The sequence below is a fragment of the Rhamphochromis sp. 'chilingali' genome (assembly GCF_963969265.1).
Source record: "Rhamphochromis sp. 'chilingali' genome assembly, chromosome: 6".
Classification (NCBI taxonomy): domain Eukaryota; kingdom Metazoa; phylum Chordata; class Actinopteri; order Cichliformes; family Cichlidae; genus Rhamphochromis; species Rhamphochromis sp. 'chilingali'.
Window position 1 is genome coordinate 34,043,526 of NC_137933.1, and position 66,992 is coordinate 34,110,517.

Sequence of the window (66,992 nt, forward strand, 5' to 3'; positions counted from 1 at the left end):
CTGCAAACTCTTATCTGTGGCAATACAGTTATAGGAAACAAAAAACGCTTTTTACTGCTACATTATCTGTTTTATTTGTTTGTATTTTAACAGACCACAGTAAGAATTTGGTCAGGGCAACTGCACATAAATGATCTGATTAGCGTTGCTTAGTCGTAAGTTATCTCTAACAGATAGTTATCTCATTAACAATACATTTCTAAGATCTTAACATGCATTTCTCACTGTTATGTTATCATATTTTTAAAAAGATTCTTTATGTTTTTAAATGCTTCTGACAATCTCTGTTCCATATTTTAAAGCACCCTGATCTACTCATGTTGTTTTTAGAGGAAATTAATTTTATTTGATCATATTTACAGTGTGCATGTAAGTAATCTACACTAAAAAATAAAAAAACTGTTTTTTGGCTAGCACATATTAACCTCTAGAATCTGCTACCTGAATTATGATAATCTTCGACAAATACTAACCAAGACCTCCTATTACTAAATTCAAATAAACTATTTGATTGGTTTAGATGTGAATTCAAAGTTTGTCTCACATTTCTTTCACCTTTTTAGCATGGTAATTGCTATTCTCCTCCTCAGCGGGGACCTGTTTGAGATGGAAGGGACATGTGAACTTCGTTCGATTCCTAGCTGTTGTTCCCGGCTGTCCTGTCAACATGGCGGGCCATGGGGAGCACAGTAGAGCTGGCATCAACACTTGCAGGACTTTTTAAAATCCAGCTTCTTTGATTTGTTATCACAGGTTATGTTTGCGAGTTCTTAGCAGTGCACTAAAATAAAAGTAAATTTACAATCCTAAACGTGCAATATATTTGAACAGAAATTGGAATCCACATTCAACTGAGTTTTATTATGCATCGTGAATAGCGTTAGTAGCCTGATTGGCACACCAGCACCTGCAATGACAGTTTTTTAGACGTCACGCTTTTATAAAAAAAACCTAAACAGCGGTATTTTTTTGCTTACAAAAAAGTAGATTTTTGAAATAAACAGTAGCTTTATTTCTAAAAGACCATCAGACACTTTTGAAGCTAAAGAGCACATAAAAACGGAATTTGTTAAAGTTTTAAAGGGTCCACGGAAAGTGGCAGCCCTGATCTGATCAATAGCATTAGCTGGGACAAAATACATAAAAAGGGAATCAATGCTAATAAAGTGAGCTCAGCCTCACAAGAAAGCCTCTGCCATTTCCATTCACCTCCAGATTGGTTGTCTTCTTTGTCTACTTCTGTGTGAGACATGGCTGACTATATGTGACACACAGTCCAGGTCAGGGATTGCATCTATTTACACTAAGGCCATCAGTCCAGTCTTATGTAAAAACATGAATATCAGGACATCAACTGATATTATAGTAATGCATACATGTTTCCTCAAAATGGTATTCCAAGTGCATGCAGTTAGACTTTCAATGGTAAAAGTGATGCTGAGATATGAACTTATTTGCTGTTAGGCAGCTTCGTTTTTGATTGGCTACGGAATGATACTATTGAAAAATCCAAATATTGTTTTTTAAGACATTGGTTAAAAAAATATTGAGCAAGAAGCTGGTAGGGGATTGGCATTTAAAACTTTTTATTAGTAGTAGTAAATCTGTTTTTACAAACAAACTTTACTATGGCAGCAATCCATGTAATATGTTTTTTAAACTGACCTGGTCAGAATGAACAGGTTCTTTGTTGGTCCAAGCTCTGACCTTTCAACCACCTTTTATGAAAATTGTGAAGGTAGGTTTTGCATAATCTGACAGAGAGGCATTTGTTACCACAATCTGGTGGAAGTAATGATTATTAACCTTCAGTTTCTAGCAAAGCAAGTTGTAATTCAAAATTGGAAAGAAGCAGTAAAACTAAAAAGAAAAATTCATTTCCACACATGATGCTTAACATAACACAGCAAATACTAAGTTTTGTCAGATAAACTTGATAAGTTTAGTGTGTAATAAACATTTTTCCATACCCTGAATTAAGTTGAATTTCATCTATGTAACAAGAAATCATCAAATGTGATATCTCAGGGTACTTGACACAGGTAAGTCAAGGCCTTGCAATATTATAGAGACCCAATCATTCACTTTGAGCAAGAATTTGACAACAGTGCAAAAGGAAAAAAAAACTTCTCACCAGTTAGAATCTTTACCTAGTCTTGCACAGTGTTTAGAGAAAAGTCTATAAATAAATGCAATGTCCAGTAATGAATTATATTCCATCTGCTTGTAATGGGGTTTTAAATGTGAAACACCAGGACGCCACTCTACATACCTTAGCTAACCTCCTCACTGTATGAGAGTCTCCCTCTCTTGAGTCTCAAGCACCTGTTAAACTGTTAGAACACTCGACTGCATGACTGCGTTCTCAAAAAGAATCATAGTCCGTCAGCAAAAGCACAAAGTCTTTATCTACAGAAAAATAATTTTATCAATAAATTCAACACAGACTTATAATATTAATGTGAAAATTCATGCCCTCCCTCCTATTAAAGAAAATGCTGTGTTTAATCATGTATAGGTGGGCTATTAACAGCAAATTTATGAAATCTAGTTTTTTTTTTTTAAATGTTAGTCATATGGTAGTCTGTTATGAAGAAATGTAGAACTAACCTATATACCTTTCCTTTGAAAAAATGCTTATCTTTTCAGTGTTCCCTGAAATATTAAAGGACTTATGTAATCTTCTGTATCTGCTTCACCCATGTATAATACAGGATCTGCACACAGAGGTCAAGTTACCCAAGGCTTGTTTGATTTAATCTTCATTCATGGAATTAATGTTCATAGAATTTGAATGAACTCTCTTTTTTTATCGCACTGAAACTTGTGACTTTGTTTAACTTGACATCGAAATCATGTTAAAAGCCACAAACATACAAACACGCCTTAGTGTGTGAACCTTGCTCGGTTTTGGTGAATTAAGATGATATTTTTAATCTAATTACTTGAATCCAGTGCATATGGTGTTTAAGGGAAATTCTAAAAATATATATTTTAATCAAATTATTGAACAATCTAAATATACTCTATCTTTCAAAGCAATTGTATGTGCATGAAAAAAAGAAAACATTTGGGGGGGGGGGTGTTGTGGACTAGTGTGATGTTTTACACATAAAAGGAGGTGGATTTACAAACTTTCTGCGTATCCAACATGCTTTTGACCAGAATAGGATATTTTCCAGCACAGTCTGGAAGCACAATTTCCAAAGAAAGAGAAAAGAGAACTGGTTAAACTTTTGTTGCTTAATGTGTGTGCACATGTGTGTAATTTAAACACACAAACACATTGGTTCTGGAGCACTCTCTGATCACTGTGATCTGGAGCACAGCGCCCCACAGTGGCTCAGTCTGGGACAGGTGTCCTCTCTCGCAGCTCCCAACTGTATGTGTGTCCGCTTCAAGGTGGACAGCACATTTACATAAAGGTGCAACCACTTTGCGCCTGTGATAATCAACACTGTTTATCGTTTGATCAGCTATGATTGATGCTCTGTTAATACAAATTTAAGTTAGCGTATTTTCCCTGCCAAGGGACCCATGAAGAGGTTCAATTACAGAGCAATCTCATTAATTCGAGAGCTTGTTACTGAGAGAGGACAGCAGGCTTTTTTAAATTCTGGAATGCAGATGTGTAAGGGACATAATTAGTAGATAAGAGTCCTAATTGGATCCTGCTGTGTGGCTGCAGAGGGTGTAGCCCTTGCAATGTTTTACAAGTTCCACGGTGTGGAAGTACACTTTTTTTTTTTTAATAACATGCTCACACACATGCGCCATCCGTCACATAAAGTGGGAAGGAGGCCCTTGTATTGTTAACAAATGATTATTGCTGAAGACAAACTTTGTCTATCAGTTGTGTAACATTAAAGGCACTTAAACAGATATAAGTACATGGATAAAATTTGTATTTGGAATTATAATTTGATATCGCTACACATAATTTATCCCAAATCCTTTGATATACCTGAGTTTGATAAAGTAGCAGTCCAGTACACTTTCAATTAAAAGAGCATTTTCCTTTTTTCTTTTGGGTTGACAAAAGCGCAGAGGGAAGGCATCAGACAGTTGTGTGCGCCTCCTTCTGAGCACAGTTGTAATGTTTTATGACAGAGGTTCTTTTTCTCAGCCTTGTCTCCCAGGCCGTGTAAAACGTCACTGATGTGGAGAGCTAAGCAAGTCCGCAGGGCCCCTTCAGAGGCATATCAAAACACCAACCACCCTCCAGTCCAGCACATAGAGGCCGACTTGATTACCCTTGTTAGCTGGCCGTGTTATTTAAGCATGCTTTTCTCCCAGTGGGAGGGGGACCTACAGAAGACTGTACTGATCAATGTGTGGGTCTCCCATGCACACATCCCCTCTGTGTTAGGAGCCCGATCTGTGCCGGGCAAGCACATAAGTGGCACAGCAGGACTGGGAGGCAGGACCAGGGTGGAGGAGGTGCCAGATGGGTGTGGGAAGGGGGAGGGTGGTGGTGCAACCCGGTACTGGCTGGCAGAGTTCCCCCAGCTGTGCCCATTTGAGGGGAAAAGCAGCCCAGAGGAAGCTCCATTAGTTCCTGGGCCAGCCCAGGGCCTGAGTGCCTGATAGGAGTGGCAGCAGAGCAGAAACGCGCTCTCCCTCTTCTCCAGCCTCAGTGACCCTCCACTCTCAATTACTTCTCTAAGAAAGGAGCCTACAGACAATGAACACATCCTCTGGAGCACTGATTTATGCTTCATTCACAGAAGTTTTTTTTCTTGTTCAGTGTGAAAATTGAGAAGAGGTGTCCAAGAGCTGTACCTTAGTCTGGCTTATTATGTGGCAAAGGCCTTCTCAGCATTTACTGCACCTTTCTTTTCTTTTCTTTTTTTTTGAATAGTGTCAGGCTTGTACTTTTTCAGCGATAAAATACTTGGACCAATCAGTCAACGAAATCTCCACCATGCATCATGTCTACAAGACAAGGACAAGTCTGAGTGAAAGGCTCAGTTTTCTATAGCCCAACAACCGTTTAATGATCAGATCCAGTATCTATAGAAATGTATTAACTGTGAAGCCACTTTATCATACTGTTTTGTCTGAAGATTTGACTTGCTGGAGTACAAAAGTGGTCTGGCACACTTTTATAGAAAAGGATTGTGTTAACATCAAAGTCAGACATGCTCTAAGGCACTCCTCCCCACCCCAAGTGATTCATTCACATCAGTGTTTCTTTAGCCAAAAAGAAGCAGAAATGTCTGTATTCTGAAAGATGACACATTCACTACTCATTTTCTCCCTTCTTGGAACAAGTGAGGACGAAAAACACCAGAAAGGACCAGTCAGGAGCCTAAACGTCAGCTGCTTAATGACCCATATCTCTGTTAATTTCAAACCGTTTATTTCTTACACCCTGGTTGCTATAGGCCGGCCACTTTCCTCATTAAAAAAGGACAAGGTCACAAATTTGTGTCAGCTCTGTGATTTCTGTGAAGTTAACAACTCTTATCTCCTGCTAATCTATTCACCCCGATAGACAGTGTTGCAGAATTTCTGCATGAGACACAAACAACTGAGAAACACATGTTCTTCACGGTAAATTCGAATTTTTGACTCGATCTCTTTTAGTCCGAAGCTGATTTATTTCTGTTGTTTTAGGAGGAACACGTTAAAAGTCTGCAAGCTACCAACGGAAACAGATTAATTGTTTCAGTGTTTTACACATGTTTGTTCATTATGTCCTCGTGATAAGCATCTCGGTTTTCAAGGGTCAGGTTTTTTAACCTCTGTTCTTTTGTTTCTTTAAAGGAAAAACGCTTTAGCCATCTCTCCTATTTTCTTGTTTTTATTTGTCTCCCTTTTTTTGTAGTTGATACCACCTAGTTTGGTTTTGTGTCTGTGTGTCTCCATGTTAACTCTGTTTGTGTGTGTTTGTTTATGTGTCTCGTAAGTCTTGGCCAAGTAATCTTGGCCTGGTTGCCTGCTGTGCTGCCTGTCTTTCTTGCTTCCATTGACATTCAGACTGAGCAGCTGTGCCTCTTCATGTTTTTCAATTAGACATCACTTCAAACCAGCCTGTTTGGAATTTAAAAGGCTCCCTTTCCTTGTTTAAACACCCTGGAAACACTGGACATGAAAAACAAATCCAATTGTAGGGACTTTTTTTCTGGAAAAAATATACATCTATATGAGGAATTTTTTGTGTGTGTTGCCTGTGATGGGCAAAACTTTGACCTTTAATTAAGAGTGAATATGATTACTGCTGTGAAGGTACTCTTTAGTGATGGGGGATAAGAAGTGCAGATTATCAGAGGAAGGTTTGACTCACCTCAACAGGTGTTCCCTCTAGGTGCTGGGGAAAAAAAGGCAAAGGCCACAGTAGTGGGACTAAATAACCCAAAAGGTTTGCATTTTTCCAATCACAACAGAGGTGTCATTTATGTCCCCGTCACGAAGCGTGACCTGGACCCAGACTGAGCCCTGAGGAGACACGCTATTGATCTGCACAGCCAAGAAAGCCAGCTGCCATTAAAGCCATGACAGTGGAACTGTACGGCATCGATCGGCAGCGCCGGGGCCCCACCATATTATTTATAGAGGAGAGCTCCATCCACTACTCTCTTATGTCTGATAATTGATGGCAAGTGGGGCCTTGCTTCCTACCCTGACCCCGACAAACTGAAAGTCAGATGGATTACATCTAACACAATTATGATTGATATTATCAGATTACGCCACGCACGGCAAGGCATGCTGGGTGAGCAGAACTGGGGCATGCACTGTTAGAGGATGTCTGGCTTTATTCCTCCTGTGGGAAAAATGGTGAGCCTGTGGTGAAGGTGCGTGTGTGAATGTAACTGAGTCAGCGCATGCAGAGGTCCCGGTGAGGCTAGCGATCCTAGAATATCCAGTACCGTCTTATCTAAGAATCAGATATAAAACACACATGTTGCAGCCTGTGTGTACTCGTGCATATTAGAGCTTCCACCTGGTTTGAGATGACAATTACAACTCTCCTACAGGTAGTGTGAAACTATCCTTGCAGTTGACTCAAGTTAATTAATACATTTTCCAAAGTTGAAGTTGCCACATTGCCTCATTGATTTATTTCCGCCACTTTCATAAGACTCCCCAAGCAGAATGATTGGATTGAGATCTTCACATTTTCTTCCACCTCAGTTCATTAACATTGTTTTATGGTTTTGTGGGTTTCCCTTTCTTTTTTCTTTTAAAGGATTTCCTTTGTCTTGGTAGATGTATTTAAATAATCAGCGTAGAATTTTCCTAAAAAATAATTTTTAAATGATTTCCCGTGAATAAATTCTACTGCGAAAACATTAGCTTGAAAAGGAGTCAGAGTGTTAAAAAATCAGTTTTGAAGCAGTTTTTGCTTGTAGATCCAAAATTTGACATTTGATTTTGTATGTTTTTATCTACAGTGTGAGAAAGCTTCTCCATGCTCACTCACTTGGTTATGAAACCGCTATTGTAGATGAGGCTGGCTGAAAGTGGTATATTCACAGAGCTACAGGAGCATGCAGCACAGACTCTTCCTGTCCCATCAATGACCAGCATACTGCTCTCAATCCATTTCTTTATGTAGTATTATTATGAGGTTTACTTGCATTTTTTCCCCCTCTAATCCAATTATTCTGAATGACTATAATGTGATTCAGACATTGTTTATTATTCAATTACAGGACATATCTCTCTCTCAAACATGCAACGCTTGCTTGTAAAGCCCCTCTTTATAACTAAGAAGTTTCTGCATTCTTTGGAGTTCATCGTGATGGGGAATTGAATTAACATGACAGAAGGAGTAGATCCTTATGAGACTTAAATTCTAACGACAAGTCTGTTAAAATTCATTTTCCACTCTGATTAGATTTAGTGTGATCATCACAACTTCACAGACATGTCCGTTCTTCATTCATATTTGAGGGAAGAAAAACATAAATCTCCCAAATTGGTTCCAGTCTCTTCTTGTTAAAATGATGGAGATTTATAGCTCGACTGTACAAGGTCTAAGCCGTTTGCCTCTCCCTGCCAACATCAGCTTCATAAATACACCAACAAAAATGTCTTGAATGGTCACAGCAATTGCCCCAGATTAAATTAAATGTACATCTTTCTCCTGTTAGATTTGTATGCCCAATTAGTAAGAAAAACTAAGATTCTGACTAGATACTGATGGTGGTTTTATGGCACAGTAGTGCACAGACTACATGTCTGCATAGTGCTTTAGAATGAGATACATAATGACTTCCAGTAGGTGCTGGTCTCCCATTTTATATATATTACTACTTTAAGTAGCTGTGATAGATTTTAGGGTTGGAACTGGAGAGTGTTCGCATTTAAGGTATTCAAAAGTGAGCATCCTTTCCTGATGGGAAACTGTAGTACAGTAAATAAAATGTATATTTGAAAATCGTTATGTACATGTGACTTACAGTCTGTGATGTGTGCACAGCACAGTGAGCTGTAAGATCCCTGTAACAGTGAGATGAAGTGAAGGAGGGGACCAGGAACAGACTGGTTGGCTGACTCTCCTGTCTCTCTGGCCAAGTGCATTTTAACACCTGGAGTCCTGGCAAGGTCCTCTCCAAGCACTACACTAGGAGTTATTAAGAGCCCCCAAAAAAGGTGATTCAACTGATGTGGGTGGGGGGTATTGAGTGTCAACCAAACAAAAAAAACAAAAGAATTCCCATTCAAAAGATGGTGTAGCATTACACTCCTGCTAATCTTTATCAGCCTAATTTAATGGTTTGTGATATTTGATTTCATTTTTTACTTCAGCAAAGAGAGGAGGTACTATATGTATGGTGAACATATGGCACATATTAGATTACTCATATATTGTTTTGTTTCTGCAGTATCCTCTTTCTCATCCACTGGCTTCATGCAGCATATGTTCTCTGCCATTACTCATATCACAGAATCTATTGAAGTTTATCTGGTATCTGATACCAGCAGTATGTTATATGTTCATAAACGGCCGCTAAGCTCCAGGTAACTTTTTTTATCCCCCTCAAAAAATTAACTGTAAACTTGTGGCAAACATGGCTCCAAATGCATTTACCTGTTGTGAAAACCTGTTTTTTTTTTAGCAACACTAGCCTCCAATTATTCAGGGTATTAATCATGCAAAACAGCAAATTGCATCACGTGAAGTTGTCATTTTGTTCTTAAAGATTTTTCCTTTTCTTATTGTTTACATTTTTTCGAAACTACCATAATTTCTGCACGCTTTTTTAATTAGCCCTAATTTCAAGGCACATCTGAGGCAGATAGTCATTCTGCAGGTATTTGCTCATAAACCAAAGTGAACCAAACTAGGTTTTGACCTGAAAATGAAATCTCACTGCAATCACAGTTTTACTAAACAGAAAAAATTAAACCTTCCAGATGGTTCTAGAAAAATGATTGAATCAAAAATTATAGCACAATAAAGTGTTTTTTGTTTGTTTTTTCAATTTCAAAGTGTCTGGTTTTGGATTATTCCTTAGGAACAGAAAATCTATGCCGAAGCCAAATTATGACACTCCAAAAGCAAGCAGTAACTGCAGAAAAATCATTGTAAGCATAGATCACGTCTATGGGTATAGTGATTTTTGCAGACAACACAGGTGCAAATTTAAATGTTTTGATAAATGATCACAGATAAATTCTTTTAAATACATTTTTGCAAACAATAAATATAAAAACAAAATAATAATGTTGCGAGATCAAGCCTATTTTCTTTCTGCTTGTACGGTGTGTCCTTCTAAATGAATCATCAATTGTCTCCTGTCTCTGTCATCATCTAAATTGTATTATAAAGTCAAAATGCAGCACAATACATCTTCAGCGCAGCTATTGTGGCAAGTAATTGAACATATCAGTTCACAGAAGCTAATAAGAGCTAGCTTTGTAATGTAGGAATTGTACATTGACAAACGGATTGCATTTACTTCTTTCTGCTGTGCTTATTATCAGTAAGTTGTAATATAAATATGCAAATCTGCTGCTTGAACTTTACAATCCTCAGTTGAGGCTATTCATCTCCTTTAAAGTGTTCATTTACATGTGGAGAGCCCCCATGCATCAAGCCGTGTCATTTTGAAAGCAAATATTAATCAATTTTGCATTGTGGATTGCCCCGGAGCGGTGTGTAATACATGCAGTGTCTCAGCTGGGATGGATGCACGCAAACGGCTCCCCATTCAAACTTCTGATAACTGTGAAGTGCAGGCAGCACCATTAAGTGCTATCACTAAGCTTTATCATATGAGGTGCACACATGCTCCACCATTCCCAACTCTGGACCTTTTTAAAATAGCTTTGTTTACAGATAAAACAACCTTGAATATAATGCTAATTTCCTTTATCCCATCTAGATACACCCAAACGCAGCTACTGTATTCAGGCTGTATTTCTTTGACAGACGTTTCCTTGCGTGCTTTGGACATGCAAGACAAAAATACCATATAAGTTGTCTAATGGATAATTATTTTAAAAAAAAATTAAAGCCAGATGGCTTGTTGTCTCGTTGGCTTACGGGTGATGGCACATGTGTTAACTGACACTGAATCTTCCATATTGTTCAGTTGATAATACCTAGTGAGCCACCTACGATAATCTTTCAGGCTGAAGTTTGTCTGAGTCATGCAAACTGCTGTATTTCAGCTGACGCGGTCTGTTAATTTTGATACCCTTCAGAACTTGTTAAGCTCATTCCACTGTTCAGCAGCATGACTATTCAGTTTCACAGGAAGCTACAGCAGTTTCACTTTAGTGTAATGGATTGGAATAATACTGTGATTTCCTGTACTCAGACTCATGGCCCATGTAATTTGGTTGTCGGCATCATGATGTTGTACTAATGAGCTCTCAGTGTTGTCATGTTTTCATATGGCACTCCTTATATTGTCTGCTGGTGATGGTGAGAGTCTTTGGCCTTGTTACAGAGCTTTATAAGCCATGATGGATTCATGTCATGTTTATCCATCTGCTCACATGCCCAGAGCTCCTCTCTTCACGGCTGCCTTAGCAGGAAAATATGAGTCTGTTTGGGGTCTTTCTGTTGTCTAAAAACTTGTAAAATGTGGTTATATTCAGTTAGTCATGTTTTCCAGGCAAATTATTTCAAATGTTTTTGGTGATTTGTTTTTTCTAGCAACAATATGAGAATGTGGTCTTGAATGAAATATATCAGCTATCGATAAGAGAGCCATGAAGTGTAGTAGATGCATTCCATAGTCCTCAAATATCAGTCACACTTTAGCTCATAACTAAAAACCTGAGAGTAGCATGTTATGATCCAATGGTTTTCCTTGAAAGTTCTAAAAACACTGTACAGTGATATGGGGAAGAAATAAAGCTTGCAAAGTAATCTACTGTACAGTAATGTATCTGTGCAAAATCTGTGAAAGTCATTACAGTTGCATGGCACCTTTGACCAGTGCAGTACAATCAGATTTTCTAGCTTTGTTGAGGAGCTTTGTTCTAGCATCACTGTCATCATACTGAGTAATACCACATTTGGCAAGGCCGCTGGCGTTTTGCAGGCCGTGTAACCAACCTTACCAGGCAATCTGACAGGCTGAAACAACAGTCCTGATAAAGCCAAGCTAGCAACTAAGTAAAAACTCAGCATACAGCAAATACAGCAGCCTGCCCCCATTTCCCTAAGGGCTGCCTCCTACTCAATAGCGTCAGACACGGCAGACAAACGATGATAAAGTGATCCTCTCATGACTTTGACAGGCCCGACAGACAGCGGCAGGTTTGGCTCACGCAATAACGCCAGTCAGCCAGACTCAAAGAAGAGCAATGAGACACGCGTTTCATCTGCAGCTGAGCAGTCAAAGCGAACACCTACCCTCACAGCCAGGTCCCTAATTATTGCAAACCACTTACTACTAAATAAAGAATATTGCTGCTGTCAGAACAGTCTCACAGTCTTTAATTTAGTTTTTAGAATTTCTAGATGACAAAAAATCTCTTTTGTCAGGAACAGGAGGGTTATTTTTAATACAGTATACAAACATATTAGTTTGTTGATTCTATTCACACTAAATCTTGGAAAAATATATTAATGTTATGAGAATGAATGTGTTTATTGGCCCAAGTGTGAGATGTGTAAACACAAAGCATGGTAAATAGTTTTAGTTTCCTATTGCTCTGAAACTATTTCTCTATGCGGTGACCTGTAATGACAGAAACAATGCAAGTAAACACAAAAACATTGTTTTTTGCTGTCATTTCCTAAGAATCAGAGGAAGTTTTCTGGTTTCTAAATCTAAATTTGTGGTCATAAGTGCGTGGTTATAAGCACAAGTCTTAAACCTGATGAAGGTAGTTAAACTGGCTGCAACAGAAGACTCTCATAATTGCACAGCAATGTCTTTGAACCTACCCACCATAATTCTGATATAACAAAAATGCATCTCAAACGTCTGTATCTGTAGCACAAACTTGTACTCCTCCACTGATCACTATACATGATTACACAACTTCCAGACTAGGTGCACGAGGGCACCTATCAGCCACATCTATGGTACCAATGACAGCGGCACAATGGCTTGATGACATTAAAACGCATCTAAAAGTGAACTACAAGTAAATGAATGAACAGTATTTTTTTTACTGTTTACATATACCAGTTTAGTCAAATGCCTTGCTTGATCTTCCAGGTAATTTAAAGCACCAGGAAGGACCATAATTGCTTTAAAGAAGCAACAAGGCCACAAGGAGAATGGTTGAGCCAAAGGTCAAGCATGTAATATCAAGGAGATCGCACAACTGTCTCCACTGCACAATAGCTTCCAGGAAAAGACACCATGTAGCCATTTCAGCATAAGACATTCATTTCTCTGTTAATTATAGTCATATTTCTGTATTGAAGTCCAGTGTTCTTTAACATATTCTTTGTTTTGAGTCCTTTTTGTCTCAGGTAATGGAATGTCAGCTCAGTGTGATTCCCGTGTGCTGCAGAGTGTTGATCAAAGTGACCTCTGCACCCCTCTGCTCCTGCAAATCAATACACGCAGTCAACAGGAGCTGACAGAAGCAGGCGCAACATATAATAAATGACAATTCACCAACACAATGGCAAGAGCATATCTGACAACTGCTGCTCATGGCAGTCATTTTCATGTGATGCCAAGCTGTTATGTTCAAAGTGGGATTCATTTGCCAGGACTGTCTCACACAGATGCTGATATTACAAGGCTGACTTGTAAGCACCTCATCCCCCAGTCATATGTTCCCGCTGAAGCTGTCCCAGCCAAGTGCTGACAGAGGCAGCGGTATTACAGTTGTATCTTTTTATTGTTGTTGTCTTTCAAAGGGAGCTTATATTGAAAGCAATTTTCCTCTTAAGGGAGCAAATTGTTCACAGAAAATTGTAACTGCCATTGCTTGGAGATGATTGGCTGCATCTTTTGGTGTTGGCAGCCAGGAATGGAAGGATTTCATATGCGGGATTGGAGAGGAAGAAAAAAAAAAGGAGCAGCGCATATTAAGATGTGTTGTGAAAAATGAGTGTGAATTTTCACACACTCCGGATGATGGAAAAGGCTGCTGTTTTTTTGTCAGGTGGAGGGGAAACAGAAATCTGTGTGTATTTTGTTCTTGTGCAAAGAGGTAGAGGCAATGTGTTGTGGTGATGGGAGGTGCAGTTATCATAAACTACTCTGTGAACCTATCAGAAAAACTGTCCATTTCCCTTCATGTTTTGTAGCTTTGTAGGGATCAAGAGGATTTGTTTTTGCTGGCAGTTTTCCCAACACCTGAAACAGAAGGAAAGGGACATCTGGGTTGTGTTGTGGACTAGGAAGCTAAAACGTATGTCAAATGACTGCTTCTAAAACAATGAGAGGGACCAGCAAGGCTCCCTGTTCCCAGACAAAATCTTTGTAAACTGCACATATTTAAATTATGACTGGCTTATAAACATACAGAGCATATGGTTTAGCCATCCTTTTTTTCATAAGCACATAAGAAATTGAAGAATATTTTGACAGTTCTGCCTGCATTGATCTTAAAGTCTTGCACGCTGCCTTTAGGAAATGCTCACATTTTAAAGCTTAGCTTTTAATCGAAATTTAAAATGTAAGCATATATATTCACAGATAAGGTTTCACATCATGAGGGTAGAGGTTCGCTAAGCTAAAAACAAACCATAGCAAAAAAGCTGCCCTATCCATGGTTAGGGTTGGGGAGGGACCTGCAAATCTGGCAAACCACAAATATTTTTTGGCAAGAGTACAAAATAGTAAAACACAAATATGGTTAAAAACAATGACAGGCTAAGACATTTCAGGGAAAATATCTCACATGCATTCAATGGAATAAACCACAAGATATCTGAATCATGGAGAAAGCTGATCTGTATTGCATTAAAAAGCCTATCCAGATCCATTCATTCAGTAGAACTGTTTAGAAATTATAATCAGACTAACGGTACAAAGTGTTGTTACAACAGCCACTAGGGCAGAGTTAGCTAGTCATCAGCGCCAGCTTCTGTAGATATCGCTAAAGTCCAACATATAGATTTCAAAATTCTTTTTCAATCTGATGACAACTTTCAAGATTTGGAATATTTTGAACTACCAACATTACAAATTGCACCTTTAATACTTCTCTACACACCTGTGTACAGGACTTAACTCGCAGTGCCAGCTCTCCTGCAGACTTGCTCCCCCTAACTTTTCCCCTTGCATGCCAAATTACGCCTTCTATGCCAAGGGGATTGATTGGGGAACAAAGCCAGACAGTAAATTCACTGCTAGAATTAGAGACTTCTCTTTGCTGTATGGTTAAATAAAATTTACTTTTATTGCAAATTCATTTATTTATTTTGGTACTTTGTCTTTAATATTCAATAATGTGTAGTTCTTCTGATTTCTACCATAGTAATAAAAAAAAAGAGCTTTATATAGCTCCGCAGCTTGATACCAAGCATGAATTCTAAAATAGTTTTACTTTTGGTTACTGCCAGTGGTGATGACCATCAAATGAATGCGTCAGCTGTTGCTTGTTGTATGCTGTTAAAATGCAAAGGGATCACATGGCTGTCCTCGTGTTTTCATTTAACTGTGAAAACACAGAAAGGCCTTAATAATGATGTGGTTTTCAGCCTCCCTAAGACAAGATGTGAAGTACAAATCAAATATGCATGTTTAAAAAAAAAAAGCAAATGCCATTCTAAAAGACAGCTGTGTATTTTATTTCTGTTTTCAGTATGTGTTGCAACAATGATGAACCATTGCATCTGGCCGAAATTATTGGTTAACCATGTAACCAGCCCAATCTGACCTAAAAACTGATGAAACCATGTACAATGTTTAAACCACAGTAACTGATGCTTAAGATCTTCCAAGATAGACAAGAAAACAAAAATTCTTAGCAGTCATAAGAACATCATTCAGCTGAACTGAACATTCAAATTCTCAGACTATAAAAGTATGATCCATCTATTCTTTGACTATCCCATTCAAGTTTGAAAAAGGGCTGGAGCCTAGCTGTCATGGATTGGGGGGAGCACACCGTCACCAGTCTGTCAGAGGACTATTACAGAGGGACAGAAAACCATTCATGCTCATATTCACACCTTGGGTCAATTTAGAATCACTGATTAACCTAACATACAAGTCGCTGGCAGGAAGCCAGGGTACAGAGAGAGAAGCTTTACAGGCGCAGGAAGAACATACAAGCTCTACACAGAAAGGCCTCAGCTGGTCACTGGATTCAAACCCAGGACCTTGCTGTGAGGCAACAGAGGCGACATGTTAAGAGTTCATTTGCAACAAAAAAAGTGTGACTTCCTTTAAAGCCATACTTCAATCTATTGCTGTCTGTCTATTCTCCAGTAAACTGCCCCTCGACATACCACATCCTCCCTCCTCCACCATCACCAACAGGTCGTTGCAGCTGCTGCTAATTACCCACATACTGACATTTCTCTAACTATAGACATAATGAATTATGAAAGTGACAGAGCCAGACCAAACTCACTCAGCAAACATCATGCCACACCTTCCACCAAACCTGTTTGTTTTGGGCGAGCTTGCCTCATCCATTAGTTGTTATTGTTTTTTCTAAACATGACATTGATTCAATTTACCACCAATCAATTTCAAATTGTTCTGACATTTCAGATATGACCTTAAAGCCAGGCAGTCCAAGAACTATGAGTAGGATTAAACTTTTGTTAATGAGGTGATTTCTCTTCACACGGGGCCGTGTGACACGATAGAACAGGAGTGGTCAGTAAAAATTAGATCAATTATTGTGAACGAAACCGCTTTAACTTGATTACCTTTGCACTCGCTAATTTGTGTAATTAATAACCTCCCCTCAGCTGCAGAGAGCAGTTTATTAATAACAATCTATATCTGTGCTCCTTAATGAAATGGCAGGGGCCAGGCCATCCGTTCTGCAGGTAATGTCATAATCAATGGTGCCCAACGCACATGTTAATTACCGTAGTTATTAATTGTTACAGTTGGACTTGAATGCTACATGCTGTCAGCCCCTTTGTCCTGCTATGTATAGCAATCAGTGGATTGAAAATGGCAAATCTAATTAGCCATTCAGCAAGCAGGCTGGGAATCCAAATGAGACGGTATCAGCCCTGACAGCTGGCAGCCGAGGCGCCGTTCACACTGGGCCGTGAACAAAACCGGCATTATCCACTGCCCCGGGAACAACAGGAAAAGGCATGTATCGCAAACTAATAAATACATTCACAGCAGCAGCCTGCCATATCACACAATGGTCTAATGAAATGCTTGCTTGATGCCTTTGTTTGGGTACAAGGAGTGTTTATGCGTTTATCTGTACAGAGTGCACCTCGTCCATCCTGCAGGCACCAGAGAGTCATTTTTAAGGAGGAGAGGGATTCTGTACAAACTTCTGGAAACCATTTTATGTAACTGATAAAAAAAAATTTATTAAACCGATGATTCAAAATCCTTTATTAAGATGAAAAGAGTAAAAAAATAAAGTTGAAGTTTTATTTCAATATGAATTGCAGTCCTGTGTATTTATAATAAAGATCAGCATTTATATAAATAAAGATGATATTATAATAATATAACCCACGTCTAATCCATGAAGCTGCTCCATTCATAGTGAGGTTTTGTATGTTTCATAAACCCTGTCAAGAGCTCATAAGAAGTTTTCCTACAAAGACAATAATGTCTGGATGGTCTCCAGCCCCTTTGCAACCCTTGGATAAGCATGATGGATGGATGGATGGATGGATGGATGGACCTTCAGATTATCATTTGTCTCTTTAAATAATTAGTGTGAATGCTTATCAGCATTCACAGTATTGTTCTTTCAATCTTTATTATTCCATTTTATATATTCCGTACGTTTTTCGGCATCTATCTCCTTCAACACAGTTCAACTTAGAAAACCCATTCAAACACCATTAGATTCCTCTTCTTTAGGACATTACTGCTTGTATTTTTCTCATTTTTAACATTTATATTTTTTAAATTATTCAACTTTATTCAACAAAAATTTTCAAAGGGAGGATCTTCAAATTCTCATTCACCTTACTCGTCTTTCAACTCTAACTACTTCCACATACATTCACATAGAGACACCATTAAAACTTTAAAACGAAGCCAAGACATTGAACTATTCAGCTTGTATTTATCTATTTATCGTTTTATTTTAATGAAGTTTACTTTAAGTGTTCAGATTTGTACTCATTTTTATTTGACTACATTAAAGTAATCAAATAAAGACAGTTTTGATAGAGCTCCTGATGTCAGATGGTAGGTTGGGCTTGCCAGAGGTCGTGCGTTTTCTCAAGTCTATTTTCTGTGAGACAAGTTCTAAAGGATCTTCTCGATGGCACAGCGGATGTTGGTCAGAAACACTTCATTTCCCTTCTTGTTGAAGTGAATTCCATCCTGTCCGAATAGGGTTTCGTCATAATATCTCAGGGAGGGATGTTCAATGATGAAGCCTCCAAAGGAATGAACTGCCTTTCTCATGATTGAGTTTACAGTTTTTTCGCCCATGTCCATCATGTACTTTGGATTTCTGTACCTCCACATTTGGCGTTCGTTGATGCAGGAATATAGGATTGTCATGGAGGGGATCCTTGCATGCAGTTCAGTCAAGTCTTTAGTCATTGCAGAGGAAAGTTCCTGGGCGGATACGAGTCCCAAGTCGTTCCCGCCTGCATGAATGACCAAAATATCAGGTGGACTCTTTCTGAACATCAACTCTGCATCAAAACAAAGAAGGACGCCATCCCAGCGCATCCCTGTTTTTCCAAACCAATGAACATTGGCATCAAGTCCAAAGTTTTCTCCAAACTCGTGGCGTGCTGCCCATTCTCCCCGCTTTATGTAACTTGAGCCGATGATCCATATGTTAGGTACCCTCTTCTGTGTCTTGCTCATTTCAGTGTGACTGCAGGGTCTCTCTTTAGAGAAACGCCGTTGCTTCTTTGCTGTGGAGAAGCTTCTTTTGTCATCAAGTCGATCCTCAACTTCAGATCGCTTTCTTTTTGATGCAAGTTTGTTGCTAGTTAAAGCAGATTGATCAACCAATGATAGTTTCATCACACTGGGTGGACTTTGCACTCCAGTGGAGAAACTGCTCCGTACTTGGCTTGTAGACACTGGCTGTTGGGTTGGATCATCTTTTAGGCTCAAAGCCTTCATCATTCTAATGATGGTCTTCATCGAAGATGAAGAGTATTTCTTTGATAACCCAAGCATGATATCACAGCAATGACTTCAGGGACTTTTAAAAACCTTTTGTCAAGACGTGTGAGAATTGCAACTATAAGCTCCGAACTGAAAAACAACAATGAAAAGAGTTGAGGTTACAACCTCTATTTAAGGGGTTTTGAAGGTCTGTCATGTGGAGTTCCTTTGATGTCATCTGCACCTCTATGATGTCACAGAGTAGACCCGCTTTTTGTATGCTATTTCCTTTATCACCATCAGAGATGGGCAGTAACGCGTTACAAGTAACGCGTTACTGTAATCCGATTACTTTTTTCAAGTAACGAGTAAAGTAAGGGATTACTATTGCAAAAATGGTAATTAGATTACCGTTACTTTCCCGTAGGAACGCTGCGTTACTACATTACTAAAACCGTGATTTTTTTTAAGAGAATGTCTCATGACAGTGACGTAAGCAAGTGCGACGTTCGTGACAACAGCTGTGTGCAGATCAACAATGGATAATATATCGAGTGCAGGAGAGAGTATGAGCGTGCAGCGTTTAAAGCGTGGAAGTACTGACCTTACTTTGAGTTTGATTCCATAAAAAGTGACAAAAACATTCGTGTCCGTTGTGCGTGGGAAGAAAACTTCTTTTTACAGCAAAAAAACCCCCCTAAACTTCCAAGCAAGCACCAAGTGCGCAACGACGTAATGGGAAACTCACAGAGAAACTCGCGGATTCCTCCACTGACCGCCGCGGCACACCTGCACCAGGGTAAACCTCCGCCTGCCCCACTCCTGCTTTACAGGTGAAAATAGAGCAACAGGACCGCTAGTCTTTCATTTTATTTATTTTCTGCTGTGTTTTACTTTCATCTATTTGAAAGAGTGAGTGTAAACACAAAAATTTTTTTTTAAAAAAATTATGTGCTGGAATGTGCAGAAAATAGGTTTAAATATTAAACAAAATTCTTCCAGTCAGAGAATGTTGCATATAATTAAATTTTTGCTTGATGCATAAAGTTAAAAGATTAAAACTAATAAAACAAGTTTTAAAAAGGGACCTTTCCATTTGATTACATTTTGTATGATGGATTATGTAGAAAAAGTAGAATTGGGCTGAAAGATCTATCGCTTTATCACCTATTCAGGTTGTAAATCGTGTTTTTAAAAAGTAACTAAGTAATTAATTACTTTTAAAAATAAGTAATCAGTAAAGTAACGGGATTACTTTTTGGGGGAGGTAATCAGTAATTAGTTACTGATTACTTTTTTCAAGTAACTTGACCAACACTGATCACCATTCAACTTAGAAAAACCATTCAAGCACCATTAGATTCCTCTTCTTTTGGAGATGTGTGCTTGTATTGTTCTCATTTTTGGCTGTTATGTTTTTTTTTAAATTATTCAACTGTATTCAACAAAAATTTTCCATGTAATTTAAAGGGAGGATCTTCAAATTCTCATTCAACTTACTCCTCTTTCAACTCTAACTACTTCCACATATGTTGACCTAGAGACACCATTCAAAAACTTTAAAACGAAGTCAAGACATTGAACTTTTCAGCTTGTATTTATCTTTTCAATATCTTTTATACTTTTTCTTCAGTTCCAGTTTAAGTTTCATCCTTTTTTTTTCAGCCGTTTCAGAGTTTATAATGGGTGTGTATGGGACGGAATGTTGCCGCTAGAGTGAGACAGCTCAACTGCTAGAGTGAGGAGGGGGTGAATTTATCTTAAAATATTTTCTTAAAACTGCTGCTGTGTCCGCAGCGTTTGCTCTACAGGTCTGATTTTACCCTCAAAACGTAGCCATCGCTGTCCTCTTTCATCTAATGTGTTTATTATTATAATAGGTGTTATGGTTCTTTCATAAATGTCACCAATGCACAGCCTCCTCCTTCCAACTCTTCCATAGACTCTAATGTTAAAATGGCTCAGAAAGTTCGTTTGAAAATCAGAAGTACAGGCTGTCTTTCCACTGTCACCACGCCAATATAATAAAGTCCACAGGCATGAAAACTGAGAATTCGATAGACTAGACATTGCTGCCACGCACGGTGAAAGAATTTTGTCAATACGACTTGTACTTTTCATTTGGGAACAATTTGTTTCGGCCTGACTTTTCTGTTCATTTTAAGCAGCAAAAGTGAGGTGCATGTCTGTGTGCGTGTATATGGAGCCATTGGGTGCAGTCACTATAGCAACCAGGCTCACACCTGCCTGCTTAACGAGCTCTCTCTCACTCTGCCAAGATTCATCTTAAACACTTCTCTTTCAACTGCTGCTGTGTCCACAGTGTTTGCTCTACAGCCATCATTTTACCCTCAAAACGTCGCCATCGTTGTTCTCTTTCCAACACCGTCTCTTTAAAAGCTCAGGGATGTAAACTTTTTAAACTGTGTGGATCCAAGTGGAGGGATCACATTTTAGTCATTCAGTGATTCAAAGAGTATGAACTTTTAATATTCATTCAGATGTTTTCTGACTAAATTTTCTTTTCTCATTACTTAGGTTTTTCTAATTTACATTTAAAACATTTTCAGCTATTTTCCAACTTCTTCTGTGTGAACATCAGCTTTCAAAAGTTCTGCACTTTGGTTTTCAGGTGAAAATTTCTGTATCTTTCATCTTATTCAAAATGTATAACTTAAAATTCAGCAATTAATTCATTTCAGTGCATACATTCAGATTCAAGCATTCACACTGCAGTTTCTTCAGAAAATGCACTTTCTAGTTTTACCTAATTGTTGCTATGGTTGTGAGAGGAAAGGGTTAATAAGAGTACAAAAGGAAGCAGGATGTGGTTTACTGACACAAACCATAATGTGGATTGTGACATAAAAAAAACCTTAATATTCCCATTTTTACACAAAGTGGATGACAACACGTAGTTCACAATGAAGCAGTATGCCTTGTGTGTGTCTGGTGTCAGTCTCCATATGCACTGCGCTTGGATAATTAAGGGTTAATTCATATGAAATCATGGCCAGTAACTAAATGCTATCACGTGGGTCAAGGTTAACATTAAGAACAGCAAACAGTAGGCAGAGCTGATAGCAAAAAGGTCACAGGTTTCAATTTCCACAATGTGCAACCTGCAGAGACGATGGGGAAAGAGCATGCACGCGTGTGCTCTCTGAAAACCGTGCATCTTCAACTTTGCATGAGTCAAAAACAGTGTTTTTAGCATTTTAATAGACTAATCCCATTTTAAAGTTTGTCTTTTTTATTGATAAGAATATCACAAAAAATTGAGCATTATTAAGGATTGTTTGTTTTCTCCAAAAATAAAGGTTACTGCAAAATGCTCCACTGCCATCACCAGGTGTTATTACTGTGACTGTTGTCCAGTACTTAGTGTCTCATTTTTTCATACTGGCACTTGACATGTTGTCATGTATTATATTATATTAGCATTACAAGTAAATCTACTAGTGAAATGAATTCATTTCACTCTTTTGCAAGCAGGCGTACACATATAGTGTGCACGCATTCATTGTTTGCACATACACACACACACACACACACACATATCCATATTTAAAGCAGGCAGCAGCTTGTGTCTCCATCAAGAGAGCACCTGTAAATAATGCAGTGTTAAAGGTGGCAGCCAGGAGCGAATTACAGGGTGAACAGGTGGAAGGATCCCCACCCCCACAACCTCCACCTACACACCCTTCTATGCACCAACTCCACCAAACACAAAGCCATGCCAAGTCTCACTCTCAGCTTCACCAGCCGTATTCTTAACACCACACGTGCTTCGCTATAGTGTGGTGGGCCCAGGGGGGCCGCCGGCCTTTCCTCTCGCCATACTCAAAGCAGTGATGGGCAATAAAAACACTTCACATCTTAAGTGAAAGATACGACTTTAAATATTTTACACACATTCTGCATATGCAATTTATCCACACCTGGCTCTTAGGACCAACAACATCTGGTAGCTGTTGCTTTAGAGGCAATTAATTCTTCATCCAAGCGACCAGGTCCTTTCTGAAAATGAGAGAGAACAACTTACGTGTTACTTAGATGAGAATAAATGTTAAGATTACAATACAGAACACAACAGCAGTTTAGAAGAAGCAATGATACATGTTTTACTGGAAAGACATCAAAAGGTGAAATGGAGTATTTGGCTATAAGTGTAGTTTTATCTTTTTACAAAAGACAACTATCGTGGCCAATGTGCTGTATGTAAGAATGTCGTTGCTGATTCAAAAAGTGATTAATGAAAATGTTAATTCCACATTTCTTTATACCACAAGTGGCATTTTAAAGAAATGGTGGTGTTTTTTTTAAAGAATGTTGTTTGATGAAACATGGAAGGCTGCAATCGATGCTTTAAAAAAAAAAAAAAAAAAAGACAGAAATGCTAATTTTGTGTCCTGACAACAATCAAGCCAGAGGGACTTGTATCTCTCAGCTGATGAATTGACTTGATAGATCTACTAAATGTCTGAGTGTAATTTTAGAGAGGCACGTGTCCACGGAAAAGAAAAAACAATCTGGGTAATGGTGAAAAATAACTGTCTTTGGACGCCTGAAGAAAAGTTTGGGGGGAAAAAAAACTAAAGAAAAGATTTTAAGATAACTTAAAGTGACTGAGTAACTGCTGAGTTAATACTTCTGGCAATAAACATTTAGGTTGATTACACTACTTTGACTTCATCAGAAACTGACCTTTGAAGACACTAAATAAAACCGGTTACCGTGATGGAGTTAAAACAACACTGAAGTGGTATATTGAGTTAGGACTGATTGGCTTAAAACCATTCATGCTCCACTCTTTTTCATCTTTAGTGCCGGAAATCACTGCTTTCCTGTTGTCTGAATGGCCGCAAACATTTACCTTCCTTCTGCACTGATAGGATTCTTTTGTTTATAGCTGTTTTTTCCCATGGGAATGAAAGTAGATTCGAACTTCAATGCTAAGTGAGAACTCTTCTGCATTTCTGTGCACCATATAACAACAGGGGACACCAGATTACCTTATGAGATGGTGTTTAAGATGCCCATGCTGCCACCAAGGCCTGTGTCCATGGCGTGGATGTGAGAACCACAGCAATGAAATCTTGGCAAGGTTATAAAAGAACAAAACAGTCCTCTGTCAGTGAGAAAGAACAGGCTCGTGAGACATTTCTAATCCAGCACCAAAATAAGAGTTTCTGTTTTGAGAGAATTTTAAAGTTTAAGGTCAAGTGAGTAAAGAATGACTTGTGGTTTATGGAAATTGTTGAAACTCTCCACAGGATGGGGCAAGTCCTAATTTAGCTCTTTCCTAACCCTTCTATTTGTTTGGGTTTGACTGCTGTTTTTCGGTGAATCAAAAGTTTAAGACCAAAGCAGGTGAGGTTAAACTACTGTAATCCTGTTTGCTGTTAGTTTGTGTGGAGGGTGGGGTTAAGGTGTTAGATGGACACTGGTTCTACTGACTGTTTATCATAAACACAGCCTAGCCCAGAGAGGTCCATCTGCTTTGATTTTATTTAGTGATTCCCCCCAGGGGCCCTGAGCTGGAGAGAGAATAACAATACTTGAGCCCATCTGTTCCCGTAGAACCAGCCCCGGCTAAATTACCACACGCTACGAGCGGCTGGCATATGCTGTGGCATAAAGCTACAAGAGGGCATTGTGCGCCAGCTGTTCTGTTGACAAATACTTATCTGGCACTTCTGAAGTCAGCTTGCTAAGCTGGTTTCAAGTTTGACTAAAAACTAAACAGGGTAAGGTGTGGAACAGGCCTCCCGTCCGGGGTGGAGATGCATGTATAATGCATGCTGCTTTATCCAGGCATATCATTTTGTCAGAGGTCGTCTGGGGAATTGGGTCACCGATGTAGACTTAAGCTGAGCATATTAGGGCAGCTAGAAGACTGCAACCAACCGAGTGTTCAAAACAGACTATAACTAATCTTTCACATTCTCCCGTAACAATAACAGGCTGTAATCATACTGTTGTTAAATGTTTATATGTCAGTGGATGATGGTAGTAATCCTGTCAGTAAAGAAACTGATCTTTCTATGCGGGGTTAATACACACTTTAAACAGTCATGAATACACCAAGGGATCTGTGGGGATTCATACCTATATGCCTTTAAAATAAATAAATGCAAAAATAAAAATTAATTAAAAGTAATAACACTGAACAAGAAAATAGATACTGACATTCATGTTTGTTAATGGCAGATGAGATGCAAGCTACAGGTACTAAAATCAGTCTTTGTGCATTTGCACTACACTAGCCTGACATAAGTGAGTTTTCATCTGATTCAGAAAGTAGTATCACATCTGTGCCATGGAATGATAGCTGTCAGTTTAAACCTAGCACCATGATTTCCTACCCAGCCCAAAAAAGCCTGGGCATGATAAAGTCTATAATGAAGCCAGCTAGCTGCATCTGAGTTGCTTTATATACACTTTAATTTAAATTAAAAAAAATGTTTAGCATGAAAATTAATTTTAAAAATATCTATTTCTTCCCAAATTATTAGGCAAACATAAAATAAAAAGTATATATCATGCTATAACTTGCCATGTGCTTCAGCATCACTGCTGCAAATGAAGACCAAAAAACGCATTAGCCTCATTTATTCTTGTTAATGTAGTTTGACACATTTAAAAAAATAAATAAATAAAGATCTACTTATTCATGTGCCAAGTTAAAAACCCTTAGTGACTACATGGCTGAAATACCAACCGGAAAACTTGCAAATTCGCTCCAACACCACACAGCATCTGCAGAAAAATTCCTACACTGGCACAAAATACACAAGACTTGACATTTCACCCTTCAAAATGGGCTTTATTTTTAACATTTACAGGAACATCACTGACATAAATTTTCCACCTGTTACATATGTCTACACTGTACAGATGAAAGAGGAAAAAAAAAATAATCTCAATCCTAATCTCTGCTCTGAGACTTCTCTCATAGAGAACAAGGCTCCAATCAGTGATAAGCTCCAGCAGTGCAGAAAAAGTTTGCACAGGTGTCAGAATACCTGCAACAGTGGAAACGACCACAGACCAAAATGGAAGTTGTCAGGTGGGAGGGACTTTAAAATTTGTCCTTATACGGTCACCTAATAATCACAACCTAATCCATGATTATTAAGGTGTGTGTGTGTGTGTGTGTGTGTGTGTGTGTGTGTGTGTGTGTGTGTGTGTGTGTGTGTGTGTGTGTGTGTGTGTGTGTGTGTGTGTGTGTATATACATACACACACACACACACATATACACACACACACACTAAAAAAAACAATCACTTTGTATTTAGATTGGTAAGCTTTTGGTTTTTGGGAATACAATGGAATCAAGGATCATCTTTTTATTTATTTTTTTCTTTACATACATTGATGCGTCAAGGTTACCAGCCTTGTGCCTCTTCATTTCCCATCATCTGTTAACTGTTCCATGTGTCACTATGAACATTCAGTAGTAGCTGCTGTTGACAAAAACTTACTTCATATAGAGTAAGAGGACAAGGAGTACCCAAAACGTACACTTTCATGAACCCTGTTTCTTTTTCTTAGAAAGGGAGAATAGTTTGTAATATGTTTAAAGTACAATAAATAATAATATTTTGATCACAACTGTTTTGTTATCTTGTGCCTGGATGGAAATATTGCAAGTTATACTTTCATTAAAGGCAGCGAGAGTCAATACCTGCTTCACCTAAATCATAGGATATCCAATGCGCCACGATGGGCAGAGAAAAGGTTTTGTAAACATAAAACATAATTTAGTTTTACTCATCAACACAATGAGTGACAGACTTAAAAACACTGCATGTGAAATTCTTCACATCACACACACTTACCTTAAAGAAAACAGTCAGACTTTTCCAGTATTTCACCTCATTGACCCTATGAATGCATGGAGTGCTCCACCAATCAGCTTTACAACAGCAGCCATTGTACAAGCCCCCCTCCATGAATGTATCTGGCATCTACACTGCATTAGCAATGCAGACCATTCTTTACAACGAGAGCAGAGGAGCAAATTTGTATTCTGTAACACAAAACCGATGTCTCCCGACCGACAAATTAGCACTCACTGTGACTTCAAATGGGGAGGAAAATAAAATAAAAAAACAAAACCTAAATGTTTCCTGATAGGTTCGCTTGGGGATGATGTAAAAGGTGCAGCATTAGTTATGCAAGTATGCAGTAAAACGTGAGACTTTTACAATGGCTACATCTGTTTCTGCAAAACATACTGTAAAGACACTTACACAGTTTGATGGGAAATTATGCAAACCTGTTCACAAAGAGCAAAGAGTCTGGTTTTGATGCAGCTGCACAGTAGGTTGACATCTATACTGTTGATGTTACTACCAAGACTATGCTACTTAGGTATTTTACACAGAAGCGTACAGGTTGGATGAGGATTTGCACACTGCATTACTTCCTTAATGTGCGTTATGGAAAGCGCCCAACATTTTCAGTGATTAAGAATAGCAAGACTCCTCTTTTCTTAAGGTAAATGAGGTGAGCAAGGTCTTCCCACTAGTTCATTGTGTTTTTGTTGCACATGTTTTGTCAGTCACTACAACGCAACATGCCCTCCCGCCCATTATCTCTTTCCTCCCTCAACAGGGAGTGATTCCTCATAATGCCTACATTTGCTTCATCATCCACTACCAATGCTCAGCTGTGAGACACAGGGAAGCTACATAGGACTACATGAAGAACACAACACTTCAACTAATGCACAGTGCAAATAGGCTTCTCCCCCTTTCTTCCATCTCTCCAGCCTCCAGAACCAAACAGGCATTGAGGAGAGTAAGAGGGGAAAGGATTAATTCTGGACAGTGCCCCTACTGGCAGGCAGCTGTTCTTCTTTTAGTTTAATTTTTGGTCTTCCTGGAACTTTTCTGCCTTGGGGAGGTGGAGTGACTAAGGAGCAGGAGGGTAGGGGTCTTGGGAGAGGGTTCTACTTGTACAGGCTCATCGTCGGGCTCTGGTACATGCACATATAAGCATCACACAGGAGGCGTCGGGCCTGGCCCTGGATGCTTTTGGGATCAAGGGTGTGCAGCTCCTCTGGGGTCATTTTCAGGTAGGCTTCCACTTCCGGACAGGGAGAAACTTGCGGGATGTTGAAACCATTCTGCCCTCCTGAAAAATCGCAAGCGAGGTCATTAGAGACAGCAGAATGGACACAACAAAGCTAGGTCATGACTAAAATACCTCTTCAATTTTAATTAAATGCAATCACTATTAGTTGATTTTTTACAACGACGTCCTTTAAAAAAAAAAGGTGAAACTATAAAGCTGTTATCAAGTTACCAGTGAACAGTAGCACAATCTCATAAGAAAGCAACAAAAATGCTACATAGCAGCTTATGCACTAGAGGGTAATTAAATATTTCTTGGCATCTTAAACAATTGTTTGCTTATTTGTATAAATAGTTTTTAACTTATTGTGGGTCGTAGTTTTGACATTAAACAAAGAAGATGTTTTTTTTTTGTTGTTTTTTTTAAATGGTAGTAACTTCAGTCAAAATTTACAAAAACGACATCAACAGGCCATCACACGCACCATCACGGTCGGCCATGCTGTCGAAGAAGAGCCAGGCTGAATCTGCGCTGCCATACTTGACGAAGGCCACGTAGTGACTGGTTTCGATGCACAGCACGGCGAACAGCTCCATCCTCTGGCGGGGAAAACTGCCCTGACGGCCTGTACTTTCTTGTAGCTCCTTGGGAATGGACAGTTTGCCGTGTCGATGGGCTTTTCTCCTCGGATGGAGGTGAACCTAAATCAGTACAAGCACATATGTCCCGCGTCATACACCATTTGTTACACTGGCCTTTTAGTGACAAACAAAAGATGTTAAACATGTTATTAGAAATATTCCACAGTTATTTAAGAAATATATAAAGGAGATTAGAGGAAACAAAAGTCTTCCAGGAATCCTACTGCCATACAAATTATTTGAAAAAAAAAATAAATAAATACAAAGAGTTTGTTAAACTTAACACTGAACCACTAGGATTTCTTTGGATTTGGCGCCACCAAATGGCTGATTCTGGCATAGACTTTAAAACTTGTTTCTGGTTGAAGTAATGCTGCAACAACGCCTTGAGTTATTTACCTGTGTATTGCACTTTTCACAGAACTGTTTAATCTTGCCAGCAGTGATGTCCCCGTCCTCATAACAGTCTCGGCACTCGTAGAGAGCCAGGCCTCCGCAGATACGACATTCCCTTGGAGCTGGATAAGAAAACACAAACCTTTGGTATAGTGTGTTGGCAGTGATAAAGTTAAATTCTTCAAAAAATTGAAAGCAGACTGGAAAGCAAGAAAAATTGGTTCCTTTATCTCAGCTGAGCTGAAGTGACAACTGAGTGGAAATTCAATACCAAATGCCACATACAGCTTTGAATCACCACTGACCAGCACATTACAGACCTAGACTGGACATAAATATTAGCTACTCACTGTCTTCAAGAAGATCTGTGATGTCCAGTTCCAAGGAGGGGAAAATTTTGTTGAACATTTTGAAGTCTTTGCCAAAGCGGGGCATTTGGATAATTAGGCAGGAAGGAGCCTAACAGAGAAAGAGAACCCATAGGTGGTCGTCTATAAATGTCCAAGTCATAAAATAGGAACTGAGACTATCGTGCTACAGACGAATAAGAGGAAGTCTTTCCAACAACAGGAAAGAAAAAGAGGATATTAAATACATAATATACGGTATAAACTGTGTAATCGTTAATATCTGGAAATATATGTCTTATTTTAAAGGAAAGGTGCAACTTCTATAGCACATGCTGGAGTAAAACTGAAAAACGTTTCTGGTCAAGTAGATTAAACACTCCAAAAACATTTATAAATAAGTACATGCCAATGTAATATTTCAGTTACAACCTCTTAATTCAAACTCTTTTTTTCTTTGAATGTTTAAAAAAAAAAAAAATTAATTAGTATATAAAATGTTTTTAGACTTGCAAAAAAAAGTTTTCAAACAGTCAATGCACTATAATATCAAACTTTTGAAAATAATTCAAATAAACCTCTGCAAACTTTAGGTCGCTGTTGATGAAAGACCATTCCAGGAGCTGCTGGATGGTGGGAACTCCGACCTTGTCCTTCTTATCCATGAAGATCTGGTAAAAATAACAGTCTTGGACCTTTTGACCTGCTGACCTAGAAAACAACAGCAAAGTCTTTGTTCAATGATCTTCCTTCCTCAAGGGAAAAACTAATTGTGTACAGGTCTTGGAAGCTCTTCATGAACTGTGCGCTTTTTCCTAAAAAATGATACAGCAAAGAGCAATTTTTACTTATACAAGCTGAAAAATACCAGTACCAATATTTGTAACAATTTATAAAAGAAGTAAAAATAGTCTCAGAATTTGTGAAATATGAGCGGGAGGTGAAAGATCAACATAAACAGAAAATTTTAACATGTTTTTAAAATCAGGCTGTTTGACATTTAACAGCTCAAAATTTAACATTTGTTTCACTATATCTGCATGTCTCTGACAGACTGTAAAATCAGATTAAAGATTGTCAGTAGCATTCATTCCAAGTTCGGCAACTTGTAATGACACAGCTTAACAATTCATGTACAGCAAAACAACAGTCATAAATGATGACATCCAACTCTTTAAGTCATATAGTCTGCTCATCGGAATTTCAAAGATTTGTAAATAAAACCGCAACATTAGCTTTCAGTCTGTCAAACAAAATTCCCACAGTCCAACCACTTTGCCCATGTTGTAACCCATAAAGGTTCCAGTGTCAAGAACTGTGGTATAAATTTACATATTACAGATTTAGACACATGGTTTAGTGCTGTTGTGACTATATTTCCACTGTCTGGTAATGCACTGATAATCAGGGGGAAGTTCTTTATGGCACATCATAACCCTAACCTTTAATATTATTTTTGTGTGAAAAGTACTGAATTTTTTTTATTACCATCCCTAACTAATTCTTTACGAAAAGCAAAGTAATAACATGTTTTAGCAATTAAAGACTGTTTAGATGGAGGGATGGTGCTTTCTGGATGTTTTTTGTTTAAGAAATGTCATTTAAATGACTTTGAGCATAGCATGGTTGTGGGTGCCAGACAGCCTGGTCATAGTATTTCAGAAACTATGGCTCTATTGGGATTTACCCACACAACAACGTCTAGAATTTACAGAGAATTCTTTGGAAAAAAAAAAAGAAAATATTCAGTGAAAATCAGTTCTCTGGATAACAATACCTCACTGCCAGGTCTCTCTTGGAAATGAGATTTTTAATCTCAATGAGATTTTTTACCTGGTTAAATAAAGGACTAATAACTTATGTCAGAGGTCAGATGAAACTGCTTCAAGTAGGGATGCACCGATACCGATACTGGTATCGGGGCCGATACTGTAAAATGTGTGTGTACTCATACTCGTAAAAGTTAACCGATACCATGAACCGATACTAACTTATTTCATTAATCAGAGGGTGGCTTGTCATTTTTGTTGTAGTTTTTTAGATTGGCCACTAGGGGGACATCCCGCGCTAAACAGGCACAGGGTTAGACGAGTCAGACTGGCAGCACCAGATAAAAAAAGAGAAACTGGAGGCTGCTGTAGCTAGGCTAAACAAAATGTCAGTGTGGACCAGAACAGCCAACTTTAACTCAGGTTTTGGAAAAGCGATGAAAAATGTCAAGAGAAAATCCACGGGCAGTTAAAATAACAGAGGCTCATTTTATCGCTCTGGATGACCAGCCAATGCCAGTCGTGGAAAACATAGGATTCTTCTCAGCATACTCAAGCTGCGATATGAAATTCCCAACCGCCCACACATCAGGGAGATAATGGTGCCAAAACTTTCTAAAGAGGTAAAGACAAGCAGTGTGTGCGCGATGTCAGTCCTTGGTTTAACGGCAAAGTGGACTGATGATCCAGATGGGGAGTTCGTTCGTCAATGCCAAATACTTTCGTTATTTTGTTTGTTTGTTTACAATATGGAAACTCTGCAACAATTGAAAAGTTTATTTTATTCTCAAACCTAATTTGTATTTATTTTATTCCAAACAGAAGTGTTTATTTATTATTCCGAAAGCTCGAGACAGTGCCGGTTTGAAAAAATTGGTATTGTTGCATCCCTAGCTTCAAGCTAATAGCAAGGACCCAGTAACTCAAATAACCACTTGTTTAAACCAGTGTATGCAGAAGAGCGTACCTTGGTAGCCTAGAGTTCTAGACAACACTAGAGGTAACACTTTTGTCACTAAGAATGGGAAACCAATGCTGCTATCCACAAAGGTTCATCAAAACTGGGTAATAGAATATTACTGATAAGTTTTGTTTTTTTTAAGTTTACAAGATTCACATGGATGTCTAGCTGACAAAAAATGCATGAAGATTGTTGATATCATGTCAAAACAAGTCAACATCTTGGAAGAATTTTTCAAAATGTATATAGTATATTAACCAAGTACTATCAAGGTGTATCTAATGAAGTGGCCAGTGAGCATACATTCTCTCCATGGCTTAATCAGTTTTCTTCTTGGTGTTTGAGACAGTCACTTTTGGAGTAGTAAAATATTTTAATTTTACAAAACCTATCAGTTTGGGTATTTTCTGTTGGTATTTGTTTTTTTTTTATCTTGAAAAAAAAAAGTAAATTACATAAACCTGTATTTCCTTGGAATTTACAGATTTTCACATTTAGTTGTAAGTTACTTGGCCTTTACCTTAGCTTGAGCAACGGATCCACCCTCAGTATGTGATGGAAAAGGATATTGAGGAACTCCTCAGGATCTGCAATGCAAAATTAACTGAAATGAGTTTTGAGGCAATATTTCTGCACAAATGCCACCATAAACTGTTCAAACTATGAGTGTACGTATATATAGTATATTAATGATTTGGTATGTAAGTGTCTTCTTTTTTTATAGCATTTATTTTGAAATTTGTCACATAAAATCTACATCCTTAGCCAGACACAAAAGCAATACTAGTAGAATGGACACTCTTTCGAGGATGCCAATGTTCACATTTTGGACAGAGAGGACCGATGGTTTGAAAGAGGAGTGAAAGAAGCCATCTATGTCCACTGTGAGCGACCATCTTTGAACAGAGGCGGTGGTTTACGACACCAACTCTCTGCCATCTATAATCCAGTTTTGAGTTCTCTCCCCAGACGCCTTAACGCCCACTCACATCCTGGGCCATCTGACCTCAGGAATTCGCATGATAAGGTGGGGCCAGGTTTCACAATGAGCTCACCCAAAACCCTGGCTGATTGGGACCCACACCCATTTTTACACCTTGGCTCAGGCGATTAGAGGATCGTCAGGGGGGTCCTTTTGTCCCTCTGTGGGGGGGATACTCCCACTAGGTTTAAATCTGGGACTCCCCACCATTTGACCTTAGAACTGAAGAAGCTTCTCGGATGAGATTTGAAACGCCTTCAAACAATTTAAAGAAGTCCAGACACTTTTCTTTACAAGCTCCTTTGACTACTAGTAGAATACTAATAATTGAGACAACTTCCAATATCAATTTCCAAACCCATGATAATGAGCACAAGGTAAGTCAAAGGAGCTTGCAAAGAAAAGCGTCTGGACTTCTTTAAGTTGCTTGAAGACGTTTCACCTCTCATCCGAGAAGCTTCTTCAGAACTGAAGAAGCTTCTCGGATGAGAGGTGAAACGTCTTCAAGTCCAGACGCTTTTCTTTGCAAGCTCCTTTGACTACGATGACCTGGATGACTGAGAACCTTCACAGACATGAGCACAAGGTAAAAAAAAAAAAAAAAAAGTCTCATACCTTTTTCTTCAGATGTAAATCCAGAAGCAGCTTCTACTTTCTCCAAGATCCTTCTTAGCTTCATAACTTTAGTGGCACAAACATATCCATGTCTAGAAAACAAAGTGGTCTAAATACTCCAATACAGTTTAGCAAATACAACTACAGTTTAGCTTTTCAGAAGCAGTTTGCTTCACATCTAAATTCAGGTTTTGATGGATGGAATAAAAACGTCTTCTTTTATTTAAATGTATGAGCTCTAATTTAAAATTGTTCAGCACTGTTCCAACACAGACTTACAATACTGCAAGAGTTAAATACATGGATCTGAGTATCTTTTAAGACTTACATGCGAAGAGGGTTGACTATCTCTGTACGCAGCAGCTCTTGAGTCTCTCTGTAATATTCTACATCAGTCTTTGATCGTGGCCTCAGCAGAACCGTGTCCAGTACAGAACTGAAGGAAAACAAACTGCAAAGGACCACCAAAGGAATTAAAATGAATGTTGCCTGTTAGCTAATTGCCATACAATGGTTGTCTTTGTTTACTAAAAAAAACAGACCCAAAAGTATCACAGTTGGAAATATAACTAGCTTGATGGCTGTTTATCCGCAAACAAGAAGATATTTTCTGATAGTAAGATGTTCAGATGTTTCATTTAAATTTTAATCTAAACCTGGAACAAAAAGAAAAATAAAACAAAAAAACTGAAAAAATAATTCACTAAAAGCTACTGGTCAAATATCCATTTTCAACATTTGTATTAAATCATGGATACCTAGTTGTAAAACTTCATATGATGCACATAACACAATTTGTTCACTTACATTAGTGTCCATTTTGTTAATTAAGCATCACATGTGAATCTTGGACCTTCCTTACTGTCTACAGCCCTCAGACTGAATTTAATAACCACAACAATAGTTCAAGCACTATTACAGGAATTTCTACTATTCTGGATTGACTGCTTCACCTAAAATGACTGTTGACAGAAACTGCTATATAACTATCTCCCAGTCAGCTCACAGCTGGAGCTCATCCTGGTCAAAGCTTTAAAATAAAATAAAAAATCTATTAAGTTACTGCTTTAAGGCAAAGGCTGGTGAGGCTCTGTGCAGTCAATCGATAATTAAAGTGCACATAGGGCAATAAAACAAATTTCATATACTGTAGATAAAAAAGTATTTACCCTTACACCTAAAGAGTACTGACCAGAAGAGGGTTGAATCCAGGTAGCAAGAGTTGTAGTGACCCTGAATGCCTTTCTTCTTTCCCACCATGACATCCAGGCCATCATTTTCTGTGCGTGGAGGTGTGTTCTCATGTACCACCTCACTCAGGTAACCCCCAAATGCTGCAGAAAATACACATAGTACAAGTGTAAGCACAAATTTTGTGAGACCATTAGTTAAACTAATCATTTTAATTATTGATATACCTCCAAATGACTCACCAATGGAGTTGCAGCGCTCTATGGGATTGGAGGAATGGTGAAGAGACGGGAAACGGGAATCGGGCCGGCAGCACTTCAGCTTCACAAACAGGGCTTTTTTGGGGGGACAGGTGAAATAACGTGTGCCTTTGAATGTGCCATCAGTGCAACCAGGGCACTCTTCTTCCTGGAATTACAAGGTCATGTGATTAAATTGTTGCAAGGTCCTACAAACATGTACTCTAAAAAAGTAACATTTTCTTTAACTCCAAACGTCTGGGAACCAAGGACTGCCTGATCGTGTACTTCTTGACAATAATGTGGCTGTTCAGTATCTGATATACTGAATTTCATATACCTAGTCTATATAGAAGTCAGTTAGTATGTGTTAACCATATGCATACTGTCTGTCTACCAATATATTATTTACCAAGGCAGTGTTTGTTCAAATTGTTTGCAATGATAGCACAATATATTTACACTATGCGCAAAATGGCAATAATATGAGTTGAGCTCAGGTTCACGACAGACAGGAAATGCAATAATAATGGGGGAAGGGTAGGACAAAAACATCAACAAATTAATATACTGCATAATACTGGCAAGACAAGCAGTATCTCTAATTCCTGTCCCTAATTTTACATCTTTGTGTCGTCTCACCAGCTCCAGACCAGCCAGAGGCTCCAGTAGGCCAGGAGGCAGACCCACCCAACGGATGACACCACACAGAGGAGGGTTCTCTTTCACCTCTACCAGAGACCCCACCTCCAAACCTGGTTGTCCTCGAGGAGGTGTTGAAGGCCGTGGCGAGGGAGGAGCAGCAGAAGAAGGGGACTCTGATTGCTCTCCCATCACTGACTGAACAGAGAGTGACAGGGGTCCATGGCTCATGCTGTCAATAGGCCCAGGCTTACGATTGAGACTGAAGGGCAGCGAGTGAAATTTGTTGTCGCTGGACAATGAGCCAGAGGGTGGGGCCCTGGATGGTGGAGAGGACTGGTTGAAGTCAGGGGGTGTGTCAGTAAGTGACTTGGCGGGGTCCTCCCCAACTGCATGAGAGAAAACAAAACCCAAAAGTTAATATGTTTTTTAAAAATATATTCTGTAGGCTGTGTGTAGGGCAGAGACTGTAGAGCGGTCTTTAGGGAGGAAAACTATAAATGCTTGTTTTATTCCATTTTTACCACATGCAGCAGATCAGCAGATGGTTTCAGATGGTGATGAATTACTACATGGTAAACACCATTTTTACAGCATCTTTGGGCATTTTCACACAAGTGACGCCAAAGCTATCACACATCAGTGATACATCAGTAGCACGTGGAAACAGTAGAGATCAACCATTAAGAGTCTTTTCATGACCGAACTGATTTTTACTGTTATTTACTGATCAAACTCTAAGAAATTTGTAGTAAAAATGCAGTAAATGGCATCTTTTTCTGAAAATGTAGGTTCAGGGAACTTTGAGACACATGAGTGCCAAAGTAGTGCCATCTATTCATTTATTTTGCTGACAATCTGTAAAAAGAAAATAATAGAAGTAATTCTCAAATATTGGACCCATTGATCAAGCTGAAGAAAACATGAAAATGAACAACAAAAGCTTAAATGGACCAGATATTTGTTATTTAAATGAGAAGAAAATACCAAAATAAGAGGCATCTGTGAAAGGGTATACTGTTGAGTAGATACTGGCAAGCAGAAATAATTATCTGTGTCTTTTAGACAATTGTAAAAAAACAATTGTCCATTGCTGAGCAATATTCTATATGGTGTGAAAATGCCCTCAGCTGTGGTATGAGGTTAAGTAATTGGATATCATTCAATCAATTTACTGGCAGAATCAAGTTACAGATTTTCCATATGTCACAGTGAGTCAGCTTTATTTGATAATATTGAAAAAAAAAAATCAAGTTGTGAACAAATATTTCATGAAATGAAGTACACAAGGAAATACTGTACCATTAATTCAAACCATGTGTTTGTGAAATGGGACTTTTCAGATGAATTCCCTATGTTCAGGACAGTTCAGTCACTATGTAATATCTGATGCAAGCTGGAGATTCTGGTAAAGCCACCGCAATTTACATCTGCATTTCCACTGCTGTAAATATAATGTTTCATGCAAATCCTTGAACAGTGAATGACTTGAATGACTGAAAAGCGGAACTTTACACACCATCTTTTTACAGAAGTGGGAAGTTACTGAATTTATTCCCCACTACCCTTTACAATGTTCAATATACACAGCCCTGTTAGAGGACTTTGACATTTGTTTTCTTGAAATTCAATATGGAAAACTGAGTAATATAAAGAGCATAACATAATAGAAGGCCACTTAGGTTTTAGCCATTTTAGTTATAAAAATTTAGTTCAGTATTTATTATCTATGGATTTTATTGCTTTTGCCACCTAGGGTGCCCGCTGCACAACAACCTCAAACAATCTCTAATAACGTGACTTCATAAACCAATCTCACAGTTTCATTGCCCCTCTCTGAATGTTTTTAACAAATTGTTATCCTCTAAATTGTAACATTTGTTTCTCTGTAATAAACAGACACCATTGCACTGTGGTAACATAGCTTATCCAGAGAGAATAAACAACAAATACATGTTTATTCATTGTGCCTCTCTGAATTTTAAATGTACCAGTGATTAAAAAAAAGTGCGATATAACCAGTGCTGACTGAATTGTCATGACAGAATGCAACTTCAAGCTTGTCCATCTCCAAATGAACTCTTCCTGTACTGAAAGAACCACAGAAATGTGTAACCTTGTCTGCTGACTTTGATACAAATGAGAGCACCAGTGCATAAAAGGCCCAAAATATGCAGGAGGAAGATGAAAATGATTACACATTCACAGGATGAGTAAGCAGTTGTGAAAATGGCACATCAGCTATTTGTGACTGTCCTAATTTCAAACAGCATGTGAAATTACCTGAACTAAATGCATTACTGAAATAACACAGAAGGTTTTCAAATATTATTTTGCCATGACACGGCAACATCACAAACAGCTATAGACAGCAAATTCTGCTTATGATTAGTCCAAATTTGCCATGATATTTAGGCACATTATCACCTTTTCCTGCATGTCTTTTAATCTTATTTATATTTTCTTTTACTTTGTGATTCTGTCACTGGATCCAAGGACAATAAATATTCTTAAAAAATTTATTCACAACTGCTAGTGATGATTGGTGATGAAACGAGCAGTGGAAGAAGAACAAAAACAATCAACTTGTTTTCCTACACCATGAGAAACACATAAACAAGACAACAATCTGACAAAAATTAGCCAAGTCTGACTCCACAAACCTAATCTTTTACTAATGCTTTTGCTGGCAAATGTGCTGAACCACCATCAGTAGCAAAAAACAAAAATATCAGAAAGGTAAGGAGTCATTTGCAGCACAAAGCATCAATAAAAGCCTTTAGAAACACCAAATAGCTCATGCAGGTAGAATACCACAAAGAAACACTGAAATTGTGAACCGGGACAAGACTACTGGAAAAGTCCTTACAGCAAGCTACTGCAGCAAACTACTTGATAGTATTGCTCTGTATAAATAGTGTTTACTTAAATCTGGTTGCAATTACTTTTTGTTACCAGAACCTTGGGAAGGGGGGGAAACCTCACAGTTATCCTTCTTTTGCAAAATCAATCACATAACATTTTTTTTGCCCCAAAATTTATGACTCGGAACTCAAAGACACTTGAACAAATCCACTCTGGAACTGTTTTCCTTTCGTTTACATTTTTAGTTTTTCTTGGATAGCTGCAGATAACCAGGACAGAGCGGGGAAATTACATGCAGCACAGGCTCTGGCCAGCAATACATTGGAGCAAATTGTGGCAACTGTTGTTTTGATTAGGCACCGTATGAATAAAATGCAATTGAATTAAATCAATAAATCAAATGAGTATCCAGTGCTCAAGGCTTACGGTACCTCGAGGTATTCATTTAGCAGCTTTGAAACGTCGTTCATCAAATTCTACAACATTCTCTTTATATTACCCGTACTTCACGGCATACATTTGATGGACCCGTTTATTTATGGCAACTCACAGTACCAGAGTGTGAATGTCTTTTACTATAGAGGGAATGTGGGAATGGAAACCCTTATTTTGCAACTGTAAATGTATTAAAGCTCTGCAGTACCTCAGATTAATATGTAGTTTGTAAACAGTAGCTTGCCTTTAAGATGGTGACATCCCATGAGTACTTTTTTTTCCCCTTTTACCTTCATCAATGTACCATGTGCTTTTGGATTTGGGCTGGGCTGGGGGATCAAGAGAGCTGCCATTTAAAGTATAGTAAAACTCAGACTTGCTTCTACTGCCACACTGATGACCTAATCCTGTAAATACAGCAAGTACATGAAAAGAGAAAGTACAGAGAGATAAGCATAATGTGCACGTGTGCACACTGTACCAGTGTATGTGCTTTAACTTCTCTCACCATGTTTCAACACTGAACAAAGGAAACAGGCATCTACAACTCTAAGGAAAAGATCAATCATGAACGGCAACAAAAAGTTGAAGAGCAGGGTGAGAGGCACTGCATTCACATCAAGTCAACTTAAGCAATCTGTATTATTTTCTTTTATGTGGGACTTCCCGACAAAACAAAGGTATCATCCCTGATTTTACTCATCTAAAAATATTATAAGCTTCAACAATAATTATCTGCAACAAATAAAAGACAGCCATAACTGGCTTATATAGTGTATGAAAAGTGGAAATGTGTAGGATATTTTTGGCTTTACAACCTGGCAAATTTGATGGAATGCCCCTTTAAAGTAAACCCACTGTGATATTCCCATAGAATAAAAGTAAAACCTCATCCATTGGCTTGTGAACTCCTGTTTAAGATGAGCATTGTTAGGATTTTGGGGTTTTGAAACCAGATGTCATGAGCAATGACATCTGGTCTATCTAAGATCTTTTCTGACATATTTACACTATGGATGTTCCTCAAAAGACTTTGTGTCTAGAAGACTAAAATCCTTCAACATTTAAGACTGAGACTTTCTTTGCATCAAAATACTGTAGAGCAGCTCTGGTAAACACACCTGTCATCTGTTTACTTTCTTCCTTACTCATTTAAAGCTTTCATTTACAGACAGAGCAAGTCCTACAAAGACAGCGTGTTAATAATCAAAAAGCTGTTAAGACCACAGTCACCAAGAACAGCATTTATAACACACTAAACCATAATGGATTGAAATCTTGAAACGCCTTCAAGGTCCTAATGCTCAAGAGGGCATATCTACAAGCCTGTATGGCTTTCTAAATGTGATCTAAATGATTCAGAACAAAGTGCCATGGTCAGATGAAACCAAAATTGAGCCCTTTTTGATTGGAGGAATAGTAAGACCCACAGAACAACATCCCCACAGTCAAGCGCAGGGTTAGAAACATTATATTTTGGGACTGTTTTGACAGAACAGTGAGTACAGGACAACTTCACAGTATTGAGGGGCCATGTTTTGTAAAATCTAGGACGAGAATCTCCTTCCCAAAAAAAGAACACTGAAGATGGGTTGTTGATGGATCTTCTAGAATGACAATCACCAAATTATACTGTATTCTAAAGAAGAAGCACATTAAAGTCATTGAGTTTTCTAGTCAGTTTCCAGGCCTTAGTCCTAATAGAAAAACTGTGGAGGAAGCTGAAGCTTTGAGTTGCCAAGCAGCACCCTAGAAACCTAAGGTATTTAGAGAGTTTCTGTAAAGAGGAGTGAGCCAAAATCCCTCCTAAGATGTATACAAACCTAGTGGCCAACTACACTAAACAACTTACTGCTGTCCTTGCCAGGAATGGTTTCTCTATCAAGTATGGTCATGTTTGCTTGGCAATTAAATACTAAAATGAAACCCCCAAACAATTTGAAACCGTTCAATTCTTTGTAAGTAAGGAAACTTAAAAACTCAGCATGGGATGAAATAATTATTTCCACCACTGTTTCCCTAATTTCTTTATTGTGTTACTACAGTTAAGCTCAGGGTTTCAACTACTTTAAACATTAATTTTAAGGCAGCATTTTCAATTCTTATGAGCGCTATTGACCACTAATATGGTCATCTCAGGCAAAAAGTGCTGGCTATGAGCAAGTCACTCCCACCTGTTGTTCAAAACTTCTCTTTGGAAAAGACAGCCAGTCAAAAGAACAACAGATTAAAGGGAGGAGAAGCTAAAAGCATTTTTTCAGTGGATGAACAGAAGAGTTGCATGATGACTCAGATAAGATTTTAAAAAAGGATTATTTCACATTTACATTTTAGACCAGACAGCTACTCTAAGAGAGTCCAAGAATAAAAATACAAAGCTGGAAATAACCATAAGTCCTCTTTAAGATTTATCAGCACATCAAGCTGTGGTTATGTATGTAGGTAGCTGTGCATCATAACTTAGTGCACTACCTTTGCTCTTTGGTTTGCTTTGGCTAGAGGACGACTTGTCACTGGCCGGGCCTCTGGGGGCAAAACTGTGCTTTTGGAGCCTTTGGTCCTGCATGGAATATTCTGTGAATTCCAAAAATACATCCATATTAGAGGAAATTCACATTAATGACCAGTGCAATTTGTTAACTGCATAAACAGTTAACTAGAGCATCTAACTGCTGCTTAAGGCATTCTAATTAGCTGCAAGTTATCTTGCCCCTCACTTGTCCCGCAAGCTGTAAGTAACATTTTCACTGTCAAGTATCAAAACAAGAGGAATTGGGAACCAATAAATAACACGTTTGGTTTAGGGAGACAATTTAAAGTAGTTCTACTTTGAGATAACACATATCTCCATGGTCAGATACTGCTAAATGAATGGTTTTAAAGAAAGGTGGCAAATTTGCAAATTCTTCAATGTCAATTAGTCTTGAATAGTCACCTGACTATTCAAACTTGAATACAACTTTGAACAGTCAGACAGCAGCACAGATAAGCAAATCAATATTCCACTGTGGGGAACAAAGAGCCAGAGTATCTCACTTGACTTTCAAAAACAAGTGAGCCATCAACACAAAAGGCTCTCTGTTCCCGCTGCAAGCAAAACACAAACTCAGAATGCTAGGAAGCAGCTTAGTGCTGGTCCAAGTGAGGCACAGCTGAATGTTATCAGGAAAAGAAATGCTAATGCTAGACAGTACAAACACAGTAAAAACCAGGAACAAATACTACATAACTCACCTGGCATTACGTCACAGATGGGGACAAGTCGAGTGTGTTCCAAACTGGCAAAATTACACAGCAGCTTTCCATCAAACACACCATCCCAGTCCCCGATAGGATTGTCCTGAAAGAGTTGGAGACATGACAACCTTGTAACCCTCTTAGATGCTCCTCAGCACTGGAACACTGATTAAAGTGGTGCCACACGTGGTACTTCTCCTCGTATTTTTTTGATGTTCAGCAAGGTCTGCTATATCCCACTCTATCTAAAGATTTTGTTTAAACTCGATCCTCTGTGTTATGATAAACCATAAACCATGCTCATCTCATCTTTTTCCACATTAACCATATCTTCCACCTTAGGTCCTCCTCCACCTGAAAGCTCCACTGTCTCTGCAAGTACAACCACGGTATTCTTCTTCTTCTCTAGTTTGGAATCCAGTAATATGCTTCAGAGGGATAGCCTAAGATAAGCTTGAAGCCAGTGCCACTAGCTAGAGAAGGCAGGGCGAGGCTGGACGCAGAGTGAGGCAGAGCAGTGGGCTCTCCTCAGCTGCCTGCTGGCCCTTTGCCATGCTGTTGGGTCATACAGCACTAAGTCTTTACCTCACTCCCCGCGTGACTGTCTTGCCTTTGTGTGGGAGGCTCAGATGCACCGAGTGGGCTGCTGCTGCTGCAGCTGCTGGTGGTGCTGATAACGATCAGCAGTCAAATGCCTTAGTTATGTATTTCAACCTCTCTATCACTACAATACCACTCCCGCCTGACAACAGTAGTCATAGATACCAGCTACTACAATCCAAGGCAACAAGACGCGTTCCTACGCAGTAACTGTCAGAGAAAAGAAAATAATAAACACAGGCAAGTTGTACAGCAAACATGAGTTAACTGTGATAATTACATGGAATTGCATGCAAATTCCACATGAAATTGTTTATGGATAAAAATGATGACAAATGGTAGAACATTTAAAACATTTAAAAAACATAAAGCATGAAAACTGCAGCAGAGTAGGACATTTTTTTCCTTTTCTTTTTTTATATTTTCACACCAAGTCCTAAAGTAAGAATTCCATCATGAGAGGATGTCTAAACTGGTAATTTTATCTGAGCCAGCAGTTTAAATCACTCAGTTTTACAGACTTCTTACTGACAGAGACTTTACCCATAGTCTGTATCAAAATAGCAATACTGACACATTTCTTTATAATAGTTGACTGAATGTGTAAAAAAAAAAACCAAAAAAAAACCAATGAGACACTTGAAACTGCACTGATTTTTCTTAAGACAAATTTGGAGGTATTTTAATTGGCTATTATTCAGTGGTTTACTGCAACATCCACTTGAGACTGAATTGAAATGTGTTTGACATAGCTGGCAGACGTAGTGCAACCACAGATAATAGATGGTCTGAATGTCAGCAAACATGAATGAACTGTATTCAAAGGAAATACACTATATTTTGAAATCATCATTTTCTTTCTTCTTCTAAAGCTCAAAGACAAAATATATATATATATATTTGTTTTTTTACTAAAATTGCTCAGTCTGTAGAAAAGGTTGTACAATAGCACATACGCATACTATACAACACATATTATTAGGCACTAAGGCATCTCAACTTACTATTACCTGACTGATAACAGTGGGCTTCCAGATTTAGCGTTATTATTTACTTCTTAAAAGAAAAAGAGAATGTTTTTCTGTATGATCTTAGAATATTATGTTGAATGTTTAGCATTTTCCCCAGACTGGAAGGTGAACAAACTGATCCTTTATTCTAACCAGCAGTTCAGAGCACTAAAAAATTTTATTGCTTGTTTCTGCATCTGTCCAGGTGTACATTTATGAATAGATTAACCCATTTAAAGGGAACCATTCTTACCATGTCAACTCCTACATAGTACCCCAAGCTCTCATTGCCGGGTAGCAGGTCACAAAAAATGATGGTGCCTCTCTCTGGTCCCTCCCTGGTCTGCACCAGGACCCTTGAGTTGATCTCCAGTGGAGGAAAGTCTTGATCCTCTTCCACCAGACCGATATTGTCTACCTCCAGCTCACCCAAAGGTTCGTCATCATCATCCTCCCACAGTTCAAGCTTGTCCAAGGCTACAAACACACCACATTCATCCTCACAGCGGAAAAGCTGGTGACCCTGGTAGGTACCTTCCGTGAAGCCTTGACCCCGACCTTCCTCCTGGGATGGGAAAATAGAGGAAAGACAATGAGTCAAATTTAGAGAGCAAGTCAAAACAGGAGCAACAGAGATGAGCAACTTATTCTTCTAATTAGGAGGCCAGTTTGCAAAACGGCTTTCTCAGCGTTCTTGAATAAAGGTGAGTAAACATCCTAGAGCTGTGAGAGCATCTGATCGATTACTGCAGCAGGAATATGACTTGACTTACTGTGATGATAAATGCAAACATTTCTAGTACAGACACTGGATGATATAAGATATTGTGCATCTTTATCCACAGGCAGGTTCTTTGGATAGAAAAACTGCTGAATCACCATTACTGCTGGCAAAGCGAACATACTGAACTCTATGTAGTTAGGAGTATAAATCAGAAGTTTATCATAAGCTTATATGCTAACTGAGGCAGCTATACTGAGGCGCAGTTTGAATGCTTTAGCTCCATCAGCCCACTCAAGAAGACAGCAGCTGGACTTTGAAGAATACAAACAACATTGTGCTGCAATAAACAAGCCTTTGTACTGTATTTAATTATTGTACTGCATGTACAGTCCAGAATGAATAGCCTAGTTCAAAAACTCAGATTTTGTGATGAGATTAAAAGGAACAGAATTAAAATGTTGACCTTATCTTCTTACAATCGAACCAGTTTAAACACTGCATCTCTGTTTTAGCCTTGTGTAAACGGTAAACAGTTATAGCCACTTCCTTTAGAAGTTTAAGTACTAGCTAATAACTTCACATCTGTTAAATAAAACCTGAAATATCTGAAAATAAAACAAGCAATATACATTATTTAATCCCACATTTTTACTCAAAGCCATTAGATGCATGATTCACAAGATTGAAGCTTTACAGTTTGTTTTTTCAGTGTTATATTTACACAAACTGTCATTATCACACTGCTTTTTAAACCAAGTGAATTGAAACAGAAGTTGTCAATGTGTGGCATCATCGCTGTAAAAGCAATACAAATGTGAATATTTTGCTTTTCATTCAGCTTCTGCAGCACTGCTGTGTACCCTCAACAGTCATCAATACAGTTTAAAAAGTCTACAAAAAAGCTTTTTTATTGTTAGCTATGCTATTTTTGTTATACATTATTTCCAAAAATAGCAACAGTTCAAGAATTCAACAGTGCTTTTGTGTAAGGAGAAGATCTGGGGATCTTTTTCCCTCCCAGTACCATATAAATGACACTGACATACTTAGACTGACAACCTACATTCTTATCTATACTCAGTTTGTAACACAACTAAAAAAAAATTCTTGAGCACTTTCACTAATCAGTGCCATGAGATGTAAGCGGAAATAGTGGTACTTCTGTAACTTATTAAGTAAGTTATTTGAAGAATAAGTGTTTTATTTGCTGGAATCATTTGCAACAGTTTCCAGTTAGCCATCATGTCAAAAAAAAGTTGCATGAGTCAAGCAAAAATCACCTGGTTTCAAACAGCACTCAAGAAACAGTTCCTGTTTTTTGTTATTCCTATTTAGTTTTCAGTTGTTTACACAGACATAGACATAATAACTGGTTTTCAAGATTTTTTAAGGTCATGCTAAAAAGTAATACATTGGTTTTAGTGATTATTTTACTTTTGCAAGCATTTGTCTCATATTAATTAGATACATGAATGAAGCTGAAATAAAACCTTTTTTAAGCCTGAAATGTTCTCATTTAAATTGTTACTTCTTTTTTTTTACATTTAAACAATTTTGTCAGTCCTTTAAATTTTATTTAAACTATAGTGGTCATCTCATTTTTCATGAACAGATCAAAAATCAAATTAAGAATCTACATGGATACCATGTTTTTGCAAAAATGAGAATAAAACTGAAAGAGATCTCACCAGAAGTTCCACTCCAAACCAGATTCCAGAAAGAGCTCTATCAGGAAGCAGTGAGCCTTTGAAGCGGACCACACCAGGCAGAGGTTCATCCCCTGAGCGCAGCTGGACACGCACCTTGGAACCACAGTCAATATCACGGACACGCTCTAGCCGTGACTTGTTACAGAGTAGCGCATACCGTTCCTCACAGTTAGTAATGGGGAAGAGCAATTCAGCCAACTTCTCATCCAGCTCCAAGACGTCCCGCTCATCCAGGCTCAAAACCACGTTGGTTTGGTCCAGAATACGGAGACTTTTCTTCCCCTTGCATGGGGGCAGCGTTCTTCCTAGGCTGTTGCGCTCCTGACAGGCCTGGCCAAGACTGCCACGGGGAATCCTCAGGGTCTTCTGGGGAGGCTTCTCCACTGTACACTCCTTTACAACCATGTAGAAACGCCAGTCCTCCCTGAAGCCCCCACTGGGCTTCTCCTGGCTCCACAGGGCAGAGCTCATGTCTGCATGCTAGGCAGAAGCTCCAATGTCAAGGCAACCTTGACCTGTGGTCTAAGAAGAAACGAGAAAAATTAGGAAAACCCCCCCCACAAAACCCCCGCCCAGAACACTTAAGGTTTGACCTAATAAGTGAAAGTGATGAGCTTACATTTCTGCAATGTAAATTAATGTGGTTAGACAGCTGCGGTTATGTGCTTTAATACCACAATAAGTTAAACATTAATATAATTCATAACATTAACAATATTTCTAATCTAGAAATTTTCCAAAGCACAAATCAGAACTCAACTAACAAGAACAACTGCTCATTCTGTCTAAAAGTACAATTGAGCAAAAAACAAACAAACAAAAAACACACATTGGAACAGTTTCATTAATTAGATGCAAAAAGATGTGTGATGAGCCATACTGAAATTAACTCTGGTAAAACGGTCTTAACTGCACTGAGAGTTCAGAAAATCTGTGATCCAGTTCGCTTGTTTTGGTTTCTTCTGAGAGATTGTTGTGCTCTCATCTACATTCAGTAGACCAGTGATTTCTATTTAAAAATCAGCACTTTGTGTAAAATTACTACTTATTTCAAATTTCTAAAAATAGAGAGTGAGCAAATAGTTGACTTATTCTGACACTCTGGGTAAGACAGATACTAGTCGGGTGGATTTCCCCTGATCACACCTCAGATATGATTTTTCAACCACCCGACAGAGTCAAGAGCACACAATACTTCTACATCCGTCAATTGTTTCAAGCATGACAGCAGCTACTGAACTGCGACATTTACTCCGTCAATACGCTGTTGTTTTTAAGAGCCTGAGTAACGTTAGACCATTTTTACAAGATTTTGTAAGGCTAACGCCATACATGGCTAAAACCCAACACAGATTGAAAATGAAAGTAATTTCAAACTGACACGCGCTGACCTGCTGTGACATTGAGTTAACGGGGTCTTTCAGATGACACCTACAAAGCGATACTATGACTTGCTTTAATCATCATTTTCCTTTGACAACATCAGCAGCGTGTCGCCGGGCAGAAGCTGTCAGTCAAAGGCCCTTTAAGAGAGGAAAGTGGCTAGCGTACAGTGAGCTAAAATGCACCAGACAGTCATTTACGTCCAGTGCCAACAACACGGACACCTTACCTTTGATATGCGTGAATTCGGTTAGTGGCTACAAATGGCTGTCATTTCGAAGTCCATTCCAGTTAGACAAATGCTTCTGAAAACAGGTTAGACTGCTCCCGTAATAACCTCTGATTAGCTAAATGGACAGCTAATGCTACTATCCTAACCAGCTAAGTATCACGCTAAAGTTAGCCTAGCGAGCCGGTCAACAACAAGAAGGCTGGCAGAAGACTGCCACCTTCCTAAGTGTACTAAAAACATTTAAATACACCTATTCTCCACGAGAAATGTGTGAAATAATACAGTGTTTCGCTACATCTATGAGATATATTATTTACAGGAGACGACCACACTAAACTTAATGTATGACGTCCTCGTGTTCGCTGACAGACATTGGTTAGTCGTTTCTTTCTAAAACGCTGATTCGCTGTTTGTTTTGTCAATAACCAAGTCCCACTTTCTGGGGTTTTCCCACGGACGGCAGAAAGTGTAGTTAGGTTGGAGTGTGGCTTCCAAGGCAGATGATGCTCATCAGCTGCAGGCAGTTCAGAAATATTTATTTAAATAGAAGCAATTTTACACTATAATTATGAAATTAAAAAATTGGTATAAAATTAAATATGGCCTAAGAGTAAGAAGATTGGCATTATTAATATTATCATGTACTTAAGTATAAAATTGCTGGAGATCTGTCTGTGAAGGTTCTCAGTCTCAAGTGTTGGAGATCATTTGTAATTTTCTCAGTATAACCAAACAGGTTTGTTATATGTTCCAAGTTTTAAAGTGTCAAAGACAATACAGCCTCTCCATTGTGGTCCTGTGAGATTTCTTCTTCTTCTTTGGGCTGCTCCCTTTAGGGGTTCTCACAGTGGATCATCTGGCTCCATCTTACCTTATCCCTTGCATCTTGCTCTGTCACACCAACTCTTTGCATGTCCTCCTTCTATGAATCTTCTCCTTAGTCTTCTTTTTTTTTTTATTCCTGCTTGACAGCTCCATCTTTGACATTTTTTGTTCATGTTCATTATCTAAACTGGTCAACCCTGTGCTGTCCCTCTGATCTACTAATTTCTAATCTTGTCCATTCTGTTCTCCCCCAATGAAAATCTTAACATCTTCAGCTCTGCCCTATGCCTTTTTGTCATTGCCACCATCTGCAAACCATACATAATAGCAGGTCTCACTATCACTTCGTAAATCATCCCTTTCATTCTTGCTACTATTGTTCACACCAACTCTCACCTCGACCCACTCCCGCCTGCATACGCTTTTTTCTCCATTTCTCTTGTGCACTGTGCATTTCTTTGAATGGTGGACCCCAGATATTTAAACTCATCTACCTTCACTATCTCTGCTCCTAGCATCTTCATATTTAGAAGTTGTCTAATTCGTCTCTCTCTCATTCACACACAAATTCTGTCTTACTTCTACTGACTTTCATTTCTCTTCCCTTCACCTACACCTCTCTTCACCTCTCCAGGTTCTTCCACCTGCTCTGTACTTGCATTACAGATCAGTACAGATCAGACTCCTCCATGAACTCTTCTGTCAACTTACAACCATTTGGTCAACCTGTGTTGTTTTTAAATGTGCTTATGAATAAATTGATTGATTGATTGATTGATTGATTGATTGATTGATTGATTGATTGATTGATTCCCACCCCAACCTGAAACACATCTGTCTCTCCTACCGCACACCTCATTAGTGTCTTACTGTCTTCATACATACTTCTTGGCCACTGCCGACTTTCTCATACAGTACCACAGTTCCCTCTTGGCACCATCAAGTTTGTTCAGTATGTGACCTAAATCTATATTTCTATAAAACAAAGGGGGAATGATGTGCTGCTGCAATTTCAAGTGTTTGCACTACTGTCTGGGGCCTGTTCATGAAACAGTAACCAAAATAAGATACAACTCTTAGATCATACCATTAAAAATATTTTGCTTGTCATGTCATCTTAGGGTGAAAAGCATGTCTCAGATCAGTAGTTTGAGCTCCAGTTATGGCTTTTTTTGTATTCATTGCTTTTTGGACTGACTACTTGTTACTATATTTCTAAAATATAGAATTACTCAGTTTCAACTATTACTATTCACAGTATTGTGACCATTCATTTTTTTTAAAGAAAATGACTAACCTACACAGCATGACTACTTTTGTTTTACAATTAGTACAAGGTGAACTCTCTGAAGCAGCTTTCTTGTAGTTTTTTAAGCAGTCTTTTGGAATAACTCTCCAGGCTTCTTGAAGGACATTCAAAGCTCTTCTTTGGATATTGGCTGCCTTTTGTGTCAAGCTGATCCCTCAATGCTTCAGTAGGGCTCTGGGAAGGCCAATCCATGACTGATGGTGTGTTATTCTATCTAGGTCTGCTTTTACTGCATTGCCAATGTGCTTGAGATCATTGTCGTGTGATCATTGTAGTGCATTATTTTAAATCTGACAGTATTTTTCTGTTTTCTTTATATAATCATTTTTGACAAAATGCCCAACATCACTGGTTCAAATGCAGCTGTCTCTGAAACACAGCTTTCGCAAAGGTTTACAGATGGCTGTAGAGATTCACTGTTATACCTCTTTCCCTCCGTATCTCTTTTCATGCATATATACTGTTGCTGATTTGAAATTAAAAAAATACATTTGGTTTGATCAGTCCATAAGACCTGTTTTACACATTTTTAGTCCAGGTTTTTATATTCTGGCATAACTCAGTTCTTTCTCTCTGTTTCCCTTCTTTGACTGAGACCATATAACAAGTCAACCACCCTACTATGCCAGTAGAGGTTGAATTAGCTCCAGAATTTAAATATCTTGGGGTCATTATAGACCCAACATTATCCTTCAAGAGTCACATAAATAAAGTGTCCCAGGTACTTAAATTTAATGATCGAAATTTTAATCATATACGTAATAATTTAAATATGAATGTTGCAAAAACTTACTTTTACTCAATGATCATCTCTCATATGGACTATTGTTTGACGTCCTGGTCACTTGCTTGTCCAACAACACTTAAAACTATTGAAAACATTTATAAAAGAAGTTTAAAACTACTTGACAAAAAACCAACTTCCCACCACCACTGTCATGTGTTAAAAAAACATAAATTACTGAACTTCAATAACTTAGTGAAACTTAAAAGAGTGTGTTTAATATATAAAGTCTTACACTCCCTTGCTCCACCACCACTAAAGCAGTTCATTAGGCATAAAGAAAGCTCAGACAGGACCACTCGAGCTTCAATCCAAGGAGACTTGTTTATACCCCACAGACGGACAGCATTTGGGCAGAACGTCCTCTCTGTTAAGGGAGGCCATCTGTGGAACAGTCTTTCTCAACCCATTAGAGAATGCTCGACATTCAATTTGTTTTAGGCAAAGGTTAAAAACTGGTTATGGACAAATCAAGTGTGTGATCATGTATGAGTTGTATAGTTTTAATGTTTTATTTGGGAACAGAATGGTGTGTATGTGTGAGTTTGGTGATGGAGTTTTTATTATGAATGTATGATGAATTTTTATGAATTATTATGTCTATTTTTTATGTTTAAGGACAACAGATGGAAATTAGCCTTTGGCTGTAATCTGGCATGTTTACATTCATGTAAAAAAAATTTTTTACATTTATGTTCATTAACATGCACTGTCCTAAATAAAATAAATAAATAAATAAATGTTCTCACCTTATGTGAATCTGATTCAAGTACTTTAGCTGCATTTATTCAATCAGGATTAACAGAATGGGAATTATCTTTTTATAGGATGTTTTTTTAATTACATATCTGCTTAATGAGCATTATATTAAAAGACAGAAAATAGAAACCAGTTTACACACATGACAAAAACAGGTAACATAGACAGCATAAATATAGTATATAGTGTAAAACAGAATACACCCAATTTCCACCAAACATTCCACAGAGTTGTAAACTCATTCCTACAACAAACAACCAGAAAAAAAACATCCAACAAAATGTGCTCTATAAACTTTTCTGCTGTGATAAGTTTTAATAAACAAAAATTGAAACTTGTCATGTCAGTAATTTCTCCTTTTAACTTGCACAACAAGGACTGTAAGAATACTCTTTGTAAATGTCCCAGACAGTTTTCTGTATCAGTACAGTAAAAACATACATCTGATCTGATACAGAAAATTGTTTTTCTTTTTTTCCCACTCCAAAACAGCATATTTGCCTCTGCCCTTCTATGCAAACTTCAAATGTAACATTTTTTGTAACCTTAAGACAATGTAACTGGACATGTGTAGCTGTTTCTGACTGAAGGATATGAAGGTGTTACAACTCTTCCATAACGGTAACCACAGACTATACAGTCTTACATTCTGTAGTAAAATTTCACACCTCTTTCCACTAACAACTACAAAATAAAATAAAGAAACAAAAAATAAAAATAACACTTCTGCTGTTACTATGAGTAGTAGAAGTTGTGTTGGTGATGTAAAAGGTAGTATTTGTTATGGTATAAAGCAATGCCACACCACTTCCACCTATAAAAACCCAATAAAGAGGTGTATGTATTTTGCAACCTTGAAAAAACACTGATCCAAATTTTTTTAAACCCTATTACACATATTTTAAATCTCAAATAAAAATAGAAACTATTCCTGTAATAAATAAAATAAATTTTCTTGCAAAGTAAAGTCCTTTGCCACTGTAATACAAATCAGAAGATCAGTCTTGATTCCAGTTGCTTCATTTCTTCTACATCCTCCAAACTGAGATCATTGTTTCTAAACCTATAATGCAAAAAGAAGAGACAGTAGTAGTAAATAAATGAACAGGAGACATGGGAACAAAAACAAAGAAAAAGAATATTCTAGCTTACACCAAACTGATGCATTTTTTTCTTGGCACTGAAACTGACAAACAACTTGTCTGGATGCAAACAGTCCAAAAGTGGATGCTCTAAAGAATATAGGGAACTTTGTATTCATGAGTGTCAGGCTTGCTGAGCATTACATACCATACCGATGTCACATATGTATTGTGTTTAAGGGCTTGAATCAGACATTCAACCCCTGTTCTGGTTATGCAGTTTTCTGTCAACCTTTAACAGGAAATAAGAGGGTGGAGCATTTTAAGCACTGCTGTGCAAGCAGTGGTTACCATCAAACCAGACTGCTATTGGTAATCTGCATACAACTTGTGTCTAACACTTACCAAAGTTCCTGCAGTGATGTGCTCTTCCTGATGAGATTAGCGAGGGCACATGCTCCTGCACTCCCTACACCATTGCCTACCAGGCTGTAAGCAAAATGTGCAGGGATGCGTTTTCAAAAACAACTGATAAAGCATCCTAACATATCATGTAAATAGCACATTCATGGTTTTCATAATGTGAAAGTTAAGCAAACATGTTCCAGAATTATTGCAAATCTTACCTTAGCCACACCAGAGAGTTGCTTTTCTCAAGACTACTAGCAAGGGCCTCAGTTCCTGCATCACCTATCCTATTGCCCCATAACCTGGAAATGCAAAGAAATACTGTAAATGAAAATTCATCAACAATGAAACATGACATTTTATGGGAAACACTTACCCTAAGTACGCCAAGGTTTGATTGACTTTCAGTCCCTCTGCCAGCTGCTTTGCTCCTTCTGCTGTTATGTTATTGTTGCCTAGCCTTGAAGAGAAGAAGGTTATTTGTTAATCTTTTGGTCATTGGGCCAACAGTAGAGTCACATTTGATGACAAACGCTGACCTTAAAGAAATGAAGACCTGCTTGGTCTTCAATAAATAAGAAAAATCCTGCATGCAAGCATCAGTTAATTTGTTGTTGAAGAGCCTGGAAAGAAACAAAAAGATTTTGAAAGTTGGCTGATAAAATTTAATTTAACTGGCAGTATTAATCATCTTGATAATACATACGCAATTTTCTGAAAGCTGTCACACTGGATGACTTTAGCAATCAGTTTGCGGATGCCCTCATCTGTAATGTTGTTATTTCTGAGGCTAAGGAAGGAACAATAGGCATTTCAGAATAAAAACTGCTCCTCTCTTAGAGTGAAAGCAGTTAGAGAGTTTGTTCCCTCTAATGAATTGGCGTTCAATCTATTAACCAAGGAAATTTAACAAAAGAGAAATGTGTAATTTCCACTTACTAAAGGGAATTGCAAATGTGCATGCAGGGGAGAAGCTGTTCCACTCCAACATCACCCACAGAGTTGTTGTCCAGCTGGAGGCCTACAGGATTTCTTAAGTGCTGGAGCACATAAGCAAGCGCAGTGCACTCTACAGGTCCGATATTACAGTATGTCAATTTCAGATGGTCCACCTCCAACTTGCTCATAGCATCTTTAGCTATCTGACTCTCCTGCATCTCATAGAGGCATTTTATAAGCCACACAAAGTCGGGCATTGCATGCATGCTCTTCTTTTCCCCTTGTACAGGTTGGGGAATGGACCTAAAGTGTTTCTGAATGCCTTTGGAAAGGCATTTTGCCACCTGTCTGGCCTTTTTTTCCACCGCAGCGCTGGGGCAGCAGTGGAGCCACAGATTTTGATGGCGCTGGGACAATAGTCCAGACACAAACATGGCTGTGATTTGCAGATTTGGTGTCTCTGCTGCTTTACTTTCCTTCTCTGAAGCTTGCTGTTGTTGATCACTGGAAGGCAAGCAGGCTCCAAAGCAGACACGGGTCAGACCTGTCTCCCTCATGTTCTCTAGCTCAAAGAGCTTTGGGATAACTGAACGGTTAGTGTTACTTGACAAAACAATGAAGAGAGCAGCAAAGAAACATTGCAATGTCACATGACTGAATTCATAGCACTTGGAGTGGGTAGAGGACATATCTTTGCTTTTTATGAGAAAAACCATGCAGATATCCTTTTCAGTTACACCACATGCTTCAAGGTCTGTACCTGAAAAAATATAACAGGTGGATCTTATCCCCTCAAATGCAAGCTGTCCAAGAAGAAGGACTGTTTTTAGGTGCTCCTGTAGCCAGCCTAAACCCATCGTGCTCTTCAGAGGACTTTGGTGCTGGAGAAAGTGCTGTAAGATCATCAGGTAAACATCTGTAATTGTTTTGGGGCTGCCTTCTCCACAGCCCAGCAGCTCCTTGTGGCACTGTGAAACTATCCAGCAGAGAACTGGACTGTGACAGAGTCCAAGTAAAGCTGTGTTCGCCTGCATTGACTCTAAAACCTTAGCGGCTACAGTGGGGTCCCTGTGATGTTTCCGTACAAAACAGTTAATCCCAGCTGGGGAAAACCCTTTCAGGACAACCTCTTTGCGTAGGTGCTTCTTTAACAATGGGCTCACTGCTTCTGAACGGCTAGTGACCACTTTCTGCACCCCCTTCATGAGGGAACCCTGGATTAAGTTGAACAATAATACATGAACAGGTGCACGCTGGGTGGGGCAGCAAACTCTGTGTTCATCTGTAAAGCTCTGCTTGAGCTCATCCAGGCCATCAAAAGTGAACAGGATTTGATGCGGGTGGTCCAAGATGAACTGGAAAATTTCTTCTTGATTCCGGTCTGGCCAGCAGCAGTGCTGAAACAACAACTCCTGGACTGACAGTTCATTGTGCTCTGAATTCAACCTACGACAGCTGAATGGAAATAGAAGGAGAAAGTCTTGAAGGGCTAACCCTCGAGCCCAAAGCAAGTGCAGCCTCTGGAGAAGGGTGCTTTTTCCACTGCCTGCCTCCCCAGATACTAGCACTGTGTCGGCCTCCTCATTCACTATACCCGCCAAACCAACGATGTCTTCCAATCCCAAAGGTCCATGGGCATTAACTTCAGCTAGTTCCAGCTCGCCGTCAGTGTAAATGTCATCAAGAGACATATGGCTAGTTCCCCCATAAGTGCTGAGAAAGCAGGCCTGAGCAGACACAGAGCTGCTCAGCTTCTTCTGGTACTTTAAAAACTCTGTGAAAGAAAAATTTGTGAAGAACAGATGGAATGAGTGAACAAGTCATCATTTCATACATCCTGTATCTCTTTGGTAAAATGTGGAACATGCATAATCTTGTAATATAATCTGCCAATTTTGTGTTTCAAAGTATAACCAGAAACCTTCTGTATTTCGGACATTATTCCCATGAGGGTGATCAAGGATAGCTTTACTCATAAAAACAATACATATTGCTGCGATTTTAAACATTGCTTTTTACAGTAACAGACCTTTGGGAGGAGTCAGTTCCCTCTGGTTAAGTGGCAATCCAGGTTCTTGTTTTTGGTGAATGTACTGCAGGAGAACCGATGCTGCTAAATCACCTCTGGATCTAACATGGTCAAGCAGACGCCTTGCCTGATTGATCACATGGACATGGATGAAAATAATAAAAAGTTTATTTTTGACAGTTATTTGGATTGTTGCAGAGTTATATAAAAGACCAACTTACATATTCATAATCTAATAATGCAACAGCAGAAAGAGCTTTACCTTGCTTAGCTTAGCACAAAGACAGGCAGCAAGTGGTAAAAACCTTGCCTGGATCTATACAAAGGCAGCAAGATATGTTTACCAGTTTTCTTTATATTATTTTATATTACTTGTATAATTACTCAGGAATATCAGAATAGTATTAGATCTATTTAAAGTATAGTATTGACTGATAAAGTAACATAAAAAGTAACAAAAATACTCCAGCACTTCTGTCTGTATGACATCTAAGTATCAGGAATTCAGAAATAATGACAAGCTTCATTCCAAGACAGTTTAAAGGTAAAGAACAATTGCATGAAGTTGTCAAACCACATTTTAACAATGTGACATTCAGGTGCTTACAGTACCTGTTGGGTGGGAGTATATATAGGTAACCGCACTTCATCACAATCAGCTGAAGAAAAGTGACCCGAATCCAGCAGAGCTTCTAGAACACCATCAACACAGCCCTGAAGCTTGTGGACAAGGCTCGGTCGTTGAGCCAGAAGAGTTTGATTAGAAGTGCTCTGACGTTCATCGTTTTCTTCTAGATTTGAGCAGGATTCGGAGAAAGAGAGCCCCACTGCCTGTGCTTCAGGCAAAACCAGTTTGAGAGCATGTAGAAAGAACCCACATGTGTCCACACCCTTTGTATAGACCAGATCAAGCAGCTGTCTTGCATTGGTATACAGTGTTCTTCCTGGTACCTGTATGTTCTGGTAGTCCTCCCATATGAGCGCCCCCTGGGCAAGCAGTATATCCAGAACCCTCTCCAGATGCTCAGCTGACCCACTGCTGCACAGTGCATGCAGTATCTTCGTCCTTTGTTTAAGCACTAGTTCCTCGGCAAGCATTCTTTCTCCATATCAGTGCCCATGCTCAGGGACATTCAGTTTGTGGTTACTTCTGCTTCTTGTGGTGTGAAAACCTGTCACAGCAAATGGCCAAATGTCAACATGTTACTATGGGCCAACTAGAGCTTCCTTCTTTCTTTTCTAACTCTGTTTTAAATGCCATACAGCAGTACATGTCATTTTGTGCGTCTTTCTCTTAAGCCATAACAAAAAGTTAAACCAGAATGAAAAGAATATATGGCTACCATTACATACACATCAAATGTGTTGCTGGTCCCTTTAAAACATGTACAAGTACGGAATAGCCGACTAAGCGACCTCAATTGCAGACGTAAGTAACACAAAATAAAACCACAAAAAAGAACACTTACTTACTTGGCTTTCTTTCCTCCCTCTGTCATACGAACAGAGCCGCTGTAGAGTTATAGGGTCCTACCTCTTCCCTATTCTGCAGCTGAAAGTGAAACTTGCCCTGATTCCAAGTCCCTCCCATAATATGGTAGCTAAATACAGGCGGAGATGTGGCATAGACGCAATGGTCAACTTCCCTGGTGCTTTCCATACAGAGCAAACAATGGTGACTTGATACTTAAGGTTGGTTAAATATAGCTTGCCACACTCAAGCGCTTACATTTCACTGAGACTTCCACATCCTCTTGTCTCGTTTGCAAGATACTGCATTCTTCAGACCGCAAAGAGGAACTGCAGTTTTTTAAAAAGCAGAAGGTTGAATAGAAAGGGTAATTTGGGGTGGGATTTTTTTTCTCTCTTCTTTTAAAGAAAGTGGCGGAAACTTTTACGGGTCTTAGGTATTTCCAATCCCCATCGCAGTTTGGTGTTGCAACCACTTGATGGAACTATTGCATAAGAAAACAACATGGTGTCGGCACAGATTTTCCACTTTTAACAGTTTCTTTTTGTATCACTAAAGCTGTCTTCTTCGAATCAATTCAATCAGAGCTCAAACTGTGTCTGTGGGCACAAGATACTGCGGTTCAATTAGAAATCAAGCAGAAAATCCCAGCAGATTCATAAAGAGGTTGTAGGAAATCATCTTGCTACGGTATCAGTTTTACAATGTTAGAACAGAAACTGAGAACCTGCAGTGTAGGCTGCATGCTGTGCATCTGATCTAAACTTCAAAAAAACCCAACCCTAAAACCGCACATAATGCTCCTTACTCCCTCTGCATTCTTTGAAGCTGAGATAAAATAGGTGCGAGAGTGACTTTTCGGGCAGTCATATATTTATCATTTTCATTATTACAGCTCCCTCCTGAGTAACATGATTAGCTTATTGTGTGTGTTCGCTGTGCCCTGTTCGAGAAAATCCTCAAACACTCAAGGGCAGGAGTAATCAAAGACAAACTGGAGTAAAACTTTCAAACGGGAGTTTCTCTTCTTCTTTTGCTTGTTCTTCTTGTCTGAAAACAGGCAACTCCACCAAGGGGAGTGTAATGCAGAGTGCTCTCTGTCAGGCATCTTACTTGAAGCTTTAAGGTGGAGTTCTGTTATCCAAATCACAGCAGGGGGGTCGAGAGAAGTTTCAACACATAAGAAAAAGGGTAAAATAATGTCGAAAATAAAAAAATAAAATACACACACGGTCCCAAAAGACATAGCTGTATATTTCTGTGCTCTGTTTAGAGACAGTTCCAAACACTTTTTTTATTGCAGGAAAAATATGTAACTCCACTTCATTTGTTTGGACTATATAATATTCTTCATTATTAGTATTATTTTTATATTATTAGGAGCTGTTTTGTTGTTCAATCACTTTAAAGACAACTATATATATATATAAAAAATTCTTTATCCTTCAAGTAGAGGTCCTCTGCCAGAGGCCTGGGAGCTTGATGGTCCTGCACAGTATCTTAGCTGTTCCTGGGACTGCGCTCTTCTGGACAGAGATGTTGCTCTTGGGATGTGCTGGAGCTTGGTGGTCACGCCACCAAATGCTGGGATTACCACTAAGACTACCGTTGCCTTCATCCTCCACATCTTCTCGAGCTCTTCTCTTAGCCTTTGGTACTTTTTCAGCTTCACATGTTCTTTCTACCTGATGTCTCTGTCATTCAGTATAGCTACTTCTATCCCTATGGCTGTCTTCCTCTGTATGTGTATGCGTGTTTGTGTATGTTATTTATTTATTTATTTTTCATGACAAGCTTGAAATCGCAAATGACATCAAATTACGCTTGAACCACAGGATCTAATCCCTATCTTGGACTTTATTGGACATGAGTGTTAAGTCTTGACCCACCCAGCACTAAATAACCTCACCCACTAAATCAGCTTTAAACTGCATGTCTATGAGTAAGAGTGCAGCTCGGGGCTGGATCCTTCTCACTCCTGTAACAGAGATGGAATACTTTGGCTGCAGCCATTTTATCACTGTGCATTCTTTCTGTGCAGATATCAAAAGCACATGTTGTGAGCTCAGTGTTAAGCCAGGTGCACTGATGGGCTGTTTGTGTACTGATTGCTTTACCAGAGATTCAGAACTCCCAGAAGCAAGCCGGCATGTTTCATTTTAGTGTAATCTTACAGTTACACAAAGTTTGCTTGTTTTTAAAACATATGTAGTGAACTTTGAAACTACTATATTGCAAAAAAAATAACATAACATAACATAACATGATATGACAAAATCAAACAGTCAAATAATCAGAAGCTGTAATTGATCACTGTCAGGGAAATTCGGTACAATGACACCACAAACATGAGCACACCGATTTGCATTATTGTTAAAATGCATTGACTTAAAATCAGTCAGCTAACAGTTTATGTTTTTGTATGAGATAGTGCTTCCTTAGCAGGTTACTGAAATTATAGTGGCACTTTGTCAAAAAGACTTTGGAAAACAGTCATATCTTTTTTATAATTAAAAGTTTAATATTTGTTTCAGAGATCAGTTCCCATAACTCCTAGACATAATTCTCTAGGAAACATAAATAAGATGGAATATTAGAGATGTTTTAATCAAAATACAGAGAACTTCAAACCAGTGATGCAAAAAAAAAGCATTCTTCCCAGTGTGCTTGTTTACACAAGCAGTAAAACTTTTATTTTAACAGGTTGCAAACTAAAAACAACAAGGCAGCCATGTTATCTGTGGTATTGCAGGTTAAAAAGCTGAGTGTGTGGTATATTGACATGCTGTAATATTGCTTTCCACTGAGAGAATGGCTGAGTGAATTACCTCATTCAATTTCTAAAGTTAAAGTTGGAGGACAACTAGTGCAGCATGCATAAATATAAGCCATAAAATGCCTTTTATATTGGAAGGATTTATGTATAATTAGAAATAGCCTCTTCAAGCCAGAAAGACAAGTATTCAGCAGAGGAAGTGGATGGCGTCGCTTTCGGAGCTGACGGGTTAAGAGGAGCATGTGTCCATGATGATGTGTGTATGGGTGTGTGTGTCAATCAGGATTTAATTGACAGGAAGATTAAAGCTCACATCTGAGAGCTCCCTTTTTGCAGGAGCAGCCAAGTTGAAGGAGTCTGGTCTCCGGCATCTGCCCGAGGTTTAGGGTGCTGTGCTCAAGGTTAGCGCAAGCACCCTGCTGAGTGTGCGCTGTCTGAGATGGGTCCTACTTGTTGGACATTCATTATCAAACTCTGTTTGCGCCTTTCATCTGCAGCTCTTTGCAGCACTCAACGTAAACTACAGAGGCACCTTGCAGCTTGACACCTCTCCATTCAGTCTGTACCTTAAACAGCATGCTGCCACATCAAAGAGCTGCGGCTGCCTTTGATGTTGCAAAAAGAAAGAGCTCCAATGATCTACTAAAAACCAATGCAACTTTCTGGAGCCTTGTTTTATTCATTTGCTATCTCGAGAAGTCTGGAGTCAGCCTCTGGAAGTCCAGACAGATTTGGACTTTGAAAAAGTTGGACAGTGCAATTTGCAGAATGGCGTGAAAAGGAACAGTCTGCTGCCTTTTGTGTTGTTGTTGTGGCAGGGTTTATATCTTATGGTGAGCTATTTAATTCATAAGTTAAAGCGGATTAAGACTGAGTTTAGATATAAATGTATGTAAAATGGCAAAACAACTTTGCTCTCTGTGTTATTACATCAGTTCATGCAATAAAACTGCAAAGATCAGGCCACATATCAATATCACGGATCCTCTTAAACCTCTCATGCAGACTGCTGTAGATGCAAAACAATCTATTTTAACTTTTTAAAATGGACTCACCGTATAGCCTCACAATCTCTTTTGCTTGGCAAAGGTAAAATAAAGGATGCATAGAACATTGTTCTTTACTTCTGCCATTCATTTGACCAAGTTCTTCAAAAACATAGGGATCAGAATATACAAGACAAAATTAAACTGTGATCCTGTGTTTGTTGTTGTTTTTTTTATACCCAATACTAAATAACATAATAATAACTTAATAAACAGATTGTGTTTGCTTAAAATGTTCACATTGTTCTGGAGTTATGATATATAAGAAATACTGGACTAGTGGAAAAATAACTTTCAGTCCTATGCACGAGCCACCACAGCACCAGAGCTAAACAAAGTCATTGCCATCTTAGTAATTACAGGATGAATTAAATCCTTCTAATTATGATTTCATCAGCTATAACAAAGGAATTGTCCAAAATGAAAAGTGGCATTTAATGAAAATGAGTTCTGGGTCAGTCACACTGAACTTTAACACTTTGTCAGCGTCTTTCCTAATTGAATGAACTTGACAATAATTGAAGTGTTTTATTTTTGCCCTTCTTTAGACACATAAAAGACTGCCATGGCAATTAGCTTTAATTCTCTATTTTCCCCTTTTCTTTTCATGCTCTTGAGGAGGCTGGGACCGGCATATTCCGATCATTTGCATTATCCAAAGCAAATCTGCTTTGAAGTTCTGAGATTCTGTAAGAAAAAAGAACCACTTATCCCACATGAAAAAATGTTCAAAGCTCATAAATTCACTGGAACAGATGTACATTATCATTGGATTTGCCTTTCCCCCTCTCTTTGCTCCTTTATTGGTAATAGACTACCTCATGTCCTTCTCATCCTTTAGCGTTTAGCATCTTCCCTTTACAGAAGCTAGCACCCTGCTGTGCCAATCCACACTTCAAAGCTTTTTGCCTATCTGCTGGAAACAAAGCACAGAGGACATCTTATGGCAGCCTCTCATTTCCCCATATTTAAGTCAATATCATTGCGTCTTGCCAGTGGTATCACAGAGATGGGGTATTTCTAAAAGACCATTCCTTCTAACCCATGTCTCCTAACAACTCAAATATAACACAGTACACATTCACAGCAGCTGTTTATCCTATTATAGTCCCAGCTAATGTGGATTTTTTCCATGACAGTCACCAGACTCTTCATAGCCTTAAATATGGAATAACCACACACATGGTTATTATCTCAGTAATGGCTTTAAACTAAACATAAAAAAATAATCAAGGTTTAGAAAAATCACTGTGTCACTATTAGGAAGTAAACTCTGCTGTGCTGAGCTCCTCACCTTTAATTACACTAAGCAACTGTCACTTTCAATAATATCCTCTTAGCCAACAGCACACTTAAATACCTTTATGATGTGCAGTGCTGAGAGAGTGCAGCTCTTTATTTTCTTCTGTAAGCTGCTTTTCTTGGTAATTGTTCACTGTAATTGCTGTTAGCAGAGGTTAGGTATGGAGGCCTATCTGCTCCCACCACTCCCCCTGCCAGTGGCAGACACCCTCAGACATTGGTGCGTTGGTGGTTCTTGGTGTCCGGGGATGAGCGTTCAGGTACGCACCGGAGACCAAGGAAGACCAACAGAGGGACAACCGTGCCACTCTCCCGGAAAGAGCTGAGGAGAGCCCCAGATGAGGGGTCACTCAGCAGCCGCGGAGCAGAAGCCGGTGAGCTCCGCCGGCAGCCAGCTGTGCCAGAGTGACCGAGCCCCAGGCCCAGAGGCCGAGGGCACCCCACCCCCCGAAGGGACCTGAACGAGCCCCAGGCTCCAGGCCTCGACAAGCAGCAACCAGGAGTGAGCCTGTGCTCTGAGGGCCTCTGGATGTCTGGAGCCTGGATCTCCTCCATACCTGCTTCATGCCCTGGAGGACGGGGCTGTGGCTCCCCACACCCTCTAGCAGATCATTACATGAAGGAACCTTTTGAATACAAGCACGCTCATGCTCACAGGTATACACACGAGTGCTCACAGACACAAACTACACCCTTTTTGGCTCCTACCTCAAAGCACACTGCGCTGTCGATCTTACGTGCTGCACAATAATATTCAACATTTAGTATTTACTGTTATATTCACATAGATTATCGCGATGATGTTGTTCATTATATTGCTCTCTTTTTTTGCTTGTATTCTCTTTTTTCTTTCTCAACAGGTGATCCAGGTGATTGATATATGTATTTTTTGTTTGTTTGTTTGTTTTTGTTTGTTTTTGTTTTTTGCCCTTTATCACCGTTCCTCTTCCCCGCTGTTTTTCTTTCCCTACCTCTCTTTCTTTCTCCCTTTTCTTTCCCCCAGTCATGTCTGTCCCGTGTGTAGCAAGTGAAAATAAAATAAAATAAATAATAAAAACACTGACTCTGTGCCACATGCTCAGACTTTCTATCTATGGTGTAAGCCAGAAGTTGACCTTCCATCTATCAGTACCTCTAGATCATTTGCACGTATTTATATTGACTATTTTTATTAACTAGACTTTAAACTCATATCGGCACTCGAGTTTGCACAGCATATAGCATTCAAGGATAGAGAAGACCTGATTGCAACTCTAGCAATTAATAAAATGCTACTACTATTGCTATAAACAATAATAGTAATAACAACTGAATTATAACATTATGGTTTAACAGCACACAAAAACACTTTTCAGGTGGATGAAAATGTAATGAATCTGGTTGGTAGACCTTCCTATTTATTGTAATTTATCTTAATTTGCCCAACAGTTTTAAAAGAACCACATAAGCTCAGCAGTAACTCATCATCATCCTCAAAAAGGACAATTAAAGTCTATTACAACTTGCCAATTAGTAGTAATGGAAATCAATACTGATATCTCCTGACACCTTGAATAATTCTTGCTATGTCTGCTTGCAGACAATAACAAGTTGCTAGTTGTTTAAAAAAAAAACTGTTGGAAAACTAGACATCTGGATTGCGTCTCACAATGGAAAAAATCTTATATTTCCAATTGTCATATGACACAAAGCCCATATCAGCTAAGCTAAGAATAATGATATAATGATATCTGTTTCAAGTTTGGCTTTTTTGGAAGTCACATGATAGTAGTCCCCAGCCCATGTGAGTGAATCCAAAGCCTTTTTTTAACTGCAGGGCAATTATTGGGCTCAACAGAAGAGGCGAGAGTTTCATAAAAAGCACAGTGGGCAGCATTGTAAAATGAAAAAAAAAAAAAAAAACAATGTCCATCTGTACTAACGAGCTTATAAAGAAAGAAAGAAAGAAAAAGAAAAAGAACTGCAAAAGAACAAAGGTGGCAAATGTAAGACCACATATTTATTTTGCTTGGCTGGATGATAAATCAGTAGAAGAAGAACAATGAGAGCGTAATAAAAAGGGGAAGTCATTGCATGTGGAAAACCATATCTAGATCTGCTTGTTGACTATAACTCCAAGAGCTGAGAAATGGTACAACTTCAAGTTATAGGCTTATAAGGCTTATACACAGAGATCATTTCAGTTAAAGTTCTTTATGAAATGACAAAAAAATCGTGGATGTTCAGATCTGTAGAGGTTAACAAAGTTGAAATGAACAGTCAGTAGTAGATCACCTTTCTTAAGACCTCCAAATTTGGAACTTGCAAAGCATGTTCTACATCCTTAACACTTTTACCTGCCACACTTATGAAGTGTCCTGAACCAAAGAGATTGAGCAGCAGAGACAGGCTTACAGATGGGAAGAAGGCACTGTCTCCAGTGCCGTCATTTCAAAAGGCGTGAATGCATTATCCAACCGTTACTCTGCACTGGAGGAGAAAGTCTCCATGAACACCAAGGCTATTACCAACATATGTGAAGAGTTGAAAGGAGTGGAGATCAAAGTCAGTAAAAAAAAAAAAAGAAGAAGAAGAAAATGTCAGAAAAAAAGAAGAAGCAGCCTCATGCCAGGCTACAGAGAAAAGATGATGCAGTAGGATACAGTAAGAAATGACACTTTCAGCTATATGGCATCTGAGACTCGCAATGTAGATGTATGGACTGTAAGTTTTTGAACACTTCTTCTTCTTCTTTTGAGAAAAGAATTTCAGGGTTCATGTAACAAAACATCCATCTATGAACCCGGTCTGAAATTCACATGTCTAGAATAAATTGCAGTTGGTGGTTTGCGAATTTTAATAAAGGGCCTGAAAGCTCCAGTCAAAAATGGTCAGCTGGTGTTTCTTTTACTGATTGCTCTGCTCTCTTGGTTTTCATTAGTTATGGACAATGCAGCTTTACACAGGGCAATTATGGCATTTATTAGCTTTGCCAGGATCTTACAAAAGATTTCTGTTTATGATGAGCGATGCTCTCCGTGATGCTCACTTGCGTAATCTTTAAATCACTTCAGAATTTTTTATCTGTATACAATGTGATTAAAAGCTTGTGGCTAACAAACTACAGCTCTGCAGGAACTATTATGCTCTTTATTATACTTCAGAATTGCTTTCAGAGGATGACCGCTTTGAGTTCGAGAGCGTTTCTTTAGTTTGTATGCACCTAATGATACACCTCAGGCCAGGACTATACTTTCCTTTCCATCTTTGAAATTTAAAAATCACTAGGATAAGTACAAGTAAGCCTGTCTTATCCCAGGTGGTGACTAAAAGTGCATCTGATATAAATGGATGACCATGTGGAGATTTCTCAAAATCTTAACACTTGGAAGGTTAAAACTTTTCGTGTGATCTGTTGATGGCTACAAACATGTGAGTTCAAACAAATACTGTTATGTATATCTTCCTATGTATGTTTTTCCTCCTTAACCTTATGCAGGAAACATGTTAAACATTAGCCGAAAATTAGCTTCATAATACTAAATATATGTGTTTCCATCGAAAAACAAAAAGTATTTCTGTGGTATGTTTTATGTAGTTAAAGCTAGACATAGCTCATGCTTTCCATTTAAGTGATCACGCTGTAACAACTGTAACCACTTACTACTTACCTCTTATTGGATGTCTGATGCTTTTAATAGCCAATCTTTAAAGCAGTAGTAACAGTAACCTGGTAAGCTGTTTTAGGATAGAAACCATTTGTAATGATGATACATACAAGTTCTGCGGGTTACACTGGCTCGCTCACACAAATAGCCATGTTCGTGAGAGGAAGCCATATCACATTGCCAAGAGGCAGACTCTCTGCAGTTGCCACGACCAGAGATAAGCTGCTAAGCTTCAGATGAAAGTGCATGTACATGTCGAGAGTGTGGCATGGTGAGCAGCTGTCTGTGGTCAGCCTGATTTGGGAGCCCTCTGTGACACCACCAGTTAAGATACAGTGGAGTGGAGGATTTACTGTATACATTTCACCCACACCCTTTTTCATCAGTCCAGTTTAATTCTTGGAAAATAAAAAAAAGTCAATCCACCAAAAAGAAGAGCAAATTACACGAGATATTTAATTAATTAGAAGCAGTCTATTGAGACAATATGGAACTGAGCACTTTAAGATGTGATGGGGCCTGATTATTCGAGACTTTGAATGTGAGCAGAGGGATTTAAAATTCAATTCTGAATTCAACAGGGCTGCATGGTGGTGTGGTTGTGCTAACCACCACACCACAGAAGACCCTGAGCTCAGCTCTGGCTGTGGCCTTTTTGCGTGGAGTTTCAGGTTATCCCTGTGTTTGTGTGGGTTCTCACTATAAGCAAGGAAACTGTAGAACCTAAAATTAGAGTAACATTAAATCATTCGACTATTTTGTTTTTGTACATGCTCATTATGGCGCCTTGGTAATATATACATTTTACCTTTTCTGAACATGGATGAAGGGCTGGTGATTATATTGTGCTTTTTCATTCTGATTGACCATTCAACACACTATTAGTCCAACCCTCATTCACCCAATTACACGCACACACTCTCATACA

At 38.7% G+C, this 66,992-nt stretch overlaps 2 protein-coding genes across 5 annotated transcripts; both read right to left on the bottom strand.

Moving 5' to 3' along the window:
- Window positions 1-25,887: 25,887 nt before the first annotated feature.
- Window positions 25,888-48,037, bottom strand: cyld (cylindromatosis (turban tumor syndrome)). Of its 4 annotated transcripts, XM_080884729.1 has the most exons (17): window positions 47,685-48,036; window positions 46,052-46,594; window positions 43,893-44,204; window positions 42,027-42,132; window positions 41,265-41,366; window positions 39,083-39,199; window positions 35,493-35,881; window positions 34,854-35,019; window positions 34,613-34,754; window positions 33,749-33,871; window positions 33,421-33,512; window positions 32,344-32,410; window positions 29,672-29,804; window positions 29,097-29,205; window positions 28,750-28,868; window positions 28,194-28,410; window positions 25,888-27,769 (listed from the first exon to the last, which is right to left on the bottom strand). In XM_080884729.1, the coding sequence occupies exons 2-17, from the start codon at window positions 46,541-46,543 to the stop codon at window positions 27,585-27,587; spliced, it is 2,871 nt and encodes a 956-aa protein (XP_080740855.1). In that variant the 5' UTR covers window positions 46,544-46,594; window positions 47,685-48,036; the 3' UTR covers window positions 25,888-27,584. The 4 variants fall into 4 exon arrangements, with proteins under 4 accessions (XP_080740855.1, XP_080740854.1, XP_080740856.1 ...); XM_080884728.1 differs by having other exon boundaries at window positions 34,613-35,019; window positions 47,685-48,037; XM_080884730.1 differs by lacking the exon at window positions 39,083-39,199.
- A 3,331-nt stretch (window positions 48,038-51,368) lies between these two features.
- Window positions 51,369-56,943, bottom strand: nod2 (nucleotide-binding oligomerization domain containing 2; the record flags this gene model as incomplete). Its single annotated transcript, XM_080884131.1, is given in 12 exon segments — window positions 51,369-52,427; window positions 52,655-52,738; window positions 52,852-52,935; window positions 53,073-53,156; window positions 53,231-53,314; window positions 53,394-53,477; window positions 53,561-53,644; window positions 53,794-55,567; window positions 55,823-55,949; window positions 56,085-56,138; window positions 56,435-56,910; window positions 56,913-56,943. Coding segments are annotated over 12 exon segments (3,039 nt in total). The 3' UTR covers window positions 51,369-52,354.
- Between the last annotated feature and the right edge of the window lie 10,049 nt (window positions 56,944-66,992).

Bases quoted from the DNA above. Each gene is read 5' to 3' on its own strand.
- cyld (XM_080884728.1), bottom strand. From the start codon at position 46,543: ATGAGCTCTGCCCTGTGGAGCCAGGAGAAGCCCAGTGGGGGCTTCAGG. The intron at 42,133-43,892 runs GTAAGAATGGTT...CAACTCTTTCAG, and splicing joins ACTATGTAGGAGTTGACATG to GACAATCCTATCGGGGACTG. The intron at 29,206-29,671 runs GTTTATTTGAAT...TTTCTCTGTTAG, and splicing joins GCGACCTAAAGTTTGCAGAG to GCTCCTTCCTGCCTAATTAT.